Genomic DNA, 72089 nt, shown 5'->3' on the forward strand with positions numbered 1-72089 from the left:
AGATTTATGCATAGCCCAAGGTCTAAGCATTGGCAGGCTTTCAAGAGGATTTTCCACTACCTTAGTGGCACTTTACATCTTGGCTTGTTTTATCCGAAGGGGGGATCATTGCCGCCAGACTTACATGCTTTTTCGGACTCATATTGGGCTGGTTGGTTTGACACAAGAGTGTCCACAAGTGGTTTTTGTTTGATGCTTGGTAGTTCATGTATATCATGGTTGAGCAAGAAGCAACCTACTCTGGCCACTTCGAGTTGTGAGGCTGAGTACAGGGCAGTCTTCACAGCTACGGTTGAGTGTGTATGGCTCAGACGCCTTATGGCTGATTTGGGTGTTGGACAGGACACTGCCAACACTATCTACACTGACAATCAAAGCACATTGGCAATTGTGAGGAACCCAGTTTTTCATGCTCGCACAAAGCACATTGAGATGCATTACCACTATGTCAGGGAGAGGCTCTCAGCAGGAGAGATCAGCTTGGCTTATGTGCCAACACAGGACAACCTTGCAGATCTTTTCACAAAGGCATTGTCTCGTGAGAAGCTTGAAGCTTTCCACAAAGATTTGGGCTTACTCCCCTTTGTGGACTGATCATGTCCTTAGGGCATGGAACTTCCTTTACTCATGTGCCAGCTCTCGTTCACCGCATCACTCCAGTGGGGATTTGTTACCATATACATGTGGTAGTGATCTGTGTGAACACACTAGGACCGACGGGGCATTTTTTCCCTCTTTAGGAGGTTTTTTCCCCCGTGCATTGTAGATACGCGCATCACTTTAGGGCTATCTATCTTTCCATTTCACACTAAGTAACACACTCTCTATTGTGTGCCTTGAGCTTCCTTCGTCTTCTCCGAGTTGTGTGTGTTTCTCTGCAACCTTAATTCCAACAGTCAACACCATCAGAATCTCCATTGCTTACGTACCATTCTCTGCCTTCATGAGCTCCCACTGTTTCGTTTGGAAGCCATTGCCAAGCAAAGTAATTTTAGCACAAAGTATTTTCACACAGTTCTTCACATACACAAAGGCACAACAATGCATGCTTTTATAGACTTTCACAAGAGGTCTTCAAAAGTGACATTCAAATCAACTTCAATAAAAGAGCACGTTTGCCATCTTGGCAAATTGAAGCAAAGGATTTTCCTCCTGGCAAAGTCAAGGTCATGGCATGTGGAAAAGAAAGGTCATGGCATTTAATGTCTTGTAAGGCTATGCATCATCTCCACCACTGATAAGATTGGACAACCACCTTGTATTTTCTATGGACAATCATATCACATTCATGAAGCACTTTATGTCATCTATACTTCCATTTAGAATGACATTGTAAGAGTTGCGTCCCACTGGGCGCATGCACTGCATAGGAGGTAGATCACTATGCGCTGCAAGCCCCCGACCTGTGGGACGGCTCTCACATGCCCTCTCATGAAAGCATCTCAATGAAATAATGTGAGGACCTACCAGTTTTTTTCAACAAGGTACGAGTCTCTCCATGCACTATACAATGAAGCAATTTTATCAAATTTTGGCATGGACAAACAGAGAGAAAGCACGAGTAGCATGTTCAAAAAGAGAAAGATTGAGAGGGCTTGTGCGTCCTCTTGCGCGTGTGTGTGTGTTGGGGGGGGGGGGGGGGGGGGGGGGGGGGGGACGCCCTCCCTTTTCCCTCAAGGCATCCCCAATGATTCTGTGTTTTTTTTTAATAAAATAAGCTTTAAGACATATTCAAATGTATACGTGGCATTGGTCCAATTGTCTTGGCCCTTGGAAAAATTAAACCTTGCCTCTCATGAGCTAATTATTAGGGAAAATTACCAAAATACCCCTCTAATTTGTGGAAATTCCCAAAATACCCTTCAATTTTCAAAAATTCCCAAAATACCCCCAATATTTGGTTATAAATTCCCAAAATGCCCTTCAAATTCTTCAAAATTCCCAAAATACCCCTGGTCGTGAGATTAAATTTCTCCAAAGATAAAAACATTTCTAGCTTTTTATAAGAAGACTTATTGTGTATCAATACAAGATGCTAAAACTAGAATTTGACTTCCTTACGTAGGCTTTGGAGATGAAATGCTTCATTATTTTTAGATATAATTGTCTTTTTTTTGCAAGATAATTTAAGAAAAATTACATGTTAAGCACTAACAAACGGATGTCAATTGTTAAAAAGGAATAAAGATTAGAAAATTTTAAACTATTCAACCAAAAAAGAAACAAGGGTATTTTGGGAATTTTTGAAATCTGAAGGGTATTTTGGCAATTTCCACAAATTAGAGGGGTATTTTGGTAATTTTCCCTAATCATTAATATCTTGCAGGTAATTTGTATCTTATTTGAGACTATGCATGTGCAAGTTGTTGGGGGCAGGGCTAGAAAAATACACTTTTCCTAACCGAGCAAAATATGGGGAAACTTGAAATTCTCACGGTTTTTAGGTCAAAATTTGACGCTTTTGCCGGTAATTACACTAAAACTTTGTGCAAATTTGCCAGTTTTCTTAAAGGCAAGCTCAAAATCTAACCGGGGTTTTATAATTTTAGCCGGTTAAAATACACTAGACCCCGATTTTTTTCTGACACTGGTTGGGGGGGGGGGGGACTCCGAGTTTCAATTGTCAAAAGGAATAAAGATTAGAAAATTTTGAACTATTCAACCAAAATACCCCTCTAATTTCTGGAAATTCCCAAAATACCCTTCAAATTTCAAAAACACCCCCAATATTTGGTTATAAATTCCCAAAATGCCCTTCAAATTTTCCAAAATTCCCAAAATACCACTGGTTGTGAGATTAAATTTCTCCAAAGATAAAAACATTTCTAGCTTTTTATAAGAAGACTTATTGTGTATCAATACAAGATGCTAAAACTAGAATTTGACTTCATTACGTAGGCTTTGGAGATGAAATGCTTCATTATTTTTAGATATAATTGTCTTTTTTTACAAGGTAATTTGTGAAAAATTACATGTTAAGCACTAACAAACAGATGTCAATTGTTAAAAAGGAATAAAGATTAGAAAATTTTGAACTATTCAACCAAAATATAAAGAAGGGTATTTTGGGAATTTTCACAAATTAGAGGGGTATTTTGGTAATTTTCGCTAATCATTAATATCTTGCAGGTAATTTCTATCTTATTTGAGACTATGCATGTGCAAGTTGTTGGGGGTAGGGCTAGACAAATATATTTTTCCTAGTTGATCAAAATAAGGGGAAACTTGAAATTCTCACGGTTTTTAGGTCAAAATTTGACGCTTTTGCCGGTGATTACACTAAAACTTGTGCAAATTTGCCGGTTTTCTTAAAGGCAAGCTCAAAATCTAACCGGGGTTTTATAATTTTAGCCGGTTAAAATACACTAGACCCCAGTTTTTTTCTAACATTGGTTGGGGGCGGGGACTCCGAATTTCAATTGTCAAAAAAGGAATAAACATTAGAAAATTCTGAACTATTCAACCAAAATACCCCTCTAATTTGTGAAAATTCCCAAAATACCCTTCAAATTTCAAAAACACCCCCAATATTTGGTTATAAATTCCCAAAATGCCCTTCAAATTTTCTAAAATTCCCAAAATACCCCTGGTCGTGAGATTAAATTTCTCCAAAGATAAAAACATTTCTAGCTTTTTATAAGAAGACTTATTGTGTATCAATACAAGATGCTAAAACTAGAATTTGACTTCGTTACGTAGGCTTTGGAGATGAAATGCTTCATTATTTTTAGATATAATTGTCTTTTTTTGCAAGGTAATTTGTGAAAAATTACATGTTAAGCACTAACAAACGGATGTCAATTGTTAAAAAGGAATAAAGATTAGAAAATTTTGAACTATTCAGCCAAAATAGAAAGAAGGGTATTTTGGGAATTTTCACAAACTAGAGGGGTATTTTGGTAATTTACCCTAATCATTAATATCTTGCAGGTAATTTGTATCTTATTTGAGACTATGCATGTGCAAGTTGTTGGGGCCCGCAGGGCTAGAAAAATACATTTTTCCTAACCGATCAAAATAAGGGGAAACTTGAAATTCTCACGGTTTTTAGGTCAAAATTTGACGCTTTTGCCGGTAATTACACTAAAACTTGTGCAAATTTGCCGGTTTTCTTAAAGGCAAGCTCAAAATCTAACCGGGGTTTTATAATTTTAGCCGGTTAAAATACACTAGACCCCAGTTTTTTTCTAACATTGGTTGGGGGGGGGGGGACTCCGAGTTTCAATTGTCAAAAAGGAATAAAGATTAGAAAATTTTGAACTATTCAACCATTGTGGAAATTCCCAAAATACCCTTCAAATTTCAAAAACACCCCCAATATTTGGTTATAAATTCCCAAAATGCCCTTCAAATTTTCCAAAATTCCCAAAATACCCCTGGTCGTGAGATTAAATTTTTCCAAAGATAAAAACATTTCTAGCTTTTTATAAGAAGACTTATTGTGTATCAATACAAGATGCTAAAACTAGAATTTGACTTCGTTACGTAGGCTTTGGAGATGAAATGCTTCATCATTTTTAGATATAATTGTCTTTTTTTGCAAGGTAATTTGTGAAAAATTACATGTTAAGCACTAACAAACAGATGTCAATTGTCAAAAAGGAATAAAGATTAGAAAATTTTGAACTATTCAACCAAAATAGAAAGAAGGGTATTTTGGGAATTTTTGAAATTAGAGGGGTATTTTGGGAATTTTCACAAATTATCATCATGACTACTCACACATCCCGACTTGCAATATAACGGCACAACATAAACATGCCCCAAGTGATGTCTCCTTATTACTTCTAGTGGCCACCATTCATTCTCTTCAACCAAATTTAGTGGGAATGTACCTTGGTAATTTACATCTTCCTTGACAGTCCTGAATACAAAAGGTGCAATATTGACAAAACGAAGAACCTCATTTTGCACCTGAGGAGAATCCCAAAAATATTTTTGTGATTATTTTTTAGAGTATATAATATGTTAGAAGTGTAAGGCCGGCAAAGCACGCAGAGAGGTCCACAACGAGTGCAGCAGAGAGAGCTCGTGGGCAGTGTCGCATCGCTGCGCTGCCTGCTGCAATGGCCCTCCATTTCGGCACGCGTTCAATATGGGTTGTAGGCGTCCCCTTCTAGATGCTGCACGGCGTGACGCGTCCCCTCTTCCAGGCGCTGCAGGGCTGCAGTGTGCTTTTCCACGCGGTGCAGAGCTCCGCTCAGACAGGCCAAAAAGACGCTGCATTAAAGGCAGCTGGCCACGCGCCATGCATCTCCACCCTCAAAAAGTGACGGCAGAAAAATTGTGCGTTTTCTCCACCAGGCCCGTATGGCCTCTGCAGGCCAACAAGGTGAAGAAGGTTTGATAAAATCAAAAGGACGTCAAGTCATGCAAAGTCATCTAAGGGCAATAAAGTCAAAAGGAAAACAAGTCATGTAAGGGAAATAATATCAAAAGTCAAGTCCATTGCACTTTTGTTGCCCTTTGCGCAAGCCAGTACCTGTGTTGGTATTGCCTTTACAGAATTCAGTTCGATGTCTTTCCTCCCACAGTCAGTGTTCGGGATAAATCATTTTCACAGACATACAAAAATCCCTCCAAGACAAATCTGAATCGGAAATTTTACAATACTAGCCAATATTTTTGCAAAATTACAATATTTTTCATGTATTTTAAGCGGTATAAGGCCAGGGTAGAGATGGAGGAGCCGGAGGAGGCCCCAGACGGCTCGGGTTTAGAAACAATGGACAAGCGCATCCACATAGATTCACCCTTTATTGATCACGATTCACCACACGGAAATTGGCAAGCGAGGCAGGCATTCTCTCCTTGGAAACATAAATGTATTGAATATATATAGCCCACCTAGAGAAATAGCGAGCTATAAAGGACCCACCTTTAGCACAGAGAGCTAAAGGCCACGCACGGCAAAAAGGACTTATTAACAAACTGAACACGCACGGCAAGCAAACTGAACACGTGCCTAGCATCGATTTTTTGTATCAATGGCGCCATGTAACCACCGGTCCACCTGGTCCTGGCTCCACACACGCACACACCCCCCCCTCCTCTCAGCACTAAAGGTCACGGAGCTTTTAATGAAGATTGAGCGGTGGGATCAATGGCACGCAAACTAGGATGTGGAGATCAAGGCGCGCGTAGCCCTTGATTTCGGGGGTAAACTAGGACAAAATATAGTAAACTTGGACAAGCGAGAAGCCTGTCCAAGTTTATTTATCATTTTATGGTTTGCCCACATGTCAACGTGCCTGTTGTTGCAGGTGTAGCGGTTAGTGCACTGGGCTCTCACAACGGTGGCAAGGGTTCGAGTCCCCGTGCTTGCGATCGGCGCCCATTTTTTTTGGGCCTTCATTCACCTCGGGATTCCCCCTTTCGACCCTCCGCGCGGATCCCATCTCTTTCCATCTGTGCCCTTTAGTGTTGAGGGCCTTCCCCCCCTCCCCAAAGGCCTTGTGTAGGCCAAAAAGTACATTTCATACCGATCAGTTGAAAAAACATTAGGTTCTTAAATGAAGGGACCCATTTACAAAAGAAAGTCAAAAAAGACTTAGTACAATGACAAAGACCCATTTACAATATAAAATGACTTGATATAATGTTACAAAACTTTTCAACTCAAGTAAAGAGGACATGTGTCCACCGTCGGCATGCTTTCCATCAACGGCTCAAAACTTGCACCTTTTCTCAACCTTCCCTATGGCTTTCTCTAAACCAAAAGAAATGAATAAATTCAATGCATCACATCCTATCACATCATTACATGAAAACATAAGTCTCTTCTTCTCTAACTTATTTTAGAAAGTCAATATGCCCTAACTCTCTTCTTCTCTAAAGCTTGTCTTTGAAAAACCAATATGCTTTACAATAGTGCTCGACACAAACCTAAGTTAAATTTTGCAATTCACCTTAGAAAATAAATGTTAAAATTAGAAAGTTTCGGTGTACATTTGCTTAAGTTTGAATACCTTTTGGCAAAAAACTGTTACCTTTCCGCAATAGGTTGTTAAAGTTTTTGGGAAAAAATTTAATTCGAGCACTACTTTAAAGTTTCAAATAATCTACAAACTACGTGCAGACGCACTCTAATCAATTGTATATGACACACTAATCAATCGCATAAGGACAAATGCACCATTACATGAATCCTACAAAATTTTCATATATTGCCAACGAGTGCTAGCTCGATTGATAGAGCGAGAGCCTCTAGCATCAAAGGTCTTGGGTTCAAACCCCCTTGACAGCTCGTGTGGCATATAGCCCTTAGGGGCTGCTCCCCAAGTCTATATTATGGGCTGGCCAACCTTATCCATCTAAAATGCTCCACCGCACGGAGTCGGGTGTGTGAGATGTAATTTCAAGTTGTATCTCTCTAAAAGATGATGATATTAATAATAAAATTTATCTATTGGGTTACCCATGACACAATGGTTTTGACAGCCAACACATATGCCACATTTGTAACACTAACATAAGCTATAGAGAAATAATAGGCTGCATTCCAAGAGAGACGGGCAGGAAGGCTCTGTCAGATTGTGAGAAAGGTCCTCTCAAGGACAGGACTATCAAGAATTATCTCTTTATAGGGATGTGCAAGGCAATATCCACTTGTAGAAACTTATTTTAATAGAATCCCAAGGGTATTTACCATTCCATGCATTTTGAACCGGGGAATGCGTTCCATAGAGAACGACGTTTCCAGATAACTTGAGATATTGTGTAAGCAATATTTGCGAGCTGAGGTTCATTTAAGGCTGCCACATGCATTTTCACAACCACTATTGAGATCCTTTTATGGTTCTTGCTTTTTATTATGCCTCATTTTCAATCATTGAAGAAATATGAAGCAAATTTATACACACACACTGTGGCATTCCCAATTCCTTTCCCTTTATGACTCAAGCTCATCGTTCCCGTGCCCAAAAGTTGTCCATTCCCCACAACATTCCTACCTATTCCGTTGTGACTAAAGTAAAATACCATGTACACCAAGATTGAATTCTAAGTGATACTCATGTCAAGAATATTTTATGAAGTAAAGATTGAATGACACTCATGTCAAAAAAAAATCATACAACTCGCTCACAATCCACAGAAGCCTCAATAAATTACATAGGCACCTTTGAGTCTAGTGAAGCAACATGTACATCTATATATACATTCTTGTCTTGACTTACACCATAAGCTTTTCTCAAATTTGCAAGGTAATTTTTCCACCATATATCCGATGTGGCTGTCCATTTTTTCGACACTCTGCTGTGCTGGTTACTTCAACATTGGCAATCTCATGCAACTAGAAACAACATGATCAATTCAGCAGGTGTGCATGCCTTCAACCAGCATGAGGGAATAGAGCCATGCAGCCTGCCCGCGCACTGGCTCTTGCAGATGCCTTTCAGCCCTCAAAAACCTGCAGGAACAATAACGTTGAAAACATGTTATTTTGCCAGATGCCTAGTTATCGTCCCATCAAAACATCTTTGAGCACAATCAATAACCAGCAAAAGTTTATTGCTTTACATGCATGAATGTACAAACATGAGCATATAAGGGAGCAGACAGATTCTTATGAGAAAGTTCCCCAGCTGTTTACCCAAGGAGTAAGATCGCCTCTGTCATCCAAAAGACCAAGACCGCGTAACCTCCTCGCTGCGTAATACTCAAGTCTATCAAGCTCTGCCAATCGAGTTTCAAATGACAGCTGCAATTCCTCCAAGGCTTTCTTTTCCCCTAACCTAATGGCCACAGCCATCTTCAACCTTGAGCTTAGGTCCCCCCTGCTGAGCAAATTCAAATCCTGCAATGCCCTCTCATTGATCAAAATCAAATCCTTCAATTCTTATCCACAAAGTTGCAAATCCATCATCACTTTCTAAATTTCAGAAAGAAACAGATCAGACCTCATCCATTGTGGTTGGGTATGCAGCCAAAGCGAAACGACACCCATCCAACACCGCTTTGCAAACAGCCTCTTCATTCTCCCTACTCACAGGCAACTGCAAGTGTTCCCACACAGTGTTCCGAAAAAGGGCCTCAAGTAAGAATGCATCTGCTCCACCTAAGGCAATCAATCGGAGAAATGGAAGCATGTTGTCTGGTAGCTCTTGCTCATGTACCAGATCGAAATACACAGTTGAACTAAGTCCATTGAACTCTGCAATATCTATCTTATCACCAAAAAAACGGTCAGACTCCGATATTTCGAGAGTCAGCGTAAAACAGTCCCTGACTGCAGTAGTTCTAGGGCTGCATTCAACGAAGCCATAATCCAATGCAAGCTGGCCATTGCCCTTCTTCTTTCCATACTGCATAACCACCTGAACTAAGAGCAGCAAAGTACCAGATCATGGGCAGTTAAACAACGATGACACACCTGGCTGGAACTTGAAATTGCACCCATGAAGTAAAGCCTTATACCTGCTCTCCCTCCTTAACAGCAACTGGAGCGCGCAATGTCAGGTATTCCCGTCTGGGGAAGAAACCTGAGCTCTTCTTCTCCCAGCTTGGTCCCTCCATGTTCAGAACCATTCCATGATTCACCTTGTGAAAACCAACAAGACCAAATCATTCTGAAAGCAGAAAGCCCACAAGATAGTAACTTAGGAATCCAGAACAAGAACGTGTAACCAGTAAATGTACACCAATGACAGGGCTAAGGGATTTAAGCATTTACAAGGTCTGCCAAAGGAACCAAGGCTAAATCATCCCCTGTTAAAGGAGGAAAGGTCCGCGACCGCAAGATACCGAATGCCCACAAGAAAGCCTCGCGAGTGAACATAGACTGATCAAAGAGCTGAGGATTGGGAGTAATAACGTCTTCCATTAATTGTGTATATTCATTGTATACATGTTGGTGGTAGCCTGAAATGGATCCAAGCAACTGTGTACCTGTATCGTGTATCCACATCAAGTATACAAACACATCTTATTTGCACAACGTAACTGGGAATGGGAAAACTATGACTAACCTTCAATTTGAGCCAGCTCTTCATCAGACCTGAATTCAAACGACAATTCACATTATTAAGTTCTAAAAAGGTTTGACATCCTTAAAGCAGTCTTCAAAAACAACAGACCATCCTTCACAAGTAAATAGTACTTTTGGTTATCAATAAACAAAACTCTTCTTTGACATAAGCAAATATGCATATAGACATCCTGCAGAGAAGTGAAAGATGAATCATAGTGCAACCTTTTTGAACATTCAGCAGAAAACAAGCTTTTTGTGCTTGAGAGTCTTCGAAGTTGTAAATCACCTATATCTAAAAAAAGCAGCAAACAAAACTCTATTTTATGTTCAGAGTAACTGACTTGTCTGCCCTTTTTTTACGTGCCGCAAGATCTTTAAGGAAGATTTATTTTTCTTGTTGATAGATTAAAGTGATAGCATTTGATTCAGGTCTATCTGCTACCATGCAACATCCTTTATTCACATAATCCCAATGGCTATTGCATCACCTGAGTTTAAAGCTTCAAAAGGTTTCCTTAACATGGGGAAAGATAAGCGTGGATCCGGGACTTAATTAAAGATTCTATCTGTGAGATCTTTTTGGGCAGATCGTATAAACTTTAAGGAGACTACAGTATGAACAGAGGCCTATAAAGCTTTGATCATCATGAATCAAAGTCCCACTATACACACTTTTGCTCATATAAATGACACTGCCAGGGGCCACCTATTTACGGTGTTAGGCATTTTTAGAACACTAGGTTTTAGCACATTTATGCTCACGTTGGAGGTTACTCTAGTAGTGCATGGCTCTTATTTTTCTAATCTAAGTTAAAGCCAGAACATTCTCATAATTCACTGAAACCGGTCCGTAGGGCGGTAGACTTTAGCTTTCACACCCGATTCTTTACTTGATAAACTTTACTTGACTTAACGACACAGAAAAACAAATAAACCTGTGACTGGAATTAACACTTCAAACAAAGCACTGCTTAGCAGCTAGAGTACTACCAAGCAGACAACGACACCCTATAGGCCCCAAAGACTAGCGCCCCTTTCGGTATTTCTTTATTCTTATTGGACTTGAGAAAAATCTGTAAACTTCTACAAGCTGTTCCACTTTCATCGGGCTGAAATTCCTCTACTCTAACCCGACTTCGACAACATAACCACAGTGGAAGTCTCCATGGACAAAATCAAGTAAACAGTGACTTTCCACGCACTTTAGAGCACTTTACAAAACCTGGCAAGAAATTACAGCACGCTGAATTCTCTGTTTTTGGCCTCTAATTTGCACCAAAACACTTGTTCCGTGATTCCCTAGCTTCCCCGAAGCTCCTGACTTGCACGCATCAAAATTGGCCAAAACCCTAAACCTGCAAAAAAAATACAGCAAGCTATAATTCTCTGTTTTACGCTCCAATTTGCGCGCCGATCACTTCTGTGGGTAGCCCTCGAGCTCCCGCACCTGTAGGGTCACCTGTCCTTTGACTTAGACGAGATTCCTGGCGCATAAATTGTCCTGTTTAAGCACCCAAGGCTTTCTCGAGGCTCCCCTGGCATTAGCTTTGCAGTTTAGGTGCGAAACCCTAAACCTGCAGAAAAACACAGTAGGCTGTAATTTTCTGTTTCGCATCATTTTGAGCCGAGCAAACACATCTACGCGTGTGCTCAGAGGCTCTCGCACACAATGGGACAATTCCCCTATAAATCGGACAAGTTTTCACACAAGAAAACTCTCCGTTTTTGCATTCCTTCGCAATAGAATTGTGCGTACGTATGGGGGATTATCAATTAGCTAATCCGGTTCCTGTACGGAAGGCTCTTGCCTTCGCAACCGCGCATAAAAACCCTAGAACTGTACATGATCATCTGAGAAGCCCAACTAGAGGGGCAGTACCATATGTGCAAAGGGGGGAGAGAGATGCGCGAGAGTAATTCGTCGCACTACATAGAGCAACGGAGAAGGCAAGCTTTCATTAAAGATGTGATCACCTGCACCCATTACTCACACACACCGAGTAGCACAATGAATAAAAATCAGCCTCCAACCTCCCTTTTGAGCGCCCTGTTGCTAATTGGACTATTTTCTTATTTTTAATGATTAAATCTCTTTTTTAGGATATTTTATTATGTGCACTAAGAATTGTTAAAAAGATTGTAGCTACAGGAACTGCCATCGGAAACGGACAACTCTGATGTGTCATTTGATGGGTGACGGTAAACATCGCGAAGGAGTTTCCGTAAGTTCGGTGGAAAGGGCCGGGTTATGAGTGCCCCTGATGCGTCACATGATGGGTGACGGGTGCATCAGCAAGGGGGCATCCTGTAGGCTAAGGAGGAAATCCGAACTGAGTAAGAAAATACGCGTAAGAACGCAAGCACAAGAATAAAGATGAGTTCAATGACGCTTTTTACGAAAAGCAGGAACGGTCGCGGGAGGACAGATGTTTTCCCGCGAGGAGTCTGTGTCTGCATTGCATCTATGTCATGTCCTGCACCCGGGGACACCTGGAATGTGTCCGTGTAGCATTGTTTTCATTGACTAAGTGAGTTTTTAAAGTTTGAACAGGTTCACACTTTATTTTATTAAAGTGACCGGTCACTTTTAAGTGACAGGGCCTTTATTAATAAAATAAAGCAAGTACTTCAAAAAAAGGCAGCACTAGAAAAGCTACGCAGAGGGGAGGGGGCTGAATTTGCGATCTTTCTCTCTCCTCTCTCTAGGAGCGCTGGCTCTGCTTTTTGGGCTGCTATTCCCACCAGGTGCCAGAGCCTATAAAAGGGCAGCAAGCGTTCCAGTTTTCATACGCCGGAAGCAGCAGAAAAACACTAGCGCTAGGATTCTGGAGCAGAGTCGGGCGACGGAAATTGCAAGTGTTCGCGTGACGACTGAGTACGGAGGTCGATTCTCCGAGCAAGGAGCGACAGGTATAATGTGTTGATACGCATTGAGAATTGTTGCTTTGTGTGGTTTGTTTTGCAGGAATCTCCCGTCTTACGGGAAGTCCCTTACGAGAAAGTACGGCTTCATGCCTAAGTCCCTTACGGGAAAGTACGGCTTCACGCCTAAGTCCCTTACGGGAAAGTACGGCTTCGCGCCTAAGTCCCTTACGGGAAGGAACGGCCTTGTGCCCAAGCCCTTTACGGGAAAGCACGACCTTCGGGTCTAAGACTACAGAACCAAGGGGTTTCCTCGGGTTCTCGTGCTTGTATAAGAATTCTCCCTGAATAAAAGAATACTCTTAACGGGGGGGGGGGGACCAGCCCATCTTCTGGTCCCCAATACTGTGTCGATCTTCTCCCTTCTCTCCCTTTTGCAAAGTATTTTATTTTCAAATTTCTAAGTGCTCGTGTACGCTCCCGTTTTGTGACAGTGGTATCAGAGCTCGGACTCCTCTCTTTCTCTGCAAAGAAGGACGATTCCGGGAAGAACGGGAAGAACCATGTCGAGCCAAGGGAGAAGCGTTGAAGAAGAACTTCAACAAGTGCAAGCTTAGCTTGCGGAGTTGCAACAAATTTTACTGTTGCCGGACGTCCAAAAGCTTTTGGGCGGAATGAAGAAAACGAATGGAACTGATGCAGCCAAGCATCCAGACAACACTGTTGGCGTGAGACCACAGGAGGCAAGAGAAGAAGCACGTGCCAAGGTGCACAAAGGATCTTCGGATCGGAATGAACGGCCTACTTCAAGGAAAGGCCAGGAAAAAGCGCTCTCTCTGCTAGACGAGAGCAAGGACATCTCTATCTCATCTCCATCTTACTCTCCTGATTATACTTCTACTTCTCGATCATCTCGTCAGAAGAAGGAAGCACCTACTACCGCCACTACCATACATCAACCTAAAGATAAGCCTCGATTCAAGAAGCAAGGTCGCAAGTCTCAACATCGCATGAGAGTCTTCAAATCAGGCGACAAGGACATCAAGTTCGAAACCTACAACGGACGGAGAGACATCTCCAAAGCACTGTCCTTCATCAGACAGTTTGAAGTCGCCTTTACCAATGGGCACTTCACAGAAAAATCCAAATTACGCCATGTGGGGATGCACCTCAAGGAAACGGCAAGTAATTGGTGGTTAGCCAAGATTCTGGAAGGTTCTCAGGCCAGAACTTGGGAGAGCTTCAAATCTGAATTTTATGAACAATTTCTTCCACCTGACTTTGAGCAGGACATACGGAAGGAATGGGACTAGCTTGCCCAGAAGGAACATGAAAGAGTAACGACTTATATGGACAAGTATTGGTCGGTTCTTCTGAAGGTCACTCCCTTCATGAAGATTGCCGACGAGGAAAAGAAAAGAAAGTTCGAAGCAGGTCTCCTACCGCAGCTTCGAAAGAGTATGAAGGTGTATCCGCATGATACTCTTCAGAGGATGATGGAGTCAGCAATCATTGCTGAGGATTTGCACTCAACTGGGACGCCCAAAAAGACGGAGCATAGCACTTACCGTGCAAGACAAAGAGGGGTCTACGATGACCAAGGGGGCCAAGGAAGAAAACGTCCTCCATCGAGGGACGATGATCATTCTAAGAAGCCAGAGGGCACTGGCAAGCGAACTAAGTATCTTTCTCCTACTCAACTTTAAACTTTCAGAGAGGAAGGAAGATGCTTCTACTGTGGCCAGAAAGGACATATGAAACCGGACTGCCCACTAAAGCAGCAACGGCAAGAACAAGCCTCTACGAGGCAAGAGAAAGCAAGGAAGGAACCCGCACCACCAAGCTCGAACTCAATTCCAGATGTTCAAGGAAACACAGAAACAGAGAAAGGGAAGCGTCAACTTCTGAAGGGCTGGGGGTCTTTGAACAACCAGCGAGTACTGATTCTTTATGATCCAAGATCCACGGATAACTTCATCTCCCTGGATACTGCAGAACGTTTGTGCCTTACACCGGCTCAGCTTGGCACACCGGTTACATCCGGATCGGCATTCAAGGGGTTGACAACCAATGCAACTCCCGTGCAAGGACAGCTCAATCTTCGGATTGGTGAGTACAAGGACCGCGAATCATTTTTGATGGCACCCATCGAGGGATGTGATATCATCTTGGGTATGCCATGGCACTTTCACATGACACCTATTCCCGATTATGTGGAAAAGACCCTCACTTTTGATCATGGGGGTAAGAAAATAAAGATTCAAGCTGATGCAGGAGATTGGCAGTTCCCAATTGTAAGCCATATCTCCATTAAGAAAGAAATGAAGAAGTGTGCTTCTGCTTACTTTGAATTTTACAAAGGATAAAACTAGTATGGACTCTCTCTCTAGTCTGGAAATTAAGCGTCTTCAATTTATTGAAAAGTACAAGGATTGTTTCACGGAAACACTTCCTGACGAACTCCCTCCGGTACGCCCGGAAGATCACCACATAGATCTCATACCGGGTAGCTCGCCTCCAAATCAACCCCCTTATCGGGTGAGTCTTGCTCAACAAGAGGAAATTTTGAAGCAAGTCAACGAGCTTCTAAAGAAAGGGTTAGTACGGCCAAGTGCTTCACCTTACTGCTCTCCAGTTCTACTGGTGCAGAAGAAAGATGGCACGTTTCGAATGTGCATAGACTATCGATCTTTAAACAAGATCACAATCAAGAATCGCTTTCCGATCCCTCAGACTGATGATATACTTAATAAGTTGCAGGGTGCAAGTGTCTTTAGTCGCATAGACTTAAAGAGTGGGTATCATCAGATACGGATCGCCCCTGAGGATGTCCATAAGACTGCTTTCCACACAACCTTTGGACTATATGAATTTTTGGTAATGCCTTTCGGCTTGACCAATGCTCCTACGACATTCAATCGCATGATGGACCGCATTTTCAGCCCGTATCGAGCTTTTACGGGAGTATTCTTTGACGACATACTCATCTTCTCTAAGTCAGAAGAGGAACATCGGAAGCACTTGGACTTAGTGTTTCAAGAATTGCGAAAGCATGAGTTGCATGTGAATGCAAAGAAGAGCGAGTTCTTTCTCTCTGAGATACACTATCTCGGCCATATAGTCTCCCACAATAAAGTGAGTATGGATCCTGCCAAGATCCGAGTGGTAGAAGATTGGCTTATTCCCACTACGGTACATGATGTACGTAGCTTTCTGGGATTATGTTCATATTATCGAAGGTTTGTTCGAGGATTTGCTCATGTAGCAAGACCACTTCATGATTTGACAAAGAAGAAGATTCCTTTCAGATGGGGATCGAGACAACAAGGAGCTTTTGATCGGCTCAAGTACTTGCTAAGCCATGGACCTATTTTGATAGTGCCTGACTTAAGGAAACCATTTGAGGTTCACTGCGATGCTTCAGGCGATTGCATCGGAGCAGTGTTAAACCAAGAAGGCCATGCAGTGGCATACGAAAGCAGACGGCTTAAGGATGCAGAGTTGCATGCATCAATCTACGAAAAGGAACTCACGGCTGTGATTCACGCCTTATCCAACTGGAAGCACTATCTTCTAGGAGCGGATTTTGTGATCAAGACTGATCACCAGAGTTTGCGGTACTTTCTTACGCAAAGGAAACTATCTGAGAAGCAGATGAGATGGGCCAACTTTTTGTCTATGTTCCACTTCCAGATCCGTCACACGGCTGGGAGTAAGAATGTGGTCGCGGACGCATTGTCTAGGCGGCCAAGGGTGAACGCTATCACTTTGGTGTATCACCAAGAATTAGAAGCACTATCGGATTTGTATCCAAATGATCCAGACTTCTCCACCATTTGGGGAAAGCTACATCGTGGAGAGAATGAGTTTCCCGATTTCATTCGGGACGGTTATCTCTACCACCATCAGGCCATATGTGTGGCGGAACCATTAAGAAAGAAGATCATGGATGAAGCACACGCTTCGCCTTATGCGGGTCATCGGGGTATTCTCCCTACGACCTTAGCAATGGAAAGATATTTCTTTTGGCCTAGCCTTAAAGCAGACATTGATAAGTATGTCAGGGAATGCTTGGTTTGCCAAAAAGTGAAGTATGATCGGCATAAGACGCCTGGGTTGCTACAACCTTTGTCTGTGCCTAATGAACCTTGGGAAAGTATTGCCATGGACTTCATCATGGACCTCCCTAGAACTCAGACTGGAAATGACGCGATCTGGACCATTGTGGACAGGTTTAGCAAGCAAGCTCACTTTATACCAGTCCAAAAAACGATCAAAGCAGATCATATGGCTAGGGTCTTTCTAGCACAAATCTTTAAGCATCACGGGATGCCTAAGTCTATTGTGAGTGATCGAGATCCTCGCATGACAGGAAATTTTTGGCGTGCCTTGATGGATAATCTTGATACAAAGCTGAATTTTTCATTTGCCTACCATCCTCAGACGGACGGGCAAAGTGAGATAGCCAATTCCACAGTATTGGATATGTTAAAAGCTTATGTGTCAGACCGGCAATCTGATTGGGAGAAATATTTGCCTCTTGTCGAGTATGCGTATAACAATACCATACACTCATCGACGGGGAAAGCACCTTTTGAGATTCTCTATGGTAAGCCTTTGCTTCCACCCATCCTTTTAACTAAGGATAAGATCTTTGCAGCAGATGAAATTGTCCGGGATTTGGACACCGCCTACGGGCAAGTTAAGAGAGCTATTCTACGCTCTCAAGAAAAGCATAAGAAAGCTGCAGACAAGCACAGAAGGAATCTAGACTTAACAGTCGGACAGTTAGTCTTACTCAAGTTTGAGAAGGCAAGACTTAAGAAACAAGCGTCTCATAAGGGGAAAGTGGTAAAACTTTCTACCCGTTATTATGGGCCGTTTAGGATTATTGAGCGAGTGAATGATGTCGCTTTCCGATTAGAGCTACCGCCTAATTGGAAAATCCATAATGCTTTCCATGTGAGTTTACTCCGGCCGTATGTGGGACCGCCTCCGAGCCAGCCTAGCGCTGAGGAACCTCCTGAGGTTGAGGAAACAGAAGAAATACTCCAACCGGAGCAGATAGTAAGTCATCAGGAGCGGTCTCTCAAATCCGGAAAGATAACACGGAAGTATTTGGTTAAGTTTAAGAACTATAAGAATCTAGATGCTCAGTGGATGACGCAGGAGGAATTAGCAGCTTATCCCGAGATACTGGAGGTATATGTCCAAGCACTACAGTTGAGGTCAACTGTTTAGAAGCCAGAGGGATGTTGCTAATTGGACTATTTTCTTATTTTTAATGATTAAATCTCTTTTTTAGGATATTTTATTATGTGCACTAAGAACTGCTAAAAAGATTGTAGCTACAGGAACTGCCATCAGGAACGGACAACTCTGATGTGTCATTTGATGGGTGACGGTAAACATCGCGAAGGAGTTTCCGTAAGTTCGGTGGAAAGGGCCGGGTTACGAGTGCCCTTGATGCGTCACATGATGGGTGACGGGTGCATCAGTAAGGGGGCATCCTGTAGGCTAAGGAGGAAATCCGAACTGAGTAAGAAAATACGCGTAAGAACGCAAGCACAAGAATAAAGATGAGTTCAATGACGTTTTTTACGAAAAGCACGAACGGTCGTGGGAGGACAGATGTTTTCCCGCGAGGAGTCTGTGTCTGCATTGCATCTATGTCGTGTCTTGCACCCGGGGATGCTTGGAATGTGTCCGTGTAGCATTGTTTTCATTGACTAAGTGAGTTTTTAAAGTTTGAACAGGTTCACACTTTATTTTATTAAAGTGGTCGGTCACTTTTAAGTGACCGGGCCTTTATTGATAAAATAACGCAAGTACTTCAAAAAAAGGCAGCGCTAGAAAAGCTACGCAGAGGGGGGGGGGGTGGCGGGGCTGAATTTGCGATCTTTCTCTCTCCTCTCTCTAGGAGCGCTAGCTCTGCTTTTTGGGCCGCTATTCCCGCCAGGTGCCAGAGCCTATAAAAGGGCAGCAAGCGTTCCAGTTTTCATATGCCGGAAGCAGCAGCAAAACACCAGCGCTAGGATTCTGGAGCAGAGTCGGGCGACGGAAATTGCAAGTGTTCGCGTGACGACTGAGTACGGAGGTCGATTCTCCGAGCAAGGAGCGACAGGTATAATGTGTTGATACCATAGTTACCGAGGAACGCCCCCTAGCCCCCGTTCCGGCGTTCCGGGGGGGCAGTTTCCTTCCCGAACGTTCCGAAACGTTTGACGTTCCGGGTGGCCAGTGCAAACTGGAACGGCCGTTCCGGAACGTTCCGAATGCCCCCAGAACGTTCCGGAATGCCCCTGGAACGGCCAACGGCTACAAACAAATTTGGCAAAAATTGAAAAAATTGAAGTAAATGTTTGGGCTTCTTTTTGAAGTGTGCAAGGCCTCAAGGACTCATAAAATGCACCCCCCTCCCCCTTTCTCTCCACAAGCTAATCCTCAAGGCTCAAGCTCTCTCCCTCTCACACTCTCAAGATCTCTCCCTCTCAAGACTCACTCTCTCAAGACTCAAGGCTTTAAGCCTTCAAGCTCTCTTCCTCTCCCTCCCACTCTCTCAAATCTCTCCCTCTCCCTCTCTCTCTCTCTCTCTCTCTCTCTCTCTCACACACACATCATCTAGTCATAGCAAGATTGAATGGTCTTCAAAACGAGTTTTTTGTGAGTATTAGAGTCAAAGCACTCTAATACTCCTTGTATTTAAACACGAGGAGCTAAAAAATGCACTATTTGGGTGTTTTTTATACCTCCCGTTCCGCGCCGTTCCCGTTCCGAACCCCTAGCCGTTCCCCCGTTCCGCGGGGATCCCGTCGCCGTTCCCGTTCCGCGTTCCGGGTAACTATGGTTGATACGCATTGAGAATTGTTGCTTTGTGTGGTTTGTTTTGCAGGAATCTCCCGTCTTACGGGAAGTCCCTTACGGGAAAGTACGGCTTCACGCCTAAGTCCCATAAGCCGTAAGTCCCTTGCGGGAAAGTACGGCTTCGTGCCTAAGTCCCTTACGGGAAGGAACGGCCTTGTGCCCAAGCCCTTTACAGGAAAGCACGACCGTCGGGTCTAAGACTACAGAACGGAGGGGTTTCCTCGGGTTCTCGTGCTTGTATAAGAATTCTCCCTGAATAAAAGAATACTCTTAACAGGGGGGGACCAATCCATCTTCTGGTCCCCAATACTGTGTCGATCTTCTCCCTTCTCTCCCTTTTGCAAAGTATTTTATTTTCAGATTTCTAAGTGCTCGTGTACGCTCCCGTTTTGTGACACGCCCCCTCTTGGGATGAGCTTCTGGAGAATGAGAGTTGACCTGCAGGTTGCTCTTCTACTGCCTTGTGTCCAATTTGCTCCTTTTGGTTTAATTCCTAGTACCCACCAACTTATAAAGTCCTGTCGAGGGGCCTCAGTGAGCCTAGCCGCTTCTTTACTAGTACGATTCCAGTGCCGATTGGCCCAACCATCTCGTGGCTGCCTGACCTTGACTCCTACGGGTCAAACTCTCAGCCAATGGCCGTTTCACATTGGCCATGCAATGTCCGAGCATTTGTGATTTTAACAAGAGGGTCCCAATAATTAAATAAAAATCAAGGGAAAGAAACCAACATAATATATATAGTGACTGTCATAGTCTCGTGACATACCCCCCTCTTAAAATCGCATACGTTCTTGATTGCATGCCATATATACATGCCATAGCTGATTTAGTGCGGTAAGCACCCTTTTATCATCGCATGTATCCGCAAGAAAGACTGTTATACATGTGTACAAATGACTTAATGAGACCTTCATACTTTTGTCAAACAATGTATACTGCTATTGCACTGAATCCTTATGTACATATGGAGTGCTAGTTTTATCATCACCCCTCTTTTGAGCACGTGTCAAGTCCTTTGACCTTTACTCTACTGAAGTGATTTAAGTTGGAAAATACACAGGTTGTAAACCAAAAGCTTCAAGGTAAATACATTTGGTGACTCTATCAGTTCAGTTTTTTCCATCCACTTTACATATGTAACAAATTGCTGACGTGTCAAAGCCCTGAAGAATGGAGCCAACTTACAGATGCTGGCCGAGGGGCCTAAACCCTAAGAAGAACAAGTAACAGAAGAAGAAGTCCTACCAACTTATGGCGACCCCCTCCGACGGGGCCCCAAGTGACATAAAGGAAATAAAGCAGGACTCACACACACACACACACACACAAGAACTTGCGAAGCAAGCTGATGATGTGGCAAATTTTCGAAAATCACGTTGGCGGATGACGTGGCAAAACTGTACGGATTTCCGCTTTTCACACGTCATCCGTTATATGGTTTCTGACATCTTCCTTCGGAGTGCAACTTCTGGCAGAGTGGGGTATTCTGAAATGCTTGCCATGGAAACCCTAGCAGATTATATCTTGAAATTTCTCGACATCTCTCAGTAGATGTCTCTTCACGATCAGATGACCTTGGAGGTTCGGTGCAATTGCTATCTTGGGACTACCATCGCTGCCAGAGGAACATTGCCTGCCCAAGAGCTGATGGACCATGCTGTGCTCGGCTATGACCTTATGGAAGGAATCTAACCCTAATTTTTGGTGCAGGTTTCAGGATGGAAAGTCAGTCGACTTTTCCAGCTCGGCTGATGTCGAGATTGCTTTTTAAGTTTGAAATCTATTTGAGAACTTGTTTTGGTGATCCTATTTGAAAGTTGTTTGAAATGGATGGTATCTGTTTTGAACCTGTCTTGGTGCCAATTTGAATTGTTTGACTCTGGTTTTAATACTGGTTTTAATGATTCGTGATTTTACTCTCGAGTGGAGTAGTGAGAAATTATGTTTGAGAATGCTTGTTCATACTCATGGCCCGGACCCTTGTGGTTATTTGCGGGGGGAGTATTGAATGATTAAAAAGTGTTGTAATTTACTCCCGGCCCGGACCTGGATGGTTATGCAGGAGGAGTATTAAGAACTCTGAACAATAGTTACTCTCAGCACCTCCAAACGACGCAGGCTGCGGTCTGGGGGGCATTTGGTTGTAAAAGGCCTCTATATCTCCCGGCCCGGACCTTTTTAGGTTATGCGGGAGGAGTGATGAGGGTGTCGTTAAATATCTCCCGCCCCGGACCTGTTAGGTTATGCGGGACGAGTGTTCATCGGCGACTTTATGTTTCTATGTCTTGTAACATGCATATGTGAGCATTTGTGTTGCATTGTGATGTGCCAATTACTGAATATTCCTAATTGGATGAGATTGCCTGGGTATGTAATTTTAGTACATCAAGACACCCGTGTAAGATCAGTACAGTCTCGGTGTGATGGCTAATTTTACTACGCTGGAATATCAAGAGTTCTGATCTGGACGAAAGGAGAAGCTAACTCCTTGATCAAAAGAGCCGAAAGGAGAAGCTAACTCCTTAACAAAAAGAGTAAACTGGTTGTCCCTCGAAATGTCTCTCGGAAAAAAAATTTGAACTAACTTGAGTTGTTTTGCAAATACGATGTAATCGCGATTACTCTCTTTCAAGAAGGGGAGATGTAACAAACTGCTGACATGTCAAAGCCCTTAAGAATGGAGCCAACTTTAAAGATGCTGGCCGAGGGGCCTAAACCTAAGAAGAACAAGTAGCAGAAGAAGAAGTCCTATCAACTTATGGGGACCCCCGTCCGATGGGGCCCCAAGTGACATAAAGGAAATAAAGCAAGACTCACACACACACACACACACACACACACACACACACACAAGAACTTGCGAAGCATGCGCTGACTAATGACGTGGCAGAACTGTACGGATTTCCGCTTTTCACACTGGCGGTGCTGACGTGGCAGGACTGTACGGATTTCCGTAAATTACACTGGCAGCTTTTTGGCATTGCTTTTGGACCATAGGCTTTTGAGTTTGAAGGCTTTTCATTGTAACTACTTTTCAAGCCAAGGGCCTTTAAAGATGAGGTTAGGGCTCATTCTCTGGCATGCTTCCTTGAGAAGGTGCAGAGTCTGAAGTACCGGCTTGTACTATGTTGATGCCACATAAAGAAATACCAAAACGGGCGCCAAGGTTTGGGGCCAATACTCTCTGGGGTGGAATTCCGCCACTCCGTGTCGCGTGTCGCGTGTCGTCTCTCTCTCTCTCTCAGTTTATTTTGTTATTGAAGTGCTAAAAGTCTGTTCAGTCTATTCTTTTCTATTGGCACGTGGTGCCCGTCTTGTGACAACATCCACAGGTGGATAGCTTTTGAACTTCACCAAATAACGTCTTGCAACTTTTCCCTTAACTTTTCATTCTTTTGGCTTGTCCTCCATAAGACTCCGCTAAGTCTTTAGCCTTCTCTGCATTTCCTGACCCCCGGAAAGCTTCAAGAGTCGCTTTTGCAAAGGACCACTTTGCTGAATTTTTCTTTGACCGACCCCCTTTCACGTTGCCCTGAAATCCGTTGTCTTCTCCCTCCAACAAGGCATGACCAATGTTGGCAACTTCCATAAGCTGAGTAAGGGTGGCCACTTGATTCTTTATGCGGTAATCCCTCAGCCCTTTAGGCAGCCCACAACTATATTTCTCATTCTGCTTCGTCAGTGGCACAAACCTGTAGGAAGTTACTCAGAGCAATGCTTTACAGAACTTTCGATTGTACTCATTTAAGCTTTTGCATGAAGCTGCATTGAGTTGGTGCCAATCCGTCATGACATCAGCTTCAACTTCATTTGACAGCCACGCAGATACAAACATTTGCTTGAAGTATACCCATGTGGTGGGTGCCTATCCTTTAGCAACAGTGTCGTCCACTATGAACGCACATTTCCTTTCAAGAAAGTGGCAGCTTTCTTGACCTTGGGGGCCTCTGTAAAATTCCTCCCTACATAAGTTGTATCAAACTGTTGGAGGAAGGTAAGATACTAAGATACTAAAAGCCTTCGCCTTATCCTCGAAACCACTGAAGGTATCAAACTTTACAGTTGCACCACCTTCCTTGTATGGTTTTTGCTTTTCCAATGCTCCCAAATTATCATAGTGAGTTACAACACCGTTGCTTCGCCATTTTGTACGGCTGGTGATTGTCCCGGGCTAACCACGCAATGCACACCACGTAGGTTGCACAGGCAGACACTTTAGCACGTGTCCGGCCGGTCATTTTTTAGCTTGGCTGGGTGCACACACATTTTTAGCCATTTTTGGGCTTTTATGTTTTTTGCACCAGTTACACATTTTTGTCCTATCTCAACCCAACATTCTATAAAAGCAATGCTTGGGGTCTTGTAGTCATTCATTGTGTTAATGAGAGCATTTGTGCTTCTAGCGTTCTCTCTCTCTCTCTCTCTCTCTCTCTCTCTCTCTCTCTCTCTCTCTCTCTCTCTCTCTCTCTCTCTCTCTCTCTCTCTGTGTGTAACAGACTTGGACACTCCAAGTCAAGAATCAATCGCGACAGCACCAAATAACCACTTCAAAACAATTCACAGATCACAATAGATTTGCACTGGCCCGGCGGAGTTCCGTGCCTAGAGATATTGGCCCCAAAGACTAGTGCCCCTTTCAGTATTTCTTTATGTATTAAATCAATGTCAAAGTACAAAGAGCGGTTAGGGTTTCACTCTCAGACTCTGCGTCCAGATGCTCTAAGAAGTGAGCCCTAAACCACTAATAAAAAGATTACAAGGGATGCCCAAAAGCAAAGCCCCAAAAGCTTTCAAAAATCCAAAGCAGTTTCTTTCTCTCTCAATGAGAGCAAAATAAAGCATATCCATTCTCTCTCTCTTATCTCAACTTTGCGTAGCAAAAAGCTTGCACAAATTGCGTCGCAATTGCTTTTCCCCAGCTTCCATAAATTCCGGAAAAATCCGTACACTGCTGCCACGAGGCACTTGCACCAGCTTTTAGGGTTTTTTAGCCACTTAGGGTTTCAGCCAGCAGTTAGGGTTAGGGTTTCCAGAAATTAGGGTTTCTGGCAGAAATTAGGGTTTGCAAGATTTTTAGGGTTCCTGGCAGAAATTAGGGTTTCTGTTGTCGGTAGCCACATCATCACTTTGTGACATACCCCCCTCTTGAAAGCATTGTAATTGACCGCGATTACGCCTACAAAACCGACAGAAGCCATAAACCGTCTTAGCAGACACCGATTGTTAGTACCTACGTACTAGTACACATCTAGCACATGTACCAAATCGACAGTCACATCACACGACATCACAGGACATCACCAAACATCACAAGACATCATGACATTCAACATTCATTCGGATCTTAGAGCATGATTTATTGGCAATGTAGCTAGCAATCGCATCTAGGTCCAATCGGGACCTCATCGATGTCCGATTGACTAACCCCTATTGCAACCATGTCTATTCGAGATCAATCATACCAAAATGATGCAGTCATTTTGTCTATCAGTTCCTGCACTTAAGAGAAGTCAAGAACAAATCAGTATCATAATCAGGAATTCCATTTCATTAAAGTCATACAGCAGAATACTGTTAACTTTCAGTATCTCTGAAGCTCAAAGAGACATCATTGACTATAGTATCTAAATCAAGGCATCTGTTGACAAGAGAGCGGAGCGACTCCCCTCTTGTGCATCCCACTACACTAGATCTCCAGCCAAGCTGAATTCTGGGTTCCGTTTGGAATCGACTATGCTAAACCAAAAGCATCGGGGTAAAGTTTCACAATCTGAGAAGTATCTGCTAGGTCCTCCTCCTCCATCCACTTCGCATCCAATGCAGGATAGTTCTTGAACTTAACCAAGAACCGCCTTCGGACTTTACCTTTATTCTTCGTATCCTTATGTGCCAGAATCTGTTCAGGAACAAGGATCTCCTCGTTTTCTTCCACTTCGGGTTGCTCATCAGGCTCCCCATCATCAGGCACATCACCCTTAAAAGGTTTCAAGAGGCTCGCATGGAATGCATTGTGAATCCTCCAAGTATCAGGCAGTTTCAATCGGAAGGAGACATCATTTATCTTTTCAGTGATCTGGAAGGTCCGTAGTATCGCATACTAAGCTTTGGAAAAAGCCTCTCCTTTCCCTTTTTCTTTCTTAGGCGTGCCTTCTCAAAACGTAAGAGCACCCAATCATCCTCCTTCAATTTCAAGTCGCGACGATTGCGATCCGCTGCCTTTTTCTGTCGTTCTTGAGACTCCTGCAAAGTCTCGCGAACCTTGGCAAAAGCGGTATCCAAATCTCGCGTATATTCATTTGCTTCAAAGATCTTATCTTTCATGCTTAGGAAGGGTGGAACCTTCGCAGCACCTTCAACAATCTCAAATGGCGCCTTCCCTGTCGAAGAGTGTATCGTGTTATTGTAGGCAAATTCCACCAAAGGTAAGTACTTTTCCCATTGAGTCTTCTGATCAGAGATATAAGACTTCAATAAATCTAGAACCACTGAATTTGCAATCTCAGATTGCCCATCAGTTTGCGGGTGGAACGATGACGAGAACTGCAACCGTGTGCCAATGTTCTCCCAAATTGCCTTCCAAAACAAACTCGTAAATCTGGGAACTCTATCGAAGACAATCGTCTCAAGCATGCCATGTAATCTGAAGATCTGGGCCACAAACAGTCTCGCTAAGTGATCCGGCTTGACTGTTTTCTTCACTGGAATGAAATGAGCCTGTTTGCTAAATCTGTCAATAACAGTCCAGATACCATCGTGACCACTCTGTGTTCTCAGGAGATCAAAAATGAAATCCATCGCAATACTTTCCCAGGGGCGGGTGGGTATGGGTAAAGGCTGTAACAATCCCTGTGCCTTATGCCTGTCAAACTTGACCTTCTGGCATACTAAGCAATTGCGCACAAACTCTTCCATATCCTTTTTGAGTCTCGGCCAAAAGAAATCTCTCTCTACCCCCTTCATGGTGGTAGCAATGCCGCGGTGACCTGTAAAAAGTGGACAGTGGCATTCAGTCATAACCTTTTCCCTCAACGGTTCTGTAACGCACAACATTGTCTTTCTCATCAAGTAGCCTTCCCGAAGGGAGTATCCAGCTACTGTCTCCCCATCCCGTATCCGTGTGAAAATATCTGCAAAATATGTATCTGTGGCATACTGATCGACCATATCCTCGAAGCTCCTATGATGTATCGCGGAAATAGCCAGAACCAACGGCTTTCGAGACAAAGCATTTGCCACCACATTCTTCTGTCCTCCCTGCACATGGACAATCTAAAAGTGAAACTGTGACAAGATGTTCGCCCACCGCATCTGCTTTTCCGAAAGCTGCTTCTGTGACAAGAAGTAGCGCAAACTCTGATGGTCTGTAAAGACAGTAAAATCCGCTCCGAGTAGGTAATGCCGCTGTCGGGGGATATGTGTTCGAAACGTGAGCCGCGCAGACGCCGGGCCTTTGGCTGTGGGAGGTGTCAAGAGAACAAGAACAACAGGTGAAAAAGGCTCTGTCAATCACCGTATCCTTCAATTAATCAATTTAAGCTCTAAGTACATTCTGTTGGCAATAGCCAAGTCGGACTGTTAACAGCACCGATACTTAGGTTCACTGAAATCGAGGAGTTTAGGCTCCCGTTACAATTACCCGGGCCGTTAACGTCTCCGTGATTTAACAAAAAGGATTAACTAAGTTTAAGATGCCGTCGATGATCAAAATTTTCCTCCATGTCGTATTTCCATGCTTTGAATGTTGTTGAAGTCTATATATTTGCATTGCTTTCTATTATTGAGCTCAAGAGATCTTTCCTTTCTTCAAGGAGGACGATAGAGAGAGAGAGAGATTTACTTCTAGCCGAGGACGAGAGCAAGAGAGAGAGTGCTTGGCTTCACCTTCTCCAGCTCTCGCATGCCTGACCTTCCCTTCCCATAATCCTCACAATCCTTCTTCCTGTTCTCTCCTGTACCTTCTTGCTAACTTTTTGTTGCATCAAGGTTGAGAGAGCGAGAGAGAAAGCCTTCGTTTTGTCCTCCCTTCTTCTCGGATTTGCTTAAGAGAGAGAGAGAGAGAGAGAGAGATCTTCTCCAAGCTCGAAAGACCTCGCTCTTGCTTACTCCCTTTCAATTGCTTCCTTGCTCACGGAGGACGAGAGAAAGAGTGCTTTGGCCTTGTGTCTGAGAGAGAGAAAAGCCCCTCCCTAATCCTCCTTGTTCTTCTCTCTTGTTACTCTCTGTAGTAATTAGGGTCGAGAGCGCACGAAAAATTAGGTTTCCTATCTTGAGCCTCCCCCCTTTTTTGCCCCACCACGCAGTCATGGCGCCGTGACTGACGTGGCATGGGAGCCAGAGCTATGACGTGGCAAGCCCGGAGCTGACCAGTGCAAAATCTGCCTCTGCTCCTGCCGCAATTGAGTGCCATGGCGAGCTAGGAACTTTTTTCTTCTGCACGATGCCCATTGGAGCTCTATTGTGCGTGCTCAACGCTTTTCTCTCCCCCTGCGCCCTTCTACGCTGCCTGCACGCTTTTCTCCATTCTTTTCTTCTTATTTCACACTCAATTATTCCCCCCCCCCCCCCCCCCCCCCCCCCTTGGGCGGCCATACTTATTGGCTTTGGGCGGCCGGACTTCCTTTTGGTTGCCTTTGGGCGGCCTTGGCCCTTGGGTGGCCACACTTGGTATGCATGTCGGCAAAGCATTTCCAAGCACAAGATTTTCTCAACAGTACTCGAGCAAATCCCGCAATCAACACGCTCTAGATGACGACATTTGGACAAAAAGCTCATCAGGAACCTTTCGTGCTTTCATAACGGCACCACATTTAGCGTATTTAATTTCCAAAGCATATCGGTTTGCGGTATTCCCTAATTGAAGCTCAAAAACTCCCAGATGGCACTCTGGCCGAGCCGACTAGACTTGCACGGAACCAACCCCCGGTGAATCTTTAACGGCCAATAACTTGGCAACTGGAACTCCGATCACTGATCTGAAAAGACCGACGCGCTCCACAAAGCGAGCACTTCAAGCCCATGCATTCATTTCATTTCTGTCCCCTCAGCTGCAGTTGCCCAATCCGGTACGGATTTGCAATCGACTCAATCTTGAAACTGTCGTAACTTCTTCACCGTGGCTCCAATCGACCAGCTATAAAGACAGGCAGGTAGAGCACTTCAAGCACTGCAGTCTAGACCATCATATCCCATCTGTGCTCACTTCAAGCATCCTTTTTAGCATCATTAAGGCATCAGTTGGCCCTTTTAAGCCGCATCTGGCATACATTTATAATTAAACTTGGCCTGTTAACAAGCCCTCATCACTGACCATTAATCAAGTAGGCTTCAAAGAAGCTTAGCTTGCATTTCTCTGCTCTTTTCCTCTTCATGGCAGCGGAGCTGCACGACATCCACCCGCTCTAAACCTGCACAGCCTCCGGTCTGTGCCAACAGCACTTCAATTTGCATCTGCTACAGGTACCTTAAGCTCTTTCCATCATCAGACTCGCATTACTGGTAAACATATGAAAAATGTGAAATAAGGCTTATACCCTATCATCAATGTTCTAGCTTAATCATTAGGTAGCTGCCCATCAAAAATCTCTGAACTATATCTGCCGTATCTTCAAAGTATTCAATTATGAAAAACCTGTTTAGTGAACCCCGCCAGACTCAAGTGCTCCAGTTAATGATGCACACGGCTTGACCATTAAGCTCGCTTTAAGGAACCCTGTCAAGCTCAAGTATGCCTTACTCTGTCAGCACACGGAATGGCCGTCAAGTCCTTTACCTCAAGTTCTGGTAGCAGAACCAACTCAAAAGATGTGAAGATACTTCATCAATTATTCAAAGAAGTCAACTGGAAGCCAGCCATGTAATCTTACTAAGACTGCATAACCGAAAACTCTTCTGACTTAGCATAGATCTAGAAAACAAAATCTTGTACAATGCAACCTGCTACAACAGATAACTGGTATTCTTCAAATCAACAACTTTGCACTTTAGTAGCCCCCGGGATTAAACAGGAAACCAATCATTTGTCCCACTGTGAGCTTTTCTTTAAAAATTTTGCACCGTCCTCCAGGATCATAGGAAAAATACAAGAACTTCCAATCAGTAGAGCATAAACATAAACTAACCCACAAATCTTCATACAAACTGCATGGATCATATGGCATATAAGTCAATTGCCCCAAACCATGCATATATTTGTCACCTCCTGGGTCAAAAGCTACCTCAAAATCTCCTACATCATAGGGTAATATCAGATCCCATATAGCATCATGTAGCCCTAGATACTGCCATATTCCTTGTGCAACTGGCTTATCCAATTGTCGATCATCAATCACATGTTCACTCTCCTAGTATTGGAATCCCAATCATGCATATCTGAATACATCAAGTCTCTGTAAAAACTTTCTTCATTAGGCTCAAAAGATGCATCTAGAAAACAATTCTCTATCTCGTAGAGGCTCAAAATCAAATAGTGCATCATCTAACAACTGCATCAGATCATCATTCGATTTATCTGAACAAACTTTCTCATGCATGAATATAGATTGATTAGTATCCTTAGCATACTAAACGTATCTGCAGTAAACTGCTCTTCAAGTCTTTCACCCTCATTCAAATATCTTTGCACTTCTGTAGCACAAAGTTCAACATGCACATTGAAAATTTTATCTACTGCCCTGTCTGTATCATCGGCACAATGAAAACAATCATATTCAACATCAAGAGATTGCACTTCACTATGCACCCCCTCTGAATTAGCATCCTCAAGTTCATGATCATTCTGCCATAGTGCGAGCCCTGTGTCACAAATTCTCGATAAAAAAGAAGTTTGCTCCCTCTCTAAATCACCATCATCAAATTCAGGATCAGTCTGCCAGATCGATAACTCTAGGTCACAGAAGCGTGTCAAAGGAGTCTGCACCCCCTCTGAATCATCATTTTCCAAATCTTCAAGCGCATAATCTTGATTAACCAAGTCCTCAAAATCTGGTACATTAAATTCGGTAAATCTGGCATACCAAAATTCATGGTCCTGCTGCTCTCAACAACAGCCTTGCTTTGACCTATGACATCTGTATCATTAATCAACTCTTTGGCAAAATCTGTACCAATACCATCAATCAACTCTATGGTAGAATCTGTACCAATACTATCAATCAACTCTATGGTAGAATCTGTACCAAAAAAAATTTGCTCTAATTCTGGTTCAGTAGCAAAGTATCAGCTGTTACTGAATCTTCCTGCACGTTTACTTGAATATGATTGCACTCATTCACAAACACAATTTCTTCCTGAGCTTTAGCCACTTCGTTGTTTTGATCCCCTGATTTCTTTTCCTCTTGTACTACAGGTATATGTTCTTTGCAAAAATCACCTTCTCTATCTTGAAGCTGTAAAGCCTCACCCTCAAAGACTTCTACTTCATGCATGGCATTTGTAACAAACTGTTGACGTGTCAAAGCCTAAAGAATGGAGTCAACTTACAGATGTGGCCGAGGGGCCTAAACCCTAATTTTTGCCAGAAACCCTAACTGCTGAAACCCTAATTCTGGAAACCCTAACCCTAAAACCTGCAAACCCTAATTTTGGAAACCCTAACTCTAAGACCTGCAAACTCTAATTTTGGAAACCCTAACCCTAAAACTGCAAAAACCCTAACCCTAACCCTAAGGGCAGCAGACAAATTCCGAAAATTGCACTGACATGATGGCGTGGCGAGCTGTACGGATATCCGCGTTTTGCGCTGGCTGATGACGTGGCATGCTGTACGGATTTTCGTAAATTGCGTTGGCAGCTTTTTGGCTTTGTTTTTGAACCAGAAGCTTTTGAGTTTTAAAGGCTTTTACTGTAACTGCTTTTCAAGCCAAGGGTCTTTAAATATGAGGCTAGGGCTCATTCTCTGGCATGCTTCCTCGAGAAGGTGCAGAGTTTGGAGTACCAGCTTATACTGAGTTGATGCAATATAAAGAAATACTGAAAGGGGCGCCTAGGTTTAGGGCCAATACTCTCTGGGGTGGAATTCCGCCACTCCGTGTCGCGTGTTGTCTCTCTCTCTCTCTTTTAGTTCAGTTGCTATTGAAGTGCTAAAAGTCTGTTCTTTTCTATTGGCACGTGGTGCCCGTCTTGTGACAGCATCTGCAAAACCCAACTTTGCATACACAGCTTTGACTATGTCTTCATCATTAGCCTGTAAGAAGGTAGCATCCTGCAGAATAAACTCATCAATCACAGCTTCTAACTTTGATCGTAATTGTCCTCGGATATCTGCGTAGTCCGGTAGACTTGCACTCTATTCTTGATAGATTTCATACTGCTCATAACTTACCTGTACCATAGCTTCTTTGAAATACTCCCAGCTGCCACTGTAAGCTCTGGTAACCTCTTGAATCTACTCCTTCACATCTGAACTCACTAACTGCTCAAAAGATTTGATCATCAACTCTTCTGGTATCCCTCTTACCTTGGTCTCCAGCTCATAGCACTCTAGGTAGCCCTCTTGATCGTATCCATTAAAGAGTCGTCTCTCGTCGTATACTGCATCTAAAGCTACATCCAAAGCTTCATCCATTTGATTTTTCTTCTTTACGGTCTCCATTTCAAGCAGAGATCCTCGAATCAATTGAAGCATCTTCGAAAAATCTGGAACTGTTGACTTATCATCAAAACCATTTGCACTTAACTCTGCAATCATCTTCATCATCTGCTCTAAATTCTCCATCTTTACCTCCCACCCCGGCTCGTTTCGCGTCGGGTTCACCAAAGATGTCGGGGGATATGTGTTCGAAACGTGAGCCAGGCAGGCGCCGAGCCTTTGGCTGTGGGAGGTGTCAAGAGAACAAGAACAACAGGTGAAAAAGGCTCTGTCAATCGCCGTATCCTTCAATTAATCAATTTAAGCTTTGAGTACATTCTGCTGGCAATAGCCAAATCGGGCTGTTAACAGCACCGACACTTAGGTTCGCTGAAATCAAGAAGTTTAGGCTCCCGTTACAATTACCCGGGCCGTTAACGGCTCCGTGATTTAACAAAAAGGATTAACTAAGTTTAAGATGCCGTCGATGATCAAAATTTTCCTCCATATCGTATTTCCATGCTTTGAATGTTGTTGAACTCTATATATTTGCATTGCTTTCTATTACTGAGCTCAAGAGATCTTTCCTTTCTTCAATGAGGACGATAGAGAGAGAGATTTCCTTCTAGCCGAGGACGAGAGCGAGAGAGAGAGTGCTTGGCTTCACCTTCTCCAACTCTCGCATGCCTGACCTTCCCTTCCCATAATCCTCACAATCCTTCTTCCTGCTCTCTCCTGTACCTTCTTGCTAACTTTTTGTTGCATCAAGGTCGAGAGGGAGAGAGAAAGCCTTCGTTTTGTCCTCCCTTCTTCTCGGATTTGCTTACGAGAGAGAGAGAGAGAGAGAGAGAGAGAGAGAGAGAGAGAGAGAAATCTTCTCGAAGCTCGAAAGACCTCGCTCTTGCTTACTCCCTTTCAATTGCTTACTTGCTCACGGAGGACGAAAGAAAGAGTGCTTTTGCCTTGTGTCTGAGAGCGAGAAAAGCCCCTCCCTAATCCTCCTTGTTCTCCTCTCTTCTGTTAGGTGCAGCGGAATGATTGTTTGCGCTTTGCTCAAGATGAGTGCTCCGAACTGTACTCAAGATTCCTTTTAGTTCTTAAGGAAGGGAGAGCCTTTCGTTCTTAATGGAAAGTGCTATGATCACAAACAAAGTGAATGGACAATGTGCGTGCAAGTGTATGAGACTGAGAGATAGAGAGAGAAGAGAGATACGACACCAGAGACGACTTAAAACCCTCCTCCGAAGGCCCCACTCTCGTCGGCGAGAGTGGTCTACTTATTGATTGCACAAAGTGGTACAATGACGATGCAATGGACTGATGCAATCTAGGACTATGCCGATGACGACGACGACTTGATGGCTGAAATCTGTGGTCTTCTATCTGCTGAATTTCGGGACAGTTTCGGTGGCTGAAAATGATTGTTTTGGCTGCGTTTTCGAGGTTGAAATTGGGGGTATATCTGCAACCAATTAGGCTGAATCTGCTGCGTTTTCATGGGCTGCTGAATTTGCGCTTTTGTCTGCTGAAAATCTGCGTTTTCATCTGCTATGTTCTGGGCTGAAAAACGCCAATGAGACTGCAGCGTTTTGGCTGAAAAACGCTAGTGCTGGTTGCAGGTGTTGGGCTGCCGGTCATGGGGAAAAACGCCAAGAAGAAAGCCTTTCTAGCGATGGCTGTTGGGGGGGGAAACGTCAAGAGGGGAGATGGTCTGGCGCTAGCAAACGCTAGGGGCTGATGGGGGTGGCCTCACAAAGGCGAGCTTGAAGAGGGTCTTGTTGAGAGAGGGAGGGAGGACCTGTTGCTTGAAAGCCTGTTGTGCTCCTTGCTCATCTGCCCAATTGTGCTAACTTGGGTTTGCTTATATATTAACTTAGCAAAATTGCCCTACCTACTTTCGTTGGAAAGTCGCTTAAAAATAATAAGTGAAAATACCAAAAATAGGAAAAATAGGCTAAATGCACTGGAAAATTCCCCTGACTGAATCTGATGGATTCTGAAGGGAATACTGATGATCATGCTGTGTGCAACCGGAGGATATGCATCTATGCTAAGTGACTGGGCATACACGGTCTACGAATAGACACACAAAAGTGCCAGATCACTTCTAAATCAAGACTGACTGGACTGACTGAACCTTGATCATGCTGTAGCTTGTCCACGGACACATAGGGTTGGATGTGTCACGTGACATCCCCTCCTTTTCAAAGTGAGGTACTGGTACTGAACTGTATGGCGTCGAGGGAGATCGCTAATAGCATCCGGAATCCTGGAAGGGACTCTTCGCCGGCCCACTCTGATGTGTGGGTCATGCGGTACTTGAACTTCATAAAGGTCTGCAACGCTTGCTTCTTTGGGCCGCGCCAAAAGCGACACAAAGTCTTCTGAATCTCCTTCCTTGCTTCAACTTCGTCTAGAGTCGTGCTTCTTTCGTCTTCAAGAATCTCCATGGCTGAAAATTCCTGAAACCATTTCCAACACTAAACCATGAACATACCTATTCCATGTAAGGTAAATGGAAAAAATGTTGTCTTCCTCAAAGACTGTGCATACAATGTAGATGAACCAATAGACGGAGTGCTAAACCAATCATCAAACACATGCAAACAATGAGATCGAGTCTTTCTCTTTTGATCTAGAGCAATCGACTGTGGCAATTCACAACGAAAATGCCCATGCTTGGTGCTCATACTTTTATGTGCTCTTTCTACAAATGTGTCATGCCAAGGAAGAGACATGGAATGTAACTTCCTTACATACATACTTTTCAGCTTTTCATGAGAAATCCGCATACATATGTGCTCCTCCATGAGAGAAGCGTGCTCAACATACAATATTTCATGCCTAGTAAAAGGGATCACATAAAGATGCTAACTAAAATACAGGAAACGATCACGAATGAAACACTCGAACAATGCGTGCGTATCAATCATGCGAACACATAATACTTCCTGTGAGGATTCTTTGGACCTATGCTCGACAGCCAAGATCGGTTCTTCCTGAATGATCGAATCGTCCTGTGGGGGTTCTTTGAACCTCGACTCGAAAGCCAAGATCGGTTCTTCGTGATTGATCAAATCTACAACGAGGTTAGCTTCGCTAGGAAAAGCATCCACTAACAAATCATCCTTGTGAACAATCACATCATCTTTATGCAACTCATCATGCTTGTGAGAAATCACATCTTGATCATGCAAATCATCATGCTTGTCTTTATCATTCAAACCATCATTCAAATCATCATGCTTCTCATAATCATGCAAATCCTGTGTATCATGCTGTGGAGAAAAAGAGACTGAGAGAGTCTCCTTCTCCTGAATCCTTTCAATCTTGTCCTGCATATTAGCAATGAGAGATGGAGAATGAGCAATGTCCTCTCCATGAATGACAATAGGAGAATCACTTGTGGCATTGAGAGTTATAGTGTTAGTCATAAATCCATCAAAGCGTCATTATCACGAAACCATCGAATGCCCAAAATCATATCACATCCTGAGAGAGGAGAAACAACAAATCTTCTAGTGAAGGAAGTCTGTTGAATTGCAAACAACACATCAAGGCACTCCTCCGTGATGAGAGTATCCACACCGGGACGAAAGCCAGAGACCTCGATAGGAGATCTCGGACTAACTTCGAGGCCGGCTCTCTCAACAAGAGAGGAACTGATCACATCATGCATACTACTTGGGTCAAACAATATGACAAAACGGTGCCCCGACGTACGACCATAAGATTTAATGAGAGAATCATCAATGGGAAGGTCCTGAGAAACTTGGGGCACACTCGTGTTATCATTCATTGCATTGACAGAGGAAGTGGGTGTTGTGGGTTCTTTAGATTCATTCGATTCAAGCTTAGGACATGTTCTTTTTATGTGACCTTTAATGTGACAATGAAAACAAAGTCCTTCCTTAGAATAAGTGCTTTGCTCTTCCGACGTGATGTATCCTCCTACAATTCCTTGTGCTACCTTTTCATCTGGAGTAAGCTTAGGTTTAGCAATTGTGTTAGCCTTACCCTTAGATTCATTGGAAGTATTCTTTGATGAGAGACTGTTGGAAGATTGGTTAGAAGAGTTATCATTCTTACCATTCTTACCGTTCTGAGGGTTCTGAGAAGTCTGCGAGGTACTTGTGGAAGTCTTGTTCTCCTTAGGCTTTCCCTTGTTGTGCTTCATCTCTTGGGAGAGAGCTATTGCTACCGCTTGTTGAGATCCGCGAGGTCAAAGACTTCGACATCAAACTTGATGTATTCGTCTAACCCAAAGAGAAAAGCCTCTTTGCGCTCATCATCCAATTTGCGTAATTGAGTGCCTAGCTGCAAAACACGGTTAGAAAAAGGCATGACTGGCATACCATTTTGCTTGAGATTGTTCCAATCCTCTTTCAATCGTGCAACGTACTGAGGTGGCATAAACCGCGCCTTGAGCTTGTCTTGGAAATCAGCCCAGTCGAAAGAAAGGACGTGAATCCGTCGGCTTCCTCTAGGTGCGCGGCTAGCTGTGCCTCTTGCCATGCATGGTACCAATTGATGGCATCACCGGCAAGGTACACAACTGCCGTCAAAACTTTGCTATTTTCTGTCTTCTTAGTTATCGCAAAATAAGCATTAAATTGACGCAACCAAGAATGAATAAACGTAGCATCCATCTTACCGTCATACTTACTGAAAGTCAACTTCTCTGTGACTGGATGGTTGGAATCCGCGTCGTGGCTTGCGCCACTTGATGAACTCCTACGATCTTTGGGTGGTTCGGTCTTCGAGGCTAGCACTTGGGAAATAAATTCTTGAGTGCGTAGCTCCCTTTGAGCTTCACGCTCGGCTTGCCTTTCTGCTTTTCGTTCATCGCGCTCGCGTTCGAAAGCAAGGCGATTGGTTTCTTGTTGTGCCAACGCAACTCGATTCGCTTCTAAAGTAAGGCGAGTCGCTTCTTGTTGTTGTAGTGCGTTTCTTTCATTACGTTCCATCGTAATGCGAGTCGCTTCTTGTTGTGCCAGCATCATGTCCATCATTGACTTGACCATCATCTCCATAGGAGTTAGAACAACTCGTGGTGTAGATGGCGAAGGGGGAAAAATCTCCTGGTGGGGAGAATCCTTCGTCGCCTCTCTCATGCTCATCATCTGTATGCAAAGTATCCATTCCGCTTCGGGTGACGACCATGCACTAGAATCTTTGGTTCTTAAGTTCACAAGAAACTTGGGTTCTTGAGGGTCTTGGGTTCTTGGGTTCTTGAGGATCTTGAGGTTCTTGAGGTTTTCGTTCGCTTGCAAATCGAGTTTGAGAAGGATCTTCTCTTCAACCGAGTTCTACTCTTTTCCGTGGGGACCCCTTAGCGGCCTTCCGCTCACACCAAGGTTGCTTTTTCCCACCTCACGTCCATTGGCCGGCCGCTAAGTGCACGGTCCGCTCTCAATGAGTGAAAAGAGACACAAGGGAAGGCTGGACAAGCCCTTCTTTCTTGGGATTCCTGTCACTCTTCAAAAAAACACGATTAGGAATCGACACGCCCAAGCGAACTTGGGTTCGTGCGACCTCAACAAGCAAAAAAATTCTTGTGATTCTTGTGGTTCTTTCCTTGAGTGATACAGAACATTGCCAAAGCTCTGATACCAATGAGTGCTCCGAACTGTGCTCAAGGTTCCTTCTAGTTCTTATGGAAGGGAGAGCCTTCCATTCTTAATGGAAAGTGCTATGATCACGAACAAAGTGAATGGACAATGTGCGTGCAAGTGTATGAGACTGAGAGATAGAGAGAGAAGAGAGATACGACACCAAAGACGACTTAAAACCCTCCTCCGAAGGCCCCACTCTCGTCGGCGAGAGTGGTCTACTTATTGATTGCACAAAGTGGTACAATGACGATGCAATGGACTGATGCAATCTGGGACTATGCCGGTGACGACGACAGTGATGACGACGACGACTTGATGGCTGAAATCTGTGGTCTTCTATCTGCTGAATTTCGGGACTGTTTCGGTGGCTGAAAATGACTGTTTTGGCTGCGTTTTCGAGGTTGAAATTGGGAGTGTATCTACAACCAATTAGGCTGAATCTGCTGCGTTTTTATGGGCTGCTGAATTTGCATTTTTGTCTGCTGAAAATCTGCTATGTTCTGGGCTGAAAAATGCCAATGAGACTGCAGCGTTTTGGCTGAAAAACAATAGTGCTGGTTGCAGGTGTCGGGCTGCCGGTCATGGGGAAAAACGCCAAGAAGAAAGCCTTTCTAGCGATGGCTGTTGGGGGGGAAAACGCCAAGAGGGGAGATGGTCTGGCGCTAGCAAACGCTAGGGGCTGATGGGGGTGGCCTCACCAAGGCGAGCTTGAAGAGGGTCTTGTTGAGAGAGGGAGGGAGTACCTGTTGCTTGAAAGCCTGTTGTGCTCCTTGCTCATCTGCCCAATTGTGCTAACTTGGATTTGCTTATATATTAACTTAGCAAAATTGCCCTACCTACTTTTGTTGGGAAGTCACTTAAAAATAATAAGTGAAAATACCAAAAATAGGGAAAATAGGCTAAATGCACTGGAAAATTCCCCTGACTGAATCTGATGATTCTAAAGGGAATACTAATGATCATGTTGTGTGCAACCGGAGGATATGCATCTATGCTAAGTGACTGGGCATGCACAATCTACGAATAGACTCACAAAAGTGCCAGATCACTTCTAAATCTAGACTGACTGGACTGACTGAACCCTGATCATGTTGTAGCTTGTCCACGGACACATAGGGTTGGATGTGTCACGTGACATCTTCTTACTCTCTGTAGTAATCAGGGTCGAGAGCGCACGAAAAATTAGGTTTCCTATCTTGAGCCTCCCCCCTTTTTTGCCCCACCACGCAGTCACGGCGCTGTGACTGATGTGGCATGGGAGCCAGAGCTATGACGTGGCAGGCCCGGAGCTAACCAGCGCGAAATCCGCTTCTGCTCGTGCCACAATTGAACGCCATGGCGAGCTAGGAACTTTTTTCTTCTGCACGATGCCCATTGGAGGTCTCTATTGTGCGTGCTTAACGCGTTTCTCTCCCTCTGCGCCCTTCTACGCTGCCTGCACGCTTTTCTCCATTCTTTTCTTCTTATTTCACACTCAATTACCCCCCCCCCCCCTTGGGCGGCCTTACTTTAGGCGGCCATACTTATTGGCTTTGGGCAACCGGCCTCCCTTTGGTTGCCTTTGGGCGGCCTTAGCCCTTGGGTGGCCACACTTGGTATGCATGTCGGCAAAGCATTTCCAAGCACAAGTTTTTCTCAGCAGTACTTGAGCAAATCCCGCAATCAACACACTCTAGGTGACGACATTCGGACAAAGAGCTCATCAGGAACCTTTCGTGCTTTCATAACGGCACCACATTTAGCGTATTTAATTTCCAAAGCATATCGGTTTGCGGTATTCCCTAATTGAAGCTCAAAAACTCCCAGATGGCACTCTGGCCGAGCCGACTAGACTGGCATGGAACCGGTCCTCGGTGAATCTGTAACAGCCAATAATTTGGCAACTAGAACTCCGATCACGGATCTGAAAAGACCGACGCGCTCCACAAAGCGAGCACTTCAGGCCCATGCATTCATTTCATTTCTGTCCCCTCAGCTGCAGTTGCCCAATCCGGTACGTATCTGCAATCGACTCAATCTTCAAACTGTCGTAACTTCTTCACCGTAGCTCCAATCGACGAGCTGTAAAGAGAGGCCGGTAGAGCACTTCAAGCACTGCAGTTCTAGACCATCATATCCCATCTGTGCTCACTTCAAGCATAGCCCTTTTTAGCATCATTAAGGCATTAGTTGGCCCTTTTAAGCCGCATCTGGCATACATTTATAATTAAACTTGGCCTGTTAACAAGCCCTCATCACTGACCATTAATGAAGTAGGCTTCAAAGAAGCTTTAGCTTGCATTTCTCTGCTCTTTTTCTCTTCATGGCAACGGAGCTGCATGACACCGCCACTGAGTAAGAGCATGGATAACCGCCAAAAGCTCTTTCTCATATATCTGTGTTGTCATCTCCGGCCTAGAGAATAATCGGCTCTCGTAAGCAATGACATGGCCTTCTTGCATCAAGACCGCACCCAGACTACGACCACAAGCATCACAATATACTTCAAATGACTTCTGCAAGTCGGGCAAAGTCAAAACTGGTCCCGTAGTCAATTTCTCTTTCAATGTCTGAAAGGCAGTCACCTCTGTGGATCCCCACGAGAAAGGGACTCCTTTCTGTGTCAAGATATGCAAAGGGGAAGCAACCTCTACAAACTTTCGTATGAACCGCCTGTAGTACGAACACAGTCCCAAGAAGCTTCTAACTTCATGGACATTCTTCAAATCGGCCAATCACGGATAGTCTCTATCTTGGCCGGGTGTCATGACAAATTGGCACAAACTCACTGCGGCTACTTGCAGGAGTTTAGAGGAATACAATCGGAAGTTCTGTAAAGCTTTGCTCTCAGTAACTTCCTACAGGTTTGTGCCACTGATAGAGCAGATTGAGAAGTATTGCTACGGGTTGCCAAAAGGGCTTAGGGATTACTGTACAAAGAACAAAGTGGCCACCCTAACTCAGCGTATGGAAGTTGCCAACACTGGTCTTGCCTTGCTGAAGAGAGAGGACAGTGGGTTCCAGGGTAACATTAAAGGGGACCAGCCTAAGAAAAATTCGGCAAAGAAGCCCTTTTTGAAAGCGGCTCCTGATGCATCACAGGGGTCAGAAAAGGCAGATAAAGGCAAGGACTCAGCTGATGCGTCTGAAGCACAGGGCAAGGAAAAGAAAAGAAAGCCTTTTGCGTGCAAATCGCTCGAGGAAAAGAAGGCTTTAATGGTTGAGAACAAGTGCTTTATTTGCGAGCAGCCTGGCCATTTTGCTACAGATTGTCCCCAGAGGAAGAGGCCAGCTGATTCCGAGGACAAAGAGGACAGAAAAGGCAAGAAGCCCAAGCCCACGGCAGGTTTAGTGCCAGACATGGTGGGTGATAAGCCCAGCTCTGATGCTAGCGAGTTATGCAAAACATGGGGAAAGATCAAGGATCACATAGCTCTCATTTTCTTCGATCCTGGTGCAAAGGAAAATTTCATTTCCCCAGAGTTGGCCAGCAAATTGGGCATCAAAGCCGAAGAGATGGGGTACACAGCAGAGCCAAGGTTGGCATGCCCTGGCCACTAAGAGTGTATTACTCTAATCATTGGAAAACTGCGTCTGCATATCCAGTCGTATGTGGACACAAAGGGATCCTGTCCGGAAGAAGATAAAATCTGAAAAGATGGCACGCTTATTCATGTCCAATGTGTTCAAGTACCATGGTATGCCACAGTCAATTGTGAGTGATCGTGATCCTCGCATGACAAGTCTCTTTTGGAGAGGATTGTTTGAAAACCTGGGCACAACGCTTAAGTTTTCGTCTTCATTTCATCCACAAACTGATGGACAGTCAGAAGAGGCTAATTCTACTATCTTAGATTTGCTCAAATGCTATGTGTCAGATAATAAGGGCAAGTGGGAACAATACCTACCATTGCTTGAGTATGCATACAACAATACGGTGCATTCGTCGACAGGCTAGGCACCTTTTGAGATTGTTGAGGGTAGTAGAAAGGTTCCACCTATCTTGCACACAAAGGACAAGATCTTTGAGGCAGATCGATATGTATGAAGTATGGATGAAATGTATAAGAAGATTAAGCTTGCCTTGGAGAGGACTCAGGCAAAGCAGAAAAGAGCAGCTGATCGTCACCGTCGTGAACTGTTGTTTTCACCTAGTGATTGGGTTCTGTTGTGCTTTGAAAAGGCACGGCTTAAGATGATGCGGGGCAAAGAGATTGTTTCCAAAGCTAAGCATGCGTTACTACGGGCCTTTTCTAGTCATTGATAAGATCAGCAATGTTGCTTATAGGCTGAAATTGCCTGACAGTTGGAAGATTCACAATGCGTTTCACGTGAGTCTTCTTAGACCCTTCTTGGGTAGTGTGCCAGAGGATATGCCAGTTGAGGATCAACCTGAAGTTGAAGAACTTGATGAGATCCTGAACCTGAACAGATTATGGCACACAAAGAAAGAAAAGTCAAGGGACAAGTTGCGAGACGATATTTGGTGAAGTTCAAAAACTATCCACCTATGGGTGCGAAGTGGATGGAAGAAAGTGAACTAACAGAGTCACCAAATGTTTTGCAGCTTTACCTTGAAGCCTTTGGTTTGCAACCCACGCACTCTCCAACTCTAGTAGAGCAAAGGTCAAAAGGAAAGAGACCTGCTCGAGAGCGGGATGATCTACGAGCTAGCACTTCCCATGTCTATATGGATTCTGGGCAATAGAAATGACAAAAGTATGAAGGTCTCATTAAGTCATTTGTCTATACGTTTGATACTCTTTACATGTGATGATAAAAGAGTGCTAATCACACAAAATCATCTGTAACGTGTATAGAATGCATGCAATCGAGGACGTTTGCGATTTCAAGAGGGGGGTATGTCACGAGTCTGTGTAGCTTTATTTGTTGATTTTCTTTCAGGGAAACTTTATTTGACTTGTTTTTAGAAGCACCCCTCTGGAAATCTAAAGGCCCGAGAGTTGCATAGTGTGAAACGGACAGACAGAATTGCCAAAATTGCTAAGGCTAGCTAAGGTGGGGTTGCCAGTAGAAAATCACCCAATAACTGGGCTACATTGCATTTTTGGATGTGGTCCCAATGGTGAAAGATGGTAAGATGACCAGTGGGAGTCAAATGGCAGCATCTCCTAAAATTTAGGGAACTGCTATTTTTGGACCATGAAAGGTCTTCACGTCATTAGCTCCGGAATGTCGAGGGGAAAATTTCATTGCTCTGCCGCTAAGTCAACTGACACGCCGTTTAAGATCTTTTTAGACCTGAAGGCTGGAACGGGAAATTGCACACATGAGTGCCAAGTGGCACATTTTGGCACACTTTCCAAGAGAGAGAGAACTAGCGCTCGTCAAAAGGGCTGATTTTTGCAAACTTTTTTTAAGCGGCTTGCAACAGGTGAAGAGCTATTGAATGCATGCGCACATTTCACTGCTCTCTCTCTCCCCTACGCACATTAATGTGATGCCCCACAAGAGGGCTCTTCAATTGACCTCATGTACAATTGTGTGGCATTATGCTTTTATGCTGAGGCAAGAGCCTCTTTGAACAGGAACGGGAGTAGCTAACTACTACTCCAAAGCAGGCACAGGTGAGGGTGATAACCTCACCGTACAGGTGCAAATTCAGCCCCAAATTAGGTGCTGTTTTGGACTGTTTACGGGCTGTTTTTCAGCCATTGCAGTGCCAGAAGCATTGGGAACAATGCCTAATTGTCAGAGGACAGTAATGGGAGTGATTAGGGCTGAAAACAGGTAAAAAACAGTAAATTACAGCGAGCAGGAATTTACTGTTTTGGGCTGAAAACAGAGGGTTTAGCTCATTGGAATTGAGTCCAAGCATGGGGGTTTATTCCGAGCAAGTTCTGGGGCCGTTGTGCTGCCGAAATTTTGTTGGAACAGTAGCCACCTAGCGGGATACAGGTGGAAACCTTCAGGACTCTATTTTGTAACTTTTCCTTCTTAAAGAATAAAGAAATACCGAAAGGGGCGCCTGTTTTAGGGGCCTATCTGGTGTCGGACTCGGATACAGGTGCGTTCTAGCAGCCTGTACCTCTCTTTTCTATTGTGTCTTTAAGTACAGGTTAAGTGGGCGACAATAAATTGGTTGAAAGCTAGATAAGGTTTACCAACTACCGCCCAGTTAAGTGAACAGGCCGGTTACAGTACCCACACAATCTGGAACCAGTCCTGTTTTCATCTTGCCTTTTCGTCCATGTTCCTCAGCTGCTCTCGAACTCGCAGGCCTGTCGTTGTCCTTATCATTCTGTTCTTTCTGTGCCTTTTTAGGGCACTTTGCGGAGAGGTGTCCATGTTCCCCGCATCCAAAGCACTTCCCCTCCTTGATGAATCGAGCTTGCTCCTGAGGAGTAGGGTTGGGTCGTGCATCCTTTTTCTCTAGGTTGCTCTTTTTCTTTCTACTTTCATTCCCAGAAGTCTGTTCGGCTCGTTGTGTCATGGCCTCATCTGTGGGGTAGGTCAGACTGCCAGAGTGAATGGCAAAGCCCCGCTTTGCATGACTCATCAACTCCTGAATAGAAGCTAACTTCTGCTCCAAGCAGTGATCTCGGATCCCTGTAGGTAGACCAGACCCAAGGTGAACCGCTCAATCTGTTCTCTAAACGAGATCTTCTTGAATGAAGAGGCGGGTAGAAAAGAGCTCCAGAATCTCACAGTAAGCATTGATTGTATCTTTCTTGGTCATCCAAAGATGGTTCCAAGCAGCTCGTATATCTCGTTCATACTCTTGCCTCAACCGAGAAGAAATAAAAATCTTCTTAAATTTCAGCCATTTAACTGGCGCAGTCTTGTTTAAAAGAAGCGTGGACCACCAAGTACGAGCATTCCCCTTAAAGTAAGAGGCAACTCTCCGAATCTTGGAGTGCTCTGAATAGCGTCCTCCCGCGAAGGCGATGTCAAACTGTTGTATAAAAGACAAAGCCTTCGAAGCATCTGAGTATCCTGAAAAAGTATCAAACTTGATCAAGTGGCCACCTTCCTTAAACTCTCGAACTTTCTTGCTTTTATCTTCGAGAAAGTCATACTGGTTGGCGTTGTAAAAATTCTCCTTGTTCGCATAAAAGTTTCCGTCATCGGAATCTGAGCTGTCTGTAGACGAGTCCTCAGTAGAACTGTCACACTCTGGGCTAGATTTAGCTTTCTTTGCCTTTTTCTTGCCCTTTCCGAAGCTTTGTTTCTTGCTTCGCTTTTGACCTTTTCTATCTTCTTCGCTCGAATCTGAAGAGCTAGAAGAACTGTCAGAAGAAGAAGAAGAAGAACTGGGTACTCCTTCAAATCAAACATGCTTCTTCTGTTTCTTTGCCTTGTCAAATGTCGACTAACGACCCAAATATCCCGGGAAGTCAGTGCCTTTCTTCTGCTTTTTGCCGTGCTTTTTGGCTTTCTTTTGCGCGTCAAAAAGCTAAGCAATCCGTGCATCAACCACCTCTTGTAATTCCTTCTCTAAATACCGTTTATGATCAGAAGGTTTCTTGAGAGCGGGTTTCAGGGGTGGTGTAGTGGTTTTCTGCCACTGCGCATGCACTTCCTGAAAAGAAGTCTCGCTCATATATTTTGCCAATTTTGGATCCTTTGCAAAACTGAGCATCATCTTTGTTGCATCGCCGATCAATTGACCACGCTTCATCTCTCTTTGCTCCGCCTGAGTAGGCCGAGGCGGGCCATACTCTCTACCGGAATCTTCGTTGTGATCCCTGCCCGCATCTCCAGATGCAGAGGGAGTCGACTGATCCTTGCGTGAAGCCATAGGTGCCGTGGAAAAAAATTTGGGGATCGGATTTCCCGTAGAAGAGAAATCGGCCGTGCTCTGATACCACTGTAACAGACTTGGACACTCCAAGTCAAGAATCAATCGCGACAGCACCAAATAACCACTTCAAAACAATTCACAGATCACAATAGATTTGCATTGGCCCGGCGGAGTTCCGTGCCTAGAGATATTGGCCCCAAAGACTGGGGCCCCTTTCGGTATTTCTTTATGTATTAAAATCAATTTCAAAGTACAAAGAGCGGTTAGGGTTTCACTCTTAGACTCTGCGTCCAGATGCTCTGACAAGTGAGCCCTAAACCACTAATAAAAAGATTACAAGCGATGCCAAAAGCAGAGCCCCAAAAGCTTTCAAAAATCAAAAGCAGTTTCTTTCTCTCTCAATGAGAACAAAATAAAGCATATCCATTCTCTCTCTCTTATCTCAACCTTGCGTAGCAAAAAGCTTGCACAAATTGCGTCGCAATTGCTTTTCCCGAGCTTTCGTAAATTCCGGAAAAATCCGTACACTGCTGCCATGTGGCACTTGCGCCAGCTTTTAGGGTTTTTCAGCCACTTAGGGTTTCAGCCAGTAGTTAGGGTTAGGGTTTCCATAAATTAGGGTTTCTGGCAAAAATTAGGGTTTGCAGGATTTTTAGGGTTTCTGGCAGAAATTAGGGTTTCTGCTGTCGGTAGCCACGTCATCACTTTGTGACACTCTCTCTCTCTCCCTCCGGCGTTCTCGGCGCGTGTGGCTCTCACCCTCTCCGCTGCACACTCACATGGTATCAATCGCCAACACGTGGGAACATCATCGATCTCTCCATTGAGGACTAGCGTTGGCAGTTTTCAGCTTTTCATCGCAGAAAAGTCACCAAGCTGCCTAGCGTTTTTGCATCCACCTAGCGTTTTTGCTCTACCGGCCTTGATCTGCATCTCCCACTACTGGCGCTCCCTTCTCAGCAGCAGATGGCACCAAATCAGCCCCAGATCTGCCTTGCGTTTTCTGACCAGATTTGCGTTTTTGGTTCAGTTGGAGTTTTTTGGCACTTGCTGTGTTTTTGAGGATGTGTTGCGTTTTAAGCAAAACGCTGCCCTTGTGCACCACAAGGCCTCTACTTGCTTGAACCCCCTTGCATCGCAAGGCACTTGCAGATCTACACCATTGTCAGGTATCTACACCCAACCGGCGCTTTTCTGGCACTTATTACTTGCTGTTTTTTCTCTGTTTTCAGCCCCCGCGACGGCTGAGAAGTGCGAGGACCCCCTCATCTGAACCTCTGCGACTGTAAGGTGCAGCGGAAGTGAATGTTGAACTTTGCTCAAGATGAGTGCTCCGAACTATGCTCAAGGGTTCCTTTTACTTACGGAAGGGAGAGCCTTCCGTTCCTTTAGTGAAAGAGTGCAATGGTCACAAACAAAGTGGATGAACACTGTGAATGAAGGTGCTGAAACTGAGAGAGAGAGAGAGAGAGAGAGAGAGAGAGAGAGAGAGAGAAGAAGAATACGACACCAGAATGTTTTCAAACCCTCCTTCGAAGGCCCCACTCTCTATGGCGAGAGCAGTCTACTATTGATTGCGCAAATCTCTACAATGCTTGGACTTGCCGACGATGTCGACGACGATGAGGACGACGACGAGACGGGCTGAAAGCTGAAAACGCTAAGGGCTGAAATCTGCAAATCTTTATCTGCTGAATTCTAACTCTATGTCAATGACGATGTCGATGGCGACGATGCGATGACGACGCGCTGAAAACGCAGATGCTGAAATCTGCGTTTTCCCGGCTGAATCTGCAAACTTCGCGGGATCTGACCGTGCGGCGAGGATCTGCTGCGGGAAGGTGAGATCTGCGAGGTTCAGGGGTTCTACTACGGAGACTGAATGCTGAAAACTGAAAACGCTGGTGCTTCTTGGTGTTCCATCACGGTGAATCTGCAAAAGATTGGACTGCCAGGATGATGCAAAAACGCTAGGGCTGAAAATGATCTTGCGGGGAAATCTGCTATCTGTTGTGGGAATCTGCTAACGCTAGAGATGATCTGCTGCACCATGTTGTCGTCGGGCTGATCTGTTGTGCAAAAACGCCAAGGGCTGATCTTGTCCAAAAACGCTAGGCCTTGCCAGAGCAAAAACGCTAGGTTTGCTGATGGAGTGATTCTTGCTAAGAAGTTGCCTGTTGAGCAAAGGTGCTCTTGCTCCCTCTTCTGCCAGAAAGTGCTAGCGCTAGGTTTGCTTATATACAAACTTAGCAAAATTGCCCTACCTACTTTCCAACAAAAGTCACTTAAAAATAATAAGTGAAAAATGTCAAAAATAGGAAAAATAGATCTATGCACTGTAAAAATAATGGGATCTGACTGGAATCTGATGGTCATGTTGTGTGCAACCAAAGGATATGCATCTAATCTAAGTGTCTCGACATGCACGGTCTGCGAACAGACTCACAAAAGTGCGAGATCACTTCCTATTCTAGACTGACTTGACTGAACTGAACCCAGGTCATGATGTAGCTTGTCCATGGACACATAGGGTTGGATGTGTCACCTGACATCCCCTCCTTTTCAAAGTGAGGTACTGGTACCGAGCTGTATGGCGTCGAGGGAGATCGCCAATAGCATCCGGAATCCTGGAAGAGACTCTTCGCCGGCCCACTGTGATGTTGTGTGGGTCGTGCGGTACTTGAACTTCATAAATGTCTGCAATGCTTGCTTCTTTGGGCCGCGCCAAAAGCGACACAAAGTCTTATGAGTCTCCTTCAATGCTTCAACTTTGTCTATGGACGTAGGTCCATCTTCTTCAAGAATCTCCAAGGCTGAAAATTCCTAAAACCACTTCCAACACAAAAACATGAACATACCTATTCCATGTAAAGTGATTGGAAAAATTCTCGTCTTCCTAAAAAATTGTGCATGCAATGCAGATGAACAAATAGACGGAGTGCCAAACCATTCACCACACACACGCAAACAATGAGATCGAAACGTGTCTTTCTGATCTAAATCAATCAACTGTGGCAATTCACAACGGAAATGCCCATGCTTGGTGCTCATACTTTCATGTGCTCTTTCTACAATTGTGTCGTGCCAAGGAAGAGACATGGAATGTGACTTCCTTGAATGCATACTTTGCAGCTTTCCATGAACAATCCACATACATCCGTGCTCATTCATGAGTGAAACGTGCTCAGCGCACAATATGTCATGCCTAGGAAAAGGGATCACATAAAGACGCTGACTAAAATACAAGAAACGATCACGAATAAAACACTCATACAATGCGTGCTGACAAATCATTCGAACACAAAGTACTTCCTGTAAGGGTTCTTTGAACCTAGGCACGAGAGCCAAGATCGGTTCGTTGTGTTTGATTGAATCTGCCTGGGGGTTTGTTGTGGACCTCAACTTGAAAGCCAAGATCGATTCTTCATGATCAATCGAATCTGCAACGAGGTTAGCTTCGCTAGAAAAAGCATCAATTAAACCATCATCTTGGTGAACAATCACGTCTTGATCATACAAATCATCATGCTTGTCAGAAATCACATCGTGGTCATCATGCAAATCATCATGCTTGTCATTGTCATTCAAATCATCATGCTCATCATTATCATTCAAATCATCATGCTTATCATCATGCAAATCATGTGTGTCATGCTTTGGAGAAGAAGAGACTGAGAGAGTCTCCTTTTCCCGAATCTCTTGCATTTGTGCCTGCACTTAAGAAAAGAGTCGCAAAAACTCTTTCATGTGTTGGTCGCTCTTTTCTTTTTTGGCTTTGTTCTCGCGATCAAATTCTGCTTGTCATTCCAAGCGTGCTTGCTCGTGCTCACGCTCTATGGCTTCCATTCTTGCTTCGTATTCACGATCTATGGCTGCCCTTCTTTTCACGGATTCACGATCTATGGCTGTCATTCTTTTTGCATTTCTTGCTTTGCGTTCTAACTCCCTGTCCATCATCCTCTTGTCGAAAGCCTCCATAGGAGTTAGTGCAATCCTTGTCGTAGATGGGGAAGGGGGAGGGTCGGAAAAACCTCCTGGTGGGGAAAATTCTTCTTCACCTCTCTCATGCTCATCACCTCCAAGCGAAGTATCTATTCCGCTTCGAGTTATGACCATCCCCACTGAAGTCTTGGCTTCTGGTTCTTGTGGTCTTGGGTTCTTAAATTCACGAGGAACTTGGGTTCTTAGGGGTTTTGAGGTTCTTGAGGTTCTTTTGCTTGCAATCTGTGTTAGAGAAGGATCTTCTCTTCACCCGAGTTCTGCTCTTTTCCGCGGGCGCACCCCTTGGCGGCCTTGCGCTCACACCAAGGTTGCTTTTTCCCACCTCACGTCGATTGGCCGGCCGCTAAGTGCACGGTATGCACTCAATGAGTCAAAAGAGGCACAAGGGGAGGCTAGACAAGCCCTTATTTCTTGGGTTTCCTGTCACTCTTCAAAAACACGATTAGGAATCGACACGCCCAAGGAGACTTGGGTTACGTGCGACCGGAACAAGCAAAAAAAAAATTATGTGGTTCTTTCCTTGAGTGATACAGAACACTACCAAAGCTCTAATACCAATGTAAGCTGCAGCGGAAGTGAATGTTGAACTTGCTCAAGATGAGTGCTCCGAACTATGCTCAAGGGTTCCTTTTACTTACAAAAGGGAGAGCCTTCCATTCCTTTAGTGAAAGAGTGCAATGGACACAAACAAAGTGGAGGAACACTGTGAATGAAGGTGCTGAGACTGAGAGATAGAGAGAGAAGAATACGACACCAGAATGTTGTCAAACCCTCCTCAGAAGGCCCCACTCTCTATGGCGAGAGCGGTCTACTATTGATTGCACAAATCTCTACAATGCTTGGACTTGCCGACGATGTCAACAACGATGAGGATGACGACGAGACGAGCTGAAATCTGAAAACGCTAAGGGCTGAAATCTGCAAATCTTTATCTGCTGAATTCTGACTCTATGTCGATGACGATGGCGACGATGCGACGACGACGCGCTGAAAAAGCAGATGCTGAAATCTGCATTTTCTGGGCTGAATCTGCAAACTTCACGGGATCTGACCGTGCGGCGAGGATCTGTTGCGGGAAGGTGAGATCTGCGAGGTTCGGGGGTTCTACTTCGGTTACTGAATGCTGAAAACTGAAAACGCTGGTGCTTCTTGGTGTTCATCGCGGTGAATCTGCAAAACGCTGGACTGCCAGGATGATGCAAAAACGCTAGGGCTGAAAATGATCTTGCGGGGAAATCTGTTATCCGCTGTGGGAATCTGCTAACGCTAGAGATGATCTGTTGCGTCTTGTTGTCGCCAGGCTGATCTGCTGTGTAAAAACGCCAGGGGCTGATCTTGTCCAAAAACGCTAGGCCTTGCCAAAGCGAAAACGCTAGGTTTGCTGATGGAGTGATTCTTGCTGAGAAGTTGCATGTTGAGCAAAGGTGCTCCTGCTGCCTCTTTTGCCAGAAAGTGCTAGAGCTAGGTTTGCTTATATACAAACTTAGCAAAATTGCCCTACCTACTTTCCAACAAAAGTCACTTAAAAATAATAAGTGAAAAATGTCAAAATTAGGGAAAATAGATCTATGCATTGTAAAAATGCTACTGATGGGATCTGACTGGAATCTGATGGTCATGCTGTGTGCAACCAGAGGATATGCATCTAATCTAAGTGTCTGGACATGCACGGTCTACGAACACTCACAAAAGTGCCAGATCACTTTCTATTCTAGACTGACTTGACTGAATTGAACCCTGGTCATGTTGTAGCTTATCCACGGACACATAAGGGTTGGATGTGTCACATGACAGTGACACTCCCGTACCAATTTGTGGTGTACAGGCACGTTGAAATCTCTGTTACAGCAACGTTTTCGGTACCCTTTTCAGTGTTTTTTGGGCGAACGGTAAGCTGAATTTTTGCCTATTGCGTGGTTCATCAGTCCCTTGCTCGTCAGGACACCATCTGGTGGTTGTCTGAGCGGTTATCTTGAACTGCTACAGATTTGGAGACGGTACCTTCTTCAGCGACGTGAGATCTTATCCCTTGATCTTTGGACTATTCTATGAGCACACAACATGTCGACTCTAACGCAGAAGGGACAACAACAACAATCCCAGAAGGGGGCCACCACGTCTTCTACGACAATGGCCACTTCCACTTCTACGACTACACCGTCAACACAACATCCAACAATTATGCCCTCGCCGAGTTTGCTGAGGAGAAGAAGTCGAATTTACACAGCTATGCTATGTGGACTCTGGAGGACACGAGTCCGCACAATCATTGCCTACCATCGACTTTGGGAATGGTTGAATGATTTCACCCATTCAACTACGAAGCCTACCCTTCCCACCGCCACTCAGGATCAGTTTGACGAGTGGGTGGATCGAGACATACGAGCCTCTCAGACTGTATCACAAAGGAAGCTTAAAAAGAGGAGCATGCACATCCATTGTGGAGACGGATTCTTGACCACTTTGAGGAGATCTGGTTTGCCAGACACATCACACTTGAACGAGAGTTGTGAAACATCCAATTCAAGGATTTCAACTCACTCGATGGGTTGACCCGCCACATGCGGAACTCTGGGACGACCTTGTCTCAGCAGGAGGCGACATCACCTCGGCACGCATGGCTGGCCTCTTATTAATCAAGCTTTCCCCACGCTTTGATCCCTACTTTCAAAGTTTGCTCACGTCTGGACGTACCTCTTTTCCCACATGGGACAAGATTCTCCCTTCCCTCAGACAGATTGAGGGGCACTCCGCATTTAGAGCGGGAGGTGTTGTTGATGCAAAAGGAGCTTTGATCGCTCAAGGAGGTAACAAGAAAGGCAAAGGTAAGAACAAGAAGAAGAACAAGGACATCGAATGTTACCATTGCCACAAGAAAGGGCACAAAGGATCAGAATGCAGAAAGAAGCGAGAAGAGGCCAACAAGGAGAAACAGACAGCCTCGACTGCAATTGTAGCCTCTCACGAGACGGCGGGGCCCGCTCTTGTCGCGACGACAGACCACGCTCTTGCTACATCGTAGTCAAGTACTTGGGTTGTTGACAATGGAGCTACCACTCACACGACTCCCCAACAGTATTGGTTTACTTCTCTCAGGGGGACTCATGGGCAGACCGTCACTATGGGTGACAACCATGAGATTCCAGTGTCTGGTATAGGCCAGATTTACCCTCTTCCGTTCTACCTCAGACCCGAAGTTCAGTTCAGTGGAGGTGCTCTACGTTACGGACATGGCCTTCAACCTCCTCTCTGTGTCGAGTTTGGACTCTCAAAGAGCTGACATACACTTTGGGAGTGGCACGGTGACCATTTCTAATTCTACGACAGGTACTGTTCTTGCACGCGGTGAGCGCAATGGATATCTATACCACCTCACTGCTCTGCTGTCTCGGACCTCGGAGTCTTCTTCTCTATGGCATGCACGATTTGGACATCTATGCTATCAGCAGCTCCAACAGGCTGCTAGGACCTCTCTCGTGGAGGGTTTACCTGCCATATGCTCTTCATCAAGCGTGGTGAGGCTTGCTAGTTGGGCAAGCAACATAGGGTTGCCTTTCCGAAGCAGAAATCCAACAGAGCTTCAACACCACTCGCATTGATTCGCATTGATCTATGTGGCCCGATGAGCACTTCTTCATTTTCTGGCTCACAGTATATGCTTGTGCTTGAGGATGATTGTAGCAGGTACACTTGGGCTTCTTCTTAAAGCTCAAGTTGGAGGCTTTCAATTTCATTCCGAATTGGAAGATGATGGTCAAAAAGGAGAAGAACTTGCACGTCAAATGTTTTTGCTCCGACAGAGGGGGTGAGTTCACTTCAAAGGAATCTGCACAGTGGTGCAAGTCAAACAGCATCCAGCACCGGCTAACTACTCGTTACACTCCTTCCCAGAAGGGAGTTGTTGAGCGGAAGAATCGGACTATCATGGAGATGGCTGGTGCGATGCTCGCACATGGTTCTTTACCTCGGATTGATTGGGCGGAGGCATGCAACACGGCGGTTTACATCCGGAACCGTTCTCCTACTCATGCTTTGCAGGACGTGACTCCCTATCAAGCTCCATGTGCCGGAGGAGAAGCGACAGAAATTAGACTTCAAGTCAAAGAAGCTCATCTTCCTCGGCTATTCACAAGAATCTGACGGATAACAGCTTTATGATCCTGACGCCAAGACTACCATAGTTAGCCGTGATGTGTCATGGAGACTTTCAACACACCTACAGTGGGGGCAGCATCCAAGCCTGTTTGTTTTGCAGGCGTAATCGAGGGCGCGAGATTGCTACTCAACAAAATCAACCTCATGTTACTTGTGCCTATGGTGGAAGACATGGACATACATGTAGATTCAAGAATTCACACTTCCAAAATTCTTTCTTTGCGTTAATGAATGTAACTTTGTTTTATCGATAGTTCCTTTCAGATACTTGGGAGAGAGAGTCAGAGATATGAGGGAGAGAGAGAGAGAGAGAGAGAGAGATGGTGCACAAGTCATCGGTGCTACCTACGGGATCCACAGAGGGGATATTGCCCATATGACACATTGATGATGCTATTCCTTCAGACAGGCATGGCTACATTGGGAAACATGTTGTTTTAACTTCTCACTAGGGTTGGTGGGCAGTTTTCGACCCCAACATGGAGACACAGCAAGCGACTTGGGTATTTGACATTGCACAAACTGGCCATCGTGGCTATCACACCAAATTGGAATTTCACGGTGAGTTACCTCTTGATCAGCAGTTGGATGCTCATTGGCAGCCTGTTAAAAGAGTAGTGGACCCTGTTTTCACTACAGCCAATGTAGCAGGGAACGGACAGAACACAGCCCAAACGTTCCGAAACGGCGTTGTGGACGACTCCTCCATTCTTGAAACGGAGTCGGGAACAGAACGCCATTCCGGAATGGTTTTCCGGAACGAAGGGGAACGTGAGGAGGAGCGGGCAAAAGTAGGCATTTGGGAGCAAATTTGGGGCTGTTTGGGGGACATATTTGGGGCCGTTTGAGGGCAGGTTTGGGGGCACATTTGGGGTTGTTTAGGAGTTGATTTGGGACTGAGTTGAAGGGAGGTAATTCAAGGCCTTACTTTAGTTGATTGTTCCAGACCCGTTCCCATTCCGCTCCCCCCCTCCTTCTCGCCATTCCTGTCCCGTTCCAGACCCTCATGTTCCCGTTCCGGGTAACTATGACTACAACACACAAACACCGCTGTCGAGACTATGGATATGGCAGGGAAGGCCCCTATTTGAGTTGGATTGGGATCTGGGTAGAGCAATGAGATTCAACTCATGGTGCTTCATTTCAAAAGAATGGTCAGAGCACTATCTGCTACGCAACTCGGAATGATGATCCCGATGTATATGAGATGAGCAAATTAGAGCATCAAGAATGGGTATTCGACCATCAAGAACCAATATTCTTCTCAATGACTACACATATCACATACATTATTTGTAAGAAAATAGATTTCCCGAGGCTGCATCACACGCATCTCTCTCAATGGCTTCACATATCACATAAGTTATTAGTGACAAAACAAATTTCCCAAGTCAGTGACATGGTCATGGTGCATACCAAAGGTTGTAAAACTTTTATTTTGAGCATTTTGTTCTAAATTAAAGCAATCGCAATACTCTATTCATCCAGAACCAATCATTTTTTCTTCAATCGTAACAACTACTGCTCAAAAATATTGCCTAGATTGTGTTCATATTTGGATAAAAGATAGGCCAATTTGGAGGAGCTGCAAGTGTAAGGAGTTCGAAAGAGTGGTAGTCATACAAGTAGGGAGAGACAACATCCCAACGTAGAAAGAGAGGCTCTATGCATAGTGCTCTTCGATTAACAAACAAGGATTTGTGTTGTCTTGAAGATCAACACAGTCAATTTCTTTCGAGGCTCATAACAATGCCATTCACCAACACCTAAGCATGCTCTTTATTTGCAGAGTTAGCCCCAAGATGACGTCAAAGTCTCCCTTGGTTTTTCTTCTAAGCAAGATCAATTTTCTAAATGCTTGCAGAGGTCAAACACCCATGCTCTGATGCTTGGACTCACTTATTCCCTCCTCTCTACCATTTCACAGAAAATATCAATAAATATTAAAACTGTACAAAACAACGCTGATAGAAGCCAGGGAATATCTAACCAAAAGAGAGGCGAATCAAGAGTATGCGGAAGGATGTCAATGTAGGAGCGCCATGGTGAAGAAGGCATTCCCTTTTCAAATAGAAGGAACAGGGCAAGTGTGACCCAAGGGCGAAGATTTGTACAAAAAGGGCCGATGTCAGGATGTGATCTAGCGGCTGCAACACTCATCCAGAGCTCTTGAGGAACATTCAAGACTTCTTCACCTTGAGCAATAGGACGGCCACTTGCGACAAGTCCGAGACCTTGCGATTCAACTTGCTGGGGTCTAACAGAACTGCTATTGCTTAAGACTCCTCGCTGAGTGAGCCAAGCTTTGAAGCTCTGCAGCTGAGAATCATTGCCAATAGGGGCCTGAGCAAGCGTTGATGAAGAGAGCGATGAGCAGACCGGGCGGACTGCAACAACTGCGAGTATGCCATTGCCCACGTAGAGCCTTTGCCGAAGAGCACGTGTACAGGTAAACGGCAAACAACAGAAGGGCAGCGGCGAGCCCGTAGCTCCTACCATCCTTTGCACATTTATGTTTTATCCGTGATTGGCCTTCGTAATAAATATTTATGCCTTATCCATGGAACCATATTCGTGATTGTTATTGTTAGTATAAAAGGAGGAGGAGGAGGAGGGGATGAAGTGGGAGGGGGATATAGATATCATTATCTTTCTCAGACTTCAAATATGACATATGGGATCAAAGATACATGTGATGTACTATGTGTGGGGCTAATAAGTGATTCTCGATGCTCAAGAATCGTGGTGATGAAAACTACAATGGAGAGCCCACACTCTGGTTAGGAGAGGAAAGATGGGTGTAGGTCATGGATAAAAATGTGAGGGAAGCAAGTTCATATGTGAGCAAAACCTAAGCACTCTGGTAGTGTGTGGTACTCCAAACTCTCAAACTTGGAATGAGCATAATATGCATAGTTGATGAGACTCTTTTCCATTGTACCAACGGCTCGTCTCACATCGAAGGGAGTGGAAGCTAAGCCAAATGGCTGTGATAGTTTGGATGGCCGACAAGGGGATAAGCTCAAGCATGTAAGGGTGAGTATGGTTTCCTCTTTCGACGAAGAACATGATTTTGTAGTTGGGGGCAATATAGGTGGTGTAATGTATGAAGTGTGACCAACTGAAGCTCTCTCAAGCAGCAGTAATGCATTGGCATTGCTTCATTCACTTGAGACTCTATTGAGGCATCATGTAGAAAGTGTAATGCATCCCAACTACTAAACAACCCTTTTATGTCTTGCATCCATCCAGTGCTCAAGATCTTGCTTTTATGCATGTTTTGAACTTTTTTTCTTGCTTCCCATGCAATTGTAGGAACTCGATGTGAGGGGTTCTAATGCATCTTTATCATGTGCTCCACAAAACTCTTGATGCCCATAACCTCAAGTGAAACAAATCTTGATTCAAAAAGTATGAGCAAATATGGTGTTTGTGTCTTAACTTGGAGAAAAGTTTGTAAGAAAGCACTTTTGGGCATTCTCAAACTCTTTCCAAGTAGACATTAAGATGCTCATGTCCCACACTTCAACTTCATAAAGAAGAACATATGTCACCAATGTGTCAAAAAGTTACTTTTTGATAACTCAACATTTGGCATCCCCTGTATTACACATATTCTTAAATGCATAGTACACTCTTTTCGACTTCCAAATGAGGCATAGCACAATATTTATGCCACTTGTGATTGGCCGAAACCTTGAAGCCAAGGTGCTTAAGCTCTCAATCACTTCAAGTGTCTCATCATTGTACACAGTGCATGGCTTTAACCTTTGCTTTGATTCATTCGCAATCAGCCCACTCTGCAAGCATGAGTTCTCAAGGACAAACATAAGCTTTTGTGCACCCTCTAGAGTATGTGCTAGAAGCACTATATCATCCACATAAAACAAAAGCATGATTATTGCATTGCAAATAGTTACCTCTTCAATGTCTCCTTGTTGCATAAACTCAAGGACCTTTTGTTCTAATTGATCAATGCATAGCCCAAAGAGCATGCACATATCCATGAGACTCGAATTATCGAATCTCTCAACATGCTTGTCTTTTAGGTTTCTCCAAAATCTTCCACGTGCACATGCCTTTTCTTGGACTTGACAAAATTACCCCTTGACTTTTCCATCTTCTTCTTTCTTTTGAATTAATGCCTTGTGTGCATGCAAATGACTTAATAGCTATCTTTGTCCTTAGTTGCATTTAGCTTTATCAAGCATCTTGACAATCTTTAACAATCCACCTCTTGTGTGATCTACCTTTGTTGACACAGTTGATATGATTTACGGCAAAGCATTCTTCAACAGAAGAACAAATAATTTTCTTCAAAGTTTCCCTTTTAGTTTCCAATGGTGCAATATGTTGAAGCTTTGTCATCCATAACTTTTGCTCAACCATTTCAACATACATTGATGCTCGTTTGAAATCCATACAAAAAACCAAGTTTTCTTCACTTTGATTGATATTTTTATGCTTCATGTTTCTCTGTAAGGTCAATACCTAAGGTCTAGTGGGCTAATTCTAGGCTCCATTGGCCAAGCATAAAACTCTTTATTTAATACATGATGGCTTTAGAAAGTAACATGTAATCAATTACACTATCCTCACTGTGGCTTCTACATATAAATCCATCAATTTCACTCCATAAAAATAAACTATTTTCAATGAGCATACTTGCACTATTGCACACATATAAAAGTAACTTTCCAGAGTAATCTAGCTCTTTCTCATCCATTGAAGTATAATTGTCCAAGTTAGTTTCCTCCAACACTCTTGAAATGTATGGTTTATGGAATTCATAGGAAAAAAAGAGAAGCGTTTCTCCCAAGTCTTAGCTTCATCTCATGGTTGTGTAAAAGTTGTATCTAAGACCAAGGGGTGGACCGGCATAATGATCTCCTCCCAACCTCCTTACTTATATCCCTTGGCTATTGCAAGTAGGACCCCTTAACCTTATGCCTTGCCCTCGGCTCCTAGCCGTACTGAACCGTTCAGACCCCTTTGGCCCTTGGCCTACCAAGCCTCATATGAAAAAAAAAAAAGAGAAGCATTTCTCTTGAGTCTTAGCTTCATCTCATGGTTGTGTAAAAATTGTATCTAATACCAAGGGGTGGACCGGCATAATGATCTCTTCCCAACCTCTTTACTTATATCCCTTGGCTATTGCAAGTAGGACCCCTTAACCTTATGCCTTGCCCTTGGCTCCTAACTGTACTGAGCCGTTCAGACCCGTTTGGCCCTTGCCTACCAATACTCCCCCCTTGGAGAAGTGTTTTTGTCCTTAAAAACAAAAGTGGTGAGAACTTCATAAGAACATCAATGTTTGCTGCAGTGACATCCTTCATGGATCTAGCTATCTATTTGACCAAAATTTGGTTCTATAGGAGGTTCAATTAAATGAAGAAGAACATCTTGATTTTCTACATTGTTTTCCCTTTGCAACCGTCATATGTAACCGGACCATATGCAATGTAGCATATAGACTCTATTTAGAACTCACTTGAGTATGATAAACAAGTTATCACATCTGAGATGTAACCCAAAGAGTACCTCTTTCACTTTCCATGAAAGTAACTATCTGACATAAACTCATCAGGAGTATAAGTCCTTGACTTAATATAATTCTTCACCAATGAACAACCCCACCATAATCGGTGTTCAAGGTTGAGAACCTCTGATTTAAATAGGAAGAGGCTATACTTAGTCACAACCTACTTTGTTGCATGGTAAGCAAACTCCAACTAGAGAGGTAATCATTCCAATTGGATTACTTGGTGCTAATGTACCACTTAGCATATCCTTTAGCACAAGATTAATACTTGTAAACTACATATCCTCTCTGGATAACTGACAGTACTGATGTGTGTTTCACGATAATTTACAAACGGTCCGCCAAAATGATTGGTAAAGAGGGATCACAATTCTTTGCAATAGTGCTAGGAACGACCATCTTGGTTAACTTTAGTGAGCTGATCTACAAGCACCCAAATCAATCCGTGATCTCTATTGGTGATTGATAGATCTACAATCAATCTCATAGTGATAGTGCACATAGAGTGCAAAATGCTATAGAATCTATTGATGTTATGAATGTGCATGCCACTCCAAATCATCCTTTGCTAAACATTAGGGCCCGTAACACATATTGTGCATGCATTTAGAAAAAAAAAAATATGAACCTGCATATCCATAATTGTACTTGCCAACTTTTGTGGTGAATGTTGCTCACAGAACACGGGACAAGAACTAAATACTTTTTACGTGGAAACCATGCCAACATATTTGGACCGTAATTTAATATGAATATCCACCACATCTAGGTACCAAATAAATAGTTCATTAACATTGCTACCTATAGAAACAACCGTCCGCTAAAATTGTTCAACAGTACTTATAACCTTAACAAGTCTTACTAAGTATCCAACAATTTTTGGCCACTGAAATTGTTCTTGATACAATCTGCTAAAATTTGTCAAAAAAATGGATTTGACGAGCATATAAGGACTCTGTCATGACTACAAGATTTGATGAGATTTACCATCTACGTGCTTTAGCTTGTGCTTGTGCCTTATGTGCATAAAATCAACTGCATGCCTCACGAAGTACTCATGCCTTTACTTGTTCCTGTTAGACATATGTTGACAAGTTGCAAAACTTTTCAACCCTTGTTTGCACAACTTGTCAACCATATTTACACGTTGATACTTTGTCCTCAGCTTTTGGCACCTTGCCGAGTCTTGATAGATGAACCTCTTGGTATGATCCTTGCAGTTGCCCCTTTTGCCTTGTGTCAATGTCCTTTACTTGTCGCTACTGGGCTAGATACCTCTTCGTGTGTCCATCCCATTGCTTTGATGGAAATTTTGGCATCCCAACTTGGCTTGCAACTATGATTTCGTTTCCACCTCCAAGGGATTATGTTTGAAAGCTACAGGTAATGCAGAAAATCTGCTGCCTTACCTCCTTGGCTGTGGTCACCATCGGCACTCCAAGCTTAGGAGTTTGAGCATGATGCCACAAACTCTTGCATGATCATGGCATGGGACTTGGTGCTCATCAAGGGACATAGGGCGCCCAAAAGTTGAATTAAAAAAAACTAAAACGTGTAAAATCTAGAGCTGCCAATGACGAAACAAAGGAGGTGATGATAGCACCCTCATTGGGCGTCCCCCCGCCAAAGCTCTAGTGATGGGTTTTTCTCACCACTCCAATGTGAGCTCGTAGAGCTATTCTGCACCGGATTTGGCAGTGGTCGACTCGCTCCCCTTTCAGCTAAGGGCCATACACGAGAAAGAAAGAGAAAGAGAAGCATGCAAAGCTCATGCATCACAATAACCCAAGAGAGAGAGAACCCATGCACCATGCAAAATCTCATGCATCACCATGACCCTTCCCTTTCCAAGAGGATGCTCCACCATTTTGATACCAATCTAAGACCAAGGGGTGGACTGGCATAATGACCTCTTCCCAACCTCCCTACTTATAGCCCTTGTTGTTGCAAGTAGGACCCCTTAACCTTATGTCTTGCTCTCGGCTCTCTGCTGTATTGGTCCATTCAGACCCATTTGGCGCTTGGCCTTACATTGTATATTTTTTAGCACATGCCATGGTGGCCATCATGATGTATGCATTCATCTGGAATGTCAATGAAAATTGTCCTCGATCAAATTTGTGGAGGAGGAATGAATCATCTACTCTTTTGTCTGAGAATATCTCATTGACATTCAGATTAATGATTTGAATCATCAATACAAAAGTAAATAACACCCTTTAATGAGAGTTTGGACCTATAGTTGTTTTGGTCCTCTCATGAGTCTTACATAAGTTACAAGTAGAGGTGATTGCAATTAGAGAAAGGCCTTCCCTTTGCATCTGTTTGTATTAGCCTAGTGCTTCCTTGATGCAAGCATAGGTGAATGCATTTGGATAAAGGACTTCCTTTTTCATGCTAAAATAGCTCATAACTTACTTTCTTGCCACAACTATGCTGAGCATATCTTGCAATCAACACATTCCAAGTGATGACATTCCAAAGAGGAGGAATATCAAGATTTTTGTGTGATTTTGATGGCATCACATTTGGCATACATATTGACCAAAGTAGTTCCATGTACAACCTCATTCCATGTACAACATATTTGGCATACATATATCGAAGAATCAACATGTCCAAGTGAGTACATTCCAGTGAGATGATGCCCATCAAGAACTTCTTGTAACTTTTCACGCTACCTAGAATGATATATATTTGATGGGTTAATCATTGTTTTGGTTGCTGCTAGGTTGCACCCAAAGGCTTTGCTAAAGAGAAAGTTGTATCTAGCTCATGAATCTTTCAGGGTCTTTATAACAAGTTGATTATTTCATACATGCCTTGCTTTTAAGAAGGATGGTATCCTTGATGGATGCCCACATTCTTGTCTAGATGCAATTCCCAAAAGAGTTAAAAGTCCTCTTACCTCTCAGTGCAGTCTATAAGTGTGTCTGGCTACAAGTTGTAGAGTCATACCATTCAAAGTATACATTATTGAATCAATTCTTATTGCTTAATGCATTCTACTTTTTTCTGACACTTATGTGCAAATATCTATGAGAAGAAAGAATCAATCTTGAACCAATGAGGAAGTTTGGTCTACTTATAGAATTAGTGCTTTAAAGGGAAAAAAATCAAAGCTTCAACCAATGAGTTGGTTAGGTCAGTTCAGTCTCCATACATCATACATTCTCCTAAAGCCTGAGGTCTCCCTCAACTTATAGAAAAAAAAGAGAAGCATTTCTCTTGAGTTTTAGATTCATCTCATGGTTGGGTAAAAGCTGTATATTTTGAGCAAGAGCAATGGTGGCACCATGATGTATGCATTTTCTTGGAATGTCAATGAGACTTGTCCTCAATAAAATTTCTGAAGGAGGAGTGAATCATCTTCTCCATTGTTTAAAATACCTCATGGATATTTAGATTCACGATTTGAATAATCAATAAAGCAGTAAATAACAGCCTTCAATGAATATTTGGACCTATAACTTTTGTAAGAATTTATTTAGGAGTGAACAAAATATTTTCTTTTATGTGAAGGATTTTGATTGCACACATCCATGAAGTATCTTGACGATACGATATTTTATGATTTTTTAAATTCAAAAAAGCACTCTAGGTTTTAAATCTATTTCTATCTCAATATGTGAAGTATGGATGTTTTTTTACCATGCCTCAAATCCCATGTGGGAACCTACTAAGTATGTGGCTTGCATTTTTGGGTTAAAAATATGACCTTTGTTTAGAGAAAACTCTATCAATTCTTTTCCAAAGAGTTTTTTCTCATGTTAGTAATGAAAGAGCATTCAACAATTTATAGATCTGTTATTTCTATACATTGAGGATTATTTATGTTCACAATAGGATTTTAAATCCTAAATAGTAGGTGACATGTATTTATGGGCAAAATTTAGTCAAGGATTGCTTATTTTTTATTCAAGAACATAATCGGTTTAGACACGTAAGATGGGGGGCTTTTGGAAATACTCATAAACTCGTAAGTAGGGGTTCATGTAAATTATATGATCTCTGTAGATAGGAGTTAGGTCAGTATGTATGGTTCCATATATAGCGGTGTTTGGTCCGAGGGTTGCTTACAAGTGACGTCCCCTCATAGGTAATAGTGAATCCCCCGAGGCTTTTTTAGAAAACTTAAAGAAGCCATATTCAACAATCAAGACTTAGTACATTTATCTTACCACTCCATGCTGAACGAGTTGAACAATGAGTACAGGTGGAGGAGGAGATTGCAGGCATTTGGGAGGTTGAAGATAGTATTAAAGAATATATAATTGGAGTTTGAACTTGGGCGCAAAGGCACTGGCAAGATGCAAGTGTGGTTACATCTTGTAGCGACTGGTGTTTAGATAGTCATGGGCATGAATAAAAGGCCAACCATGCACTAAGAAGGAGTCAATGTAGCGCCAGTTCTTAGGAGTTAGTGCCCGCCACTCCACAAACACCACCATTATCGCTCATCATCCTCAAATAGTAGCTAATTTGCTGCTCTGCTATCAATAGAGCGAGCCTTTTGCTATTTTCTATCCTTTGTTCTACATGAGCATAGCTCAGGAGCAGCCACAAAGTTTGGTTGATGGGTCGATAGGGTGGGGACACGTAGTGAAGCCTTACACAATGGTAGAATTCTAGGATCTGTAAACCGAGCCTTGGAACCAAGGGAGAGAACTGTAGAGAATGGAGAACAAAGCTCGGGTGTTTGATGTGGCAAGGATGTTATCACTATTACTACTTTGGACCTTTTACCAATTTTTCTTATGTTTTATTCTTTAAAACCATGTAAAAGAAGCAAGGTAAATAGAACTCTCATTTACCTACTATTCGTAAAGTTTAAGTGAAAAACAACCCCTTCTATTTTTGGGTGCATGCATGAAGAGAGAGAGAATTTTGAAATTGCGTCTTCGCGTGCACTACACTTTTTCAGCAAGAATCGGCTTCTTGAGACTCTTCACGAGGAAGATGAGCGTTCCAAGAGCATTGAAAGTAGGTGAATTGCTATTTTGCCCCCTTTCAAAGCCAACAGAGCCATCAAAATATTCTCCATCAGAGCAAAGCTACAAAATATATTCTTTTGCTCTCTTTATGCTAATTTTCTCTCTTTATTGTGGCATACACTCTTTTAATTGCATAGCTCATGCTCTCTTCTCTTTTATATATTAAAATTATTTTAACTCATGCTCCATGAGATGAATAAAGACACAAAATAAAAATACTCAATCATATTGATTGAGGAGGATGGTTGGTACCCAATATGGTATCTTGTGTTTTGATTCTTGTTTATGTTTCTCTCTTTGTGTGTGTGATTATTCAATCAATTGTTTTGTTGAATCTATTTTTATTTTATGAATCAAAGTTGCATTGAAAGTATTGGGAAGATTTGAGGGAGCCAACATTAGTATCATAGCTTTGAAAACACTGCAGACAATGTGTAGAAGCAAAGAAGAGTGCTTCTTGTGGGCAAATCAAATATATTTTGGCATGAAAACTCTCAAGAAGATCGCTTTTGTAAGGTTCTCTCTTTGATAAGGATGTAAGAACAAGAAGCTTCCTTATCTCAATAGTTTCAATCACAACTACGAGCAACCTATTTTGAAGAAAACGATGCAAACCATTGAAGAAAAGCGACAGAGATAATTCATCTATTGCTTACACTCTCAAGGAACAATCACAAAGTATTGAAAATCAGCCATAGGCTCTTAGCCTTGCTAAGCTCGTAGTAGCTACTACTAGGTCTTAGTTCTATACTAGGACCATTGTCCCAACATAACTGCTTACAACTATGGGATATACAATTATGCAACAAACTTTGAAGCGTAAAAATGGATGTGCAAGTTTCTATTGATTACATCTAGAGGATATGCAATGTCTTTTTATAATGCAATTTTTTTTTTGTAGTTTATGAGTCTCACTCATGGCATGTGAATATGATTTTGGATCAAATTTCCAACCCAAAAGTTTCCACTAGATGCATGGCATGACTTTGAATTGCAAGTTTTTGTTGCCAATATATTGATGTAATATTGTTGGATCTATTATAAAGGTAGATCCTAGCTCTACAAGATTCCTTCTTCTAGCCAAGAGACTCAAGTCTAAAGCATCCAAGGGATGTGTAAGATAGAATTTGTTTTGATATGATGTTTCTACACGCAAGGCACCTTCTTAAAATTTTAGTGTTGATTCCATAACAATTGCATGCTCATGCATGGGATATGTTTTTCACATATAGTCCTGAGTACGACTCATAGGACTATACCTAATGACTATCATGCAAGTTTTACTTATTGCTAAGGCAAAACCTATGAACAACAGATTAGGATTCAACTTTTGGCTTTGGCAACACCAAGGTTTCAAGCATATCTTAGCAAGGTCAAAACAAGCAAACCCATGGTTAGAAGTACCTGACAAGACAAAGGTGGCTACAAACTCTCTATCTGCTTTTATGAAACTTTTATGTGCAAGAATCAAAGTACCAATTCCATTTTTTCTCAGTTGATTTTGTTTGAATTTGATTTCTTGAACCCTTGATGTCCTGCTACTATTTTTCCATGGGGATTTTTAAAAGCGAAATTCCATTTTTGTGCTTCTATAATTAATTGGATTTTTTGAGCTTTTGCAATCCAACATGCATTAGTCTCAAACTGTATAAGACAAAACATACACACATACTCAAATGTTGAGATACCTTTGGTGATATAAGTTGCTAGAATTTCCCATTATGGTATCCTTGTCATAGGCTATGTATCTAGTCATATATTTTACTTGACACCAAGTATGGCAGTCTTTTGACAATGAGACTTGACAATATATGCCTAGATCCTCTCTTTTGAGTTGGATTTTATCTGTTTTATGAGTCGTGTGGGTTGAGTTTTCACTCCCTTGATAGAGGAGACTCCACCAAAAATTTTCTATGAGTTTGTTTATGCATTTCATGCTCTTTGAGCACTCTTTTGACTTGAAATTTAGTCCTCATTACAAAGGGGATTCTATCAAAATCTTGCCAAGTTATCTCACCATAAATTTTGGTCTCATTTACATAGTGCTCAGGTCTTGCAAACATGGCATCTTATGCTGACAAGAACATTTACAATATTAGAAAGTTTAATGGCACAAATTTTTCTGTATGAAAGCAACAAATTCAAGATGTGCTAAACCAAAAAGGTCAATTAGAGCCCATCTTTGAGCATGCAGAGGAAGATGGCTATACAAAAGCGGAATGGAAAATTCTAGATGCGAAAGCAAGGTCCACTATTTGCTTACACTTAGCCTAGTCCATTTATTTTATCATAGTAGATGAACCTACTACCAGATCCTTGTGGGAATAGCTGTGTAACACATATGAGAGCAAGAATTTAAGTAACAAAGTGTACTTGATGAAGAAGCTTTTTGAGCTTCGTATGAAAGAAGGTAAAACATTTTTCGAGTACTTGCATGCTTTTAATGTACTTTTCAGTCAATTGGCATCCCAGGGATTGGATTTGAGAATGAAGTGCGGTCTATCTTCTTACTATGCTCTCTACCTTCCTCATGGGACATATTTGCATAGCGATTAGCAACTTTGCACCTGAGGGAAATTTGGCCTATGATGTGGTAGTTTCCAACAATCTACTTAGTGAAGAGATATGCAACAAATCTATGGAACTTGCAAATCCAAGTGATGCATATGTTGCTAGTGGCAAGAATATTGAGGTTGCACTCACAACTGTGCCAAAAGTAAAGATCACAAGAATTCTCAAAGAAAATCTAGAGGTTCTCTGCCCAATGTCGAGTGGTACCATTTCCATAAGAAAGGAAATGTAAAGAAAGATTGTCGCATATGGTAGAGAGAGCAGAAAAAGTCTCAAGATAATAAGAAGTCTAACAACGGTAGCATGGGCAAAGCTAAGATTGAGGAGCTCAATGTGATAGAGTCTCCTAAAATTGCAGATGTGCCTGAGGTCCATAGCTCCTCAGATGCTCTCATTTTTATAGTAGATCTTAATCCATATGCTCTTAGTGTGTGAGATTCTAGTTTTGATCAAAATTGGGTCATAGATTCTAGAGCCAGTTTCCATGTAATCCCTCATTGTTCTCTACGTATGCAAATACTAGTGGCAAAGCCAAGCTCGGTGATGCCTATGAGCTTCAGATACATGGTGCTCGAGACATCAAGCTAATCATGCAAAATGTCATGGAACTCATAGTAGAAAATGTCACACATGTTCCCAAGTTAGGAAAAAGTTTGACATCTACTAGTCAGCTTGATGATTTGGGTTACACAACAACCTTTGGGAATTGTTCATGGTCAATTTTCAAGCAAAATCTTGTGATTCTCAGGGGTCAAAAACATGGAGCACTTTAATCTATGTTTGTTTTGTGTGTAAAAGAGGATCTTATATCTATAGCCGAGTTGCCATTTATTGAGTTATGACATAGCTAGCTAGGCCATAAGAGCAAGAAGGGAATAAAAACACTAGCTCGTGTTGGGTACTTGCCTGTGTTGAGTTATTCTAATTGCTCTATGTTTGAACATTGCATCTATGGTAAGCAAGCTAGGAAGACCTCATCGCCATTAAATAGGAAGCATTTGTAGCCACTAAAGCTTGTCCATAGTGACATTTGCGGTCCTATGCTGATCAAGTCTCTAGGGGGAGCTAGTTGTTTCTTGATTTTCATAGACGATTCCACAAGGAAGGTGTGGGTTCATCCTTTGCAATATAAGAATTAGGTCTTCTCTACTTTCTAGAAATTCTTAGCATTGGTAGAGAATCATTCTGGCAAGAAGAGAAAATGCTTGAGGATTGACAATGGTGGAGAATACGTCTCCAAGGAGTTTGAGAATTTTTGCAATAATAGAGGTATTAAGAGTCATCTTACCGCACATTACATACCTAATCAAAATGGAATTGTAGAGAGGATGAATCGAATAATTCAAGAGCAAGTCACAACCATACTTTTTATGGAGAATTTGACGAGAATCTGACTCAAGGTATTTGGGTAGAAGCAGTACTTACAACGATACACATTATCAATAGGTCACCTAACACACCATTGTATTACAAGATTCTAGAGGAGCTGTGTTCTGGGAAGAAGCCACATTATGATCACTTACGTGTCTTTGGATGTGAGGCATATGCAAGTGTGCCCAAAGAGATTCAAAGAAAGCTAGACCCAAAGTCACATAAGTGCATTTTCCTTGGTTATGGGCTATCATCTCTTGCACCCAAAATCATGCAAAGTAATTTGCAGTTCACATGTGATCTTGAATGAATCAAATATGCATAAGAAAACTATTAAAGAGGTTGAATACAAAAAAGGTCACATTTGAGAACATTGCCTCAGAATCTGTGACAACTCAAAAGCCTATTGAGGTATCTTCCATTAGTAGCACTCCAACTGATAGTCCATACATCAGTAGTGAGATGATCTACTAGATCCTCACATCCTCCTGAGTGGTTTCAGCTAAGGTTGGACTATGTCATGTTGACCGACTGCGGTGAGCCATCATGTCACAAAAGAATTTTATAGCTTAAAGTAGGGTTCTAGGCAGTGGTATCAAAAATTTAACGCTTTTATGCAGTCCCACAGAATTAGAAGGAGTCAAGAGGATCACTGCTTGTATACAAAGAAAATCAGTGATGGTTCTTTGGTCATTCTCATTTTATATGTAGATGACATGCTCATTGCAAGACCCCATGGATGTTTCCTTCATACTTAGTCAACCCCAAAAACATGCTCATTGCAGGACCCCATGGATGTTGCCTTCATACTTAGTCAACCCCAAAAACCCTAAGCCCCATTTTCTCCCTCCCTTCTATTAAGTGGACCCTCAAGCCTAAGATTTTTGATCGCATAGTGCTGGGTTTTTTAGTGGTTTTTATGTTGAATAGTCTGGCAATATTTTTTGTGTTTTCTGGGTTTATGACACTTTTTGTGTTGATAATACCTTTGAGCTTTTGTGCACAAACTACAAGACACAAAACTCAAGCATAAAGTTTTTGAGGGGTTTTGGTCCTATTGTTCTTAACATATATAATTTCTCTAAATGTAAGATTCCATACACTACTTGGAAATTATGGTGCTAGATAACCACTCAAAAAAGGTTAAAAAAATAGCACAATTTTTGAAAATCACGATAACAAAATCTCATTAAATAAATGCACTCTTTTTCCATCATATAACAAGAAGTAGAGTTACCGAGCCCCTACCCATGGCTTGGGGGCCATAAGGCATGCGTGTGGAAGCCAACTAGGAGCCTAGGGAGATAAGCTAAGTAGCACCCAAGCTCTCCATAGGCTTCTACATACATCTTCTTAAGTCTCTTGGATATGGTATTCAATGTGTTGGGAGCAAAGCAATGAATATTTTACAATTCTTGTTTACTTATTCCACTAGACTCCAAAGTTCTTCCCTTCTCTACATCCAATCCCTCTTCAAGAAGGGGCATGGAAGCCTCCTCCAAAGAGCACTTTGACCACTCATTTTTCCCAAAGAAAGCCCAAGAAGAAGGAGAACATGTTTTCTCTTCTCGTTTCTCTTGAGGATTTTGAGGAGGTGATAGATGATAGACGATAGCATCACTCCCTATAAGCTCCTAGCTCACGTTGGAGCTCCAAATGAGAAAGCAATTATCATTTCCTCTCAAGAAGTAATCTCATAGGTAACATGGTTTTCCACATTTGAAGCAAAACAAGAAAGCAAGAGGTCTCATCAAGCATGAGGGACTACATATGTTAACTGAGTCAATGTTAGTTAACAGAAGCTGCTAAAGGCCGAGCCTGACGGATGCACATCAAAGATCAACATGAAGAAGCAGTAAATATTGGAGTTACACATTTTTCACGATTTTCCAAAACAGTCATGTATTGTAGATTCCCATTTTATTTCAAGCCATTGTAATATTTTAATGTGTTATGGGCTCAATGGGAGTTCCAAGCTATAAATAACAGGTCAGTTAGTGTGCTTAGGTTTCAGATTTAGTAAGTGGTGAAGCCCTAAAGGCCTTGGGTACCCAAACATTGCATATTTTTACCCTAGGTATATAAGGCAGTGTGTAAAAGAAATTAGGGTTCTCAAGCTCATTTGTTGAGAGCACTCTTTGGTGAGAGCTCTTAAGGTGTGTGGCTATGGAGTCCTTGAGCTTTTCCTTGCTCATGTGACTTGGTTAACACTAATCAATGCTTAATTCTCTTTCACTATGCCTCTCTCATACTTCTTGTGATTGCCTATGATGCTTTGATTAGCTAGATCACAACTAATTAGCGGTTAATTCCTCTCTAATCTTGTGTGATTGCCCTCTCTTGCTTGTGTGTGCATGTAGGTTTGATTGGAGTGTGGTGCTCGATAGATCTATGTGTGCGTGCTTGCGATTAGTGTGTTGCATGATAGGATTAGTGTTGCGTGCGTCTTGCAATCGTTAGTGTGTGTGATTGGGTTGATTAGAGGTGAAGAGAAGTGGATGTGGAGATTGCTCACCATTGTGGCTTAGCTCCTCCATATAGGCGGAGAAGCTCACCTCGTAGAGTCACCATTCACGTTGCCATGATCAGCTCACTAATCATGTGATTGTTTCCATGCCCTAGCCGGGTAGCTCATCCCTCCGGATTGATAATTTTTTTGGTCATTGGAGCTATGCAACGATGGGACCCCCAACATTTGGCACTGTTGCCAAGGACGATGGCCTATGCTAGTGTAATTGTGGCATAATCGGATGTGTTTCCTCACTAATTTCACTTGTGTGTTAATGTTTTTGTGGATTTTGGATGTGTGTGCATGAAGCAATGTGTTCATTATTCCCTAATTTGTCACCATATCTTGCCAATTGTGTGTTTACACACTCTAATTTCATACTAACCCCTTGCTAATTTCACTAATTTTTGCTAACTTACACACTAATTTGCTACCAAGGATTGGAGCTTTCAACCGTCCAATCGATCTTCAATGGAAAGGTAATCAAGGTGGTATTCTCAACCTCCCTAGAATCTAAAGGTGTGTAGAATTGTGTAGAGACTCCACCATGATGCAATGTAATGTTGATGCTATGTTATTGCAATGCAATGTTGCTTTGAAATTTTTGGATTGTTTTTTTTCATGCCGTTGGAGAGGGGGAATGGGGGAACACACCCAACACAACAACAAAGGCCTCCCTGTAGCTCAGGGTATCCACAACACCCCTATCGTCTCAGAAAACACCTTCAAAAACACTCTTTACACTAGCAGACCACCGCCTGCTCTTTTTCCACTGCTCACACACTCCACAAGTCCACCACACAATGCACACCTATTGCCACGTTCAGTTTCCACCCTTACACACACACACACAGTCGCTCAATCTCACTCTCTCACACAAAACACCGTCGGTCCGGGGGGCACACACATCCACACTGCCGGCACCGTGGGGGAATACGAGAGCAGGACAAAGAGAAGGATGGAAGGGGAAACAACAGCAAAACGGGGTAGCAGTGGCTTGATTATGCTTCAAAAGGCACGTACACAAGCTTGCACTACCATCACCATGGCCATTTTCAAGAAAAAATTACAAAGGGGATTTGATAGGCACACCCTCTGCCAAAGACTCCAGTCTACAGGCTTCAAAAGACACAAAAAAAGCCCCTAATTTGATTAAAAAATGACTTTTATAGTGGGGGGTCTTCAGCTTTAGAATCTGCTCTCCCATTGGCCCATCTGGCATCCCAATTTGGAAACTTTTGGAAGAAGGGAGTTGCCTAACTTCATCTGCTCTCTTTTGCTCTCCTTGGCTTGTGCTTGGGGGGGGGGGGGGGGGGGGGGGG

At 43.2% G+C, this 72089-nt stretch overlaps 1 protein-coding gene across 1 annotated transcript; it reads right to left on the reverse strand.

Moving 5' to 3' along the window:
* Positions 1 to 8017: 8017 nt before the first annotated feature.
* Positions 8018 to 56296, reverse strand: LSMT-L (Rubisco methyltransferase family protein). Its single transcript, XM_086495726.1, has 7 exons — positions 55771 to 56296; positions 9969 to 9997; positions 9674 to 9888; positions 9418 to 9540; positions 8901 to 9317; positions 8594 to 8797; positions 8018 to 8410 (listed from the first exon to the last, which is right to left on the reverse strand). Exons 1-7 carry the CDS (start codon positions 56277 to 56279, stop codon positions 8396 to 8398), a joined length of 1512 nt encoding a protein of 503 aa, XP_086351852.1. The 5' UTR covers positions 56280 to 56296; the 3' UTR covers positions 8018 to 8395.
* Between the last annotated feature and the right edge of the window lie 15793 nt (positions 56297 to 72089).

Source organism: Adiantum capillus-veneris, chromosome 22, assembly GCF_014529385.1.
Source record: "Adiantum capillus-veneris isolate H3 chromosome 22, ASM1452938v2, whole genome shotgun sequence".
Taxonomy (NCBI): Eukaryota; Viridiplantae; Streptophyta; class Polypodiopsida; order Polypodiales; family Pteridaceae; genus Adiantum; species Adiantum capillus-veneris.

What these genes read in the sequence shown, in the direction of transcription:
- LSMT-L (XM_086495726.1), bottom strand. Translation starts at nt 56,279, where the DNA reads ATGGTAGGAGCTACGGGCTCGCCGCTGCCCTTCTGTTGTTTGCCGTTT. An exon ending in CTTGATTCGCCTCTCTTTTG is followed by an intron (nt 9,998 to 55,770) that starts GTTAGATATTCC and finishes GTTTGAATTCAG; the next exon opens with GTCTGATGAAGAGCTGGCTC. An exon ending in TGGTTCCTTTGGCAGACCTT is followed by an intron (nt 9,541 to 9,673) that starts GTAAATGCTTAA and finishes GGTTTTCACAAG; the next exon opens with GTGAATCATGGAATGGTTCT.